The sequence below is a fragment of the Daucus carota genome, chromosome 9 (assembly GCF_001625215.2).
Source record: "Daucus carota subsp. sativus chromosome 9, DH1 v3.0, whole genome shotgun sequence".
Classification (NCBI taxonomy): Eukaryota; Viridiplantae; Streptophyta; class Magnoliopsida; order Apiales; family Apiaceae; genus Daucus; species Daucus carota.
In genome coordinates, this window is record NC_030389.2 from 36,818,563 (window position 1) to 36,890,651 (window position 72,089).

The 72,089-nt window shown below is 34.2% G+C and overlaps 4 protein-coding genes across 4 annotated transcripts; all 4 read right to left on the bottom strand.

Annotated features, from left to right (window-relative positions):
* Positions 1 to 31,950: 31,950 nt before the first annotated feature.
* LOC135149658 (E3 ubiquitin-protein ligase RING1-like) lies at positions 31,951 to 32,643 on the bottom strand. The gene has a single exon (XM_064085431.1). It carries the CDS (start codon positions 32,641 to 32,643, stop codon positions 31,951 to 31,953), a length of 693 nt encoding a protein of 230 aa, XP_063941501.1.
* A 5,376-nt stretch (positions 32,644 to 38,019) lies between these two features.
* LOC135146792 (cytosolic sulfotransferase 5-like) lies at positions 38,020 to 40,211 on the bottom strand. Its single transcript, XM_017368829.2, has 2 exons — positions 39,308 to 40,211; positions 38,020 to 38,264 (listed from the first exon to the last, which is right to left on the bottom strand). The coding sequence occupies exons 1-2, from the start codon at positions 40,209 to 40,211 to the stop codon at positions 38,020 to 38,022; spliced, it is 1,149 nt and encodes a 382-aa protein (XP_017224318.2).
* Positions 40,212 to 55,500: 15,289 nt separating this feature from the next.
* Positions 55,501 to 56,508, bottom strand: LOC135149659 (cytosolic sulfotransferase 13-like). Its single transcript, XM_064085432.1, has one exon. The coding sequence runs from the start codon at positions 56,506 to 56,508 to the stop codon at positions 55,501 to 55,503; it is 1,008 nt and encodes a 335-aa protein (XP_063941502.1).
* An 11,347-nt stretch (positions 56,509 to 67,855) lies between these two features.
* On the bottom strand, positions 67,856 to 68,782 carry LOC135149660 (E3 ubiquitin-protein ligase RING1-like). Its single transcript, XM_064085433.1, has one exon. The coding sequence runs from the start codon at positions 68,780 to 68,782 to the stop codon at positions 67,856 to 67,858; it is 927 nt and encodes a 308-aa protein (XP_063941503.1).
* Positions 68,783 to 72,089: the final 3,307 nt, after the last annotated feature.

The following is a 72,089-nucleotide window of genomic DNA, read 5'->3' on the forward strand; positions in this document are numbered from 1 at the left end:
AAAATCAAGAGTGATATCCTGTTGAGTACCTTGTTATCAATGTTATTAGTCCGTGCCTATATTTTTGGGATGTTAGTATGTTATGTTTTGAGTTTTGTGTCTGTATTTGTATAGTTGTCGAAAGTTTCTGTGAAAAAGATTTCATATCATATTTTAGGTGATCTATAAGACTCTCATCCATTTTGGGACCATAATGGATATTGCAAGAGCTCACCTTTCGCAACAATTTGTTCATACTTTGGGAGCATTTGTTGCTCCAATATCAGTTGATATAACTTATAGTTGTGAACGTTAGGCTCCAGATGATGTTCATGTGAAGGTCAATTGTGATGCTACTAGTTTCATAGGTGATGTAGGTTGGATTGCTCGATATGTCAGTGTAATACTTTTTAGAACAAAAAATTTGAATATTCTATATTTTAAGCGATCTGAAAACAAAACGGCTATTTGTTTAGGTCATTTATTGTTTGACAATCAAATTGCAGTTGACAGTTGGGGGTTTGTCCCGGCTGGATTTCGATGAGTGATTTGTGTTAATAAAACCATTTGTTTGTAAAAAAAAAAAAGAAAGAAAAGTGTTAGGAATCAATAATTTTTGATGATAACATAAACATTTTTGTAACATGTCTTACTTAGAATCTTTATCAAATTTCAGTTGTAATTGTTACATTTCTTGTCTTTGGGAATTATCAACGGATGGGTAGAATAGGATGGCTAATTGTAAATATCCAATGCCATGTAATTTTATCTAAGTGAAGGATATTCAACTGATGAGATGTAACTGTTCAACTGATAAAGACTGGATGATGTTTCAACTGATGAAAATCAAGCATTCAACTGAAGACAAAGTATTCAACGGATAATGCTGAGGAATTCAACTGATGAGACTGGAACAGCATTCAACTGATGGAGTTTGTAATTCATTCAACTGATGAGCCAGGCATTCAACTGATAAAGTCAATAGCAGTTGAAAGCAACCAGAACCTTCAACTGATGAAGCAAAGAGCAGTTGAAAGTGACTAGAGCTTAAGTCTGACAAATCACATGGATCGAATTACACTAAAATAGACATGGAAGCCTAATTAGGAAAATAAAGAAGAAGCAGAAACATACTTATCTCATGTAGTGCAATCTGGATCAAATCAAGATGATGGTCAAAGATGAAGACATCTCAGAAAGCATGCATAAGACAAAGTTGTGCAGCATTGTTTTTAGATTAGAGTGCATTTTGTAATCTAGCTAAAAGCTTTGTAAAACTTGGAGTATATAACCAAGTTAGTAGCATCAGTTGAACTTGTTCAAATTACTTGAGAGAAAAATCTGAGAGTTAGAACTTGTTTGAGTGATGAACCAGCAGCTGTGCGAATTGTAAAACAATCCACAGATTCTTCTATATAAAATCTCACGGGTGGATCATTCAATCCACCCGTATTTTTAATACTTGGTGTTTTTCTGTTTATTGTGTTCTTAGTGTATTGTTCTTGAATCTTTTAAATTTGTAAAAGATTGTATTCAACCCCCCCTTCTACAATCCTTCTCATAGTTGGTGTAAAATAACAATTGGTATCGGAGCGAGGTTCCCAACAAACAGGGAAAAAGATCAACACTGCTAGAGAAAGATGGGAAAGAAGGATGCTGGAGTGAAGATTCCTGTTCTTGACAAAGACAACTATTTTCACTGGAAAGTGAGAATGCATCTGCATCTGTTGTCCATTGATGAAAGCTATGTGAACTGCATTGAAAAAGGACCTCATGTCCCCATGAAGGTCTGCACAAGTATGGGAGCTGATGGTGAAGACATGGTAGGTAAGATGATTCCAAAACCTATCCATGAATATTCTCAAGAAGATACTGAAGAAGTGCACAAGGACAAGAAAACCATGAACCTTCTGTTCAATGGTTTGGATCAAGAAATGATTGATAGTGTTATTAGCTGCACAAGTGCCAAAGAAGTTTGGGACACCATCAGGACCATCTGTGAAGGGAATGAGCAAGTGAGAGAGAACAAAATGCAGCTTCTGATTCAACAATATGAGTCATTCCATTTCAAGGCTGGTGAAAGTTTGAGTGATACATTTAACAGATTTCAAAAACTGTTAAATGGTCTAAAGCTCTTTGGAAGAGTATATCAAGTTAAGGATTCAAACTTGAAATTCTTAAGAGCTCTTCCCAAAGAATGGAAACCCATGACAGTCTCTCTCAGAAATACACAAGAGTTTAAAGACTATACTCTAGAGAGACTGTATGGAACCTTAAAGACTTATGAGCTTGAAATGGAGCAAGATGAAGAGATTGAGAAAAGCCAAAAGAAAGGGCATTCATCTGTGGCTCTAGTTGCAACTCTGGAGGATACTGTCAAGGACAAGGGAAAGTCTCAAGTTGAAGAAACTGAGAAGTTGGTCAAAGAGGAGAGCTCAGAGTCAAGCAAAGGAAGAAGAAAGGAGAAAGAAGTAGCTGATTCTGGTGAAGAAAGTGATGGAATTGATGAACATCTAGCCTTCCTGTCAAGAAGATTCTCCAAACTGAAATTCAAAAAGAATTTTAATTCTGCAAAATCTTTTAAAGGCAATCCCAAGTCTGATAGAAGCATGGTAGACAGATCAAAATTCAAGTGCTTCAACTGTGGGAATGCAGGTCACTTTGCAAATGAGTGCAGAAAGCCTAAAGTTGAGAAGAAGTCAAGTGAAAACATTGACTACAAAAAGAAATATTATGAACTTCTCAAACAAAAGGAAAGAGCATTCATCACAAAGGATGATTGGGCAGCTGGAGATGATTCTGATGAATAGGAGGAGTTTGTCAATCTAGCTCTAATGGCCAACTCCACAGATCAAGAAGAAAACACTGGAAGCAGTAGTCAGGTATTCACTACAAACCTAGTTGAGTTAACTAAAGATGAATGCAATGCTACCATTAATGAAATGTCTACAGAATTGTATCATTTGCATGTTTCTTTAAAATCTCTCACTAAGGAAAATAGTAGAATTAAGGAAGCTAACACCTTTCTTAGTGATAGAAACAGTGTTTTAGAAGCTCAATTTATTGAGTTTGAGAAGCTGAAAATTGAGTGTCAGACAGCCAAGGATGATCTCTTGGTTGTTCTGAAAAGAGAAGAGATCATAAGAAAGCAGCTTGATAAGGAACAAGAGATTATTGCCAAATGGAAATCTGGTAGGGATGTTTCCACCAACATCATCAACATGCAAGGTAGAGAGACCTTTGTAGAGAATGAGTGGAAGAGGAGTAAGTTTGTGCTTGAGATATCTGAGAACAGTTCAGGTGATGAGAATACTGATGATGATCATCAGTTGAAAGGCAAAGTCTCAACTGATGAGAGTCATCAGTTGAACAAAAACTCATCAGTTGACAAGAGTGTTCTCAAGAAGCTTAACAAGAAATATGGTCCTGTTAAAAAGAATTTTGTTAAAGGTGAGAATAGTTCTTCTGAGACCAGTGATAGTATTAATAACACTCTTAATTCCAGTAACAAGAACAAGAAGAAGTTGGATACTAGTGAGCATAAATCTGAGGAGACTAAAAAGAAGAAAGGAAATAGAAATGGCAAAATAGGAGTTAACAAGCACACCAATTACACTCCCAATGCTAGTGCTCTTAGGAAAACCTGCAGCAAGTGTGGTAGTGTAAATCATTTATCTGCCAATTGTAAAACTGTGATTGCTCCTAATTTGTCTTTGCCTATTCCTATGACATCTGTTCCTCACATGAATTTATCTGCTATGAATATGATGCCTGGTTTATTGCCTCACAATCCTTATTCTCAGCCTAACATGCCATATATGTTCAATCCTTATTTCAATGCCTTTAACATGCCTCAATTTCATTCAAACTTGCATGGAATGAACAATTTATGCATGTCTCAAAGGCCTGTGTTTGAAAACAGAGTTGATATTCCAGTTTCTCAACCAAAACCAAAGATTGAACCTATTCAATCCAAGGAAAAGGTTGAGAAAGTGGAAAAGGCTGCTAAGACTAACAAATCTGGACCCAAAGTAATTTGGGTACCAAAATCAACTTGATCTGTTTGTGAAATGTGTGCAGGGAAACCACAAGAAGAATTTGTGGTACTTGGATAGTGGATGCTCCAGGCACATGACTGGTGATTCCTCCCTGCTCACAAAGTTTATGGAGAAAGCTGGCCCTAGCATTACCTTTGGAGATGGCAGCAAAGGATATACTATGGGATATGGCTTGATTGCAAAAGAGAATGTCATCATTGATGAAGTTGCATTGGTGTCTGGCCTTAAGCACAACTTGCTTAGCATCAGTCAGCTCTGTGACAAAGGTTACAAAGTTAGTTTCACTCCTGCAGCCTGTGTTGTCACCAAAGGAGATGACAACAATGTGGTTCTGATTGGACAAAGAAAAGGAAATGTGTATGTAGCTGACTTCAATTCTGTCAAGTCTGAATCTATTACTTGCCTTCTCAGCAAAGCAAGCTCAGATGACAGTTGGCTATGGCATAAGAGATTGTCTCATCTAAATTTCAAAACCTTGAATGAGTTAGTAAAGAAGGACTTGGTAAGAGGTCTACCAAAGCTGGAATTCTCAAAAGATGGACTTTGTGGAGCCTGTCAGCTAGGAAAGCAAAAGAGAAGCTCTTTCAAAAGCAAGACTCTTTCATCAATTGTGAAGCCCCTTCAGCTCTTGCATATGGATTTGTTTGGACCAGTCAACATCATGTCTATTTCAAAGAAGAAATATTGCCTAGTGATTGTTGATGATTTTTCAAAATTCACTTGGACTTTCTTCCTGCATTCTAAGGATGAAGCTGGGAAAATCATCATCAATCATATCAAGGCATTAAACAAAAATCCAGATGTCAAAATTGGAAGGATAAGAAGTGACAATGGAACAGAATTTAAGAACTCTGTGATGAAAGAATTTTGTGAAGAAGAGGGAATTATTCATGAGTTCTCTGCACCAAGAACTCCACAACAGAATGGTGTTGTTGAAAGGAAGAATAGAACTCTTATTGAGGCTGCAAGAACCATGATTAATGAAGCTCAACTTCCAACCTATTTTTGGGCTGAAGCTGTGAACACTGCTTGTTTCACTCAAAACATTTCACTAATTACCAAACCTCACAATCTAACTCCCTTTCAACTCTTCAAAGGAAAGAAGCCAACAATTAGCTTTCTTCATGTGTTTGGATGCAAGTGTTATGTTCTAAGAAATCAATGTGAAAATCTTGGAAAATTTGAGGCCAAGGCAGATGAAGCTATTTTTGTTGGATACTCTGATGGAAAATCATTTAGAGTATATAATCTGAGAACCAACATTGTTATGGAATCAATCCATGTGGTTTTTGATGATAAGAAGATTCAAGGATTCTCAGATGAAGGATTTCATGATAATCTCAGATTTGAGAATGAAGGTGAAGGTGATCTGTATGAGAGTGATGATGATGATGACATTATTCAAAATGTTGGAATTAATCCTGGAATTAATATTCCAACTGATGACTCTCTGGTGCAAGAAACAACTGCAATTGGAAATTCAACTGAAGCATCAGTTGAAACTACATTGGAGGGATCAGTTGAAACACCTCAAGGATCATCAGTTGAAAGAATGTCTCAAAGTTTCAATCAGTCTAGAAATAATGAGATGTCAAATTTAGGGGGAGCTTTCCAACATGGAAACCTGAACTTCAATAATGAAGCCACATCATCAAGACAATCACTTCCACCACAAAGAAAGTGGACAAGGGATCATCCTTATGAGCTAATTATTGGAGATGCAAATGCATCTGTACAAACAAGAAGAGCAACTCAAGATGAGTGTTTGTACAGTGCATTCCTTTCACAGGATGAACCTAAAGTCATAGAAGATGCTCTCAAAGATGCTGATTGGGTTCTTGCTATGCAAGAAGAATTAAATCAATTTGAGAGAAACAAAGTATGGAAGCTGGTACCCAAACCTAAAAACAGAACTATTGTAGGAACAAGGTGGGTATTCAGAAACAAGGTGGATGAGAATGGAGTTGTCACCAGAAACAAGGCAAGGCTTGTTGCTAAAGGATATTCTCAATCTGAAGGAATTGATTTTGATGAGACCTTTGCACCAGTTGCAAGACTAGAAGCAATAAGAATCTTCCTGGCCTATGCTGCTCATGCAAACTTTAAAGTTTATCAAATGGATGTCAAGAGTGCTTTTCTAAATGGTGAATTGGAAGAGGAGGTATATGTCAGTCAGCCTCCTGGTTTTGAAGATCCAGAATTTCCAGAGTATGTTTACTTTTTATTAAAAGCACTCTATGGACTAAAGCAAGCACCAAGGGCATGGTATGACACTCTGTCTCAATTCTTGTTAGATAATCATTTTTCCAGAGGAACTGTGGATAAAACACTATTTTACAGAAATGTAAATGGTGCCTTTATTCTGGTTCAAATTTATGTAGATGATATAATCTTTGGTTCTACAGATGAGAAACTTTGCAAGAAGTTTGCTAATCTAATGAAAAGTCAGTATGAAATGAGCATGATGGGAGAGCTCACCTACTTTCTTGGTTTATAAGTTAAACAAGTAAAGGAAGGTATATTCATAAATCAAACTAAGTACATATATGATCTACTTAAAAAGTTTGATTTATTGGATTGCAAAGAAGCTAAGACTCCCATGCCAACAGCCACCAAATTAGAGTTAAGTCCTAATGAGAAATCTGTGGACATCTCTAATTATAGAGGCATGGTTGGTTCTCTTTTATATTTGACAGCTAGTAGACCAGATATTATGTTTTCTACATGCCTCTGTGCTAGATTTCAATCTGATCCTAAAGAATCACATCTTATTGCTATAAAAAGAATATTCAGATATCTTAAGGGAACACCAAATCTTGGTATTTGGTACCCTAAAGACTCTGGATTTGATCTAATTGGATATTCAGATGCTGATTTTGCAGGATGCAAAATTGATAGAAAAAGTACAACAGGCACCTGTCAATTTCTTGGTGACAGATTGATTTCTTGGTTTAGCAAAAAGCAAAATTCTGTATCAACCTCTACAGCTGAGGCTGAGTACATTGCAGCTGGAAGCTGTTGTGCACAATTATTGTGGATGAGAAATCAATTACTTGATTATGGATTAAATCTCTCAAAAATCCCAATATTTTGTGACAACACCAGTGCTATTGCTATAACTGAAAATCCAGTACAACACTCAAGAACCAAGCACATTGACATCAAATATCACTTCATAAGAGAACATGTGATGGCTGGTACTGTTGAAATGCATTTTGTTCCAAGTGAAGAACAGATTGCAGATATTTTCACAAAGCCTCTTGATGAATCCACATTCACAAGGTTGGTAAGTAAATTAGGTATGTTAAATTTCTCCTAATTTAGAGTGAATTTTTCTGTAATTTGGCAGCCAGAATTTGATTAATTTTGATTTATCAAAATTGAATTAATTATAATTCTGGATAAAGTCTATAATATTTCAACTGATGAACCAGTGAAATTGTTTCAACTGATGCTTGAAACAATGTCCTCTTGCGTTGTTTTTCATTCAACTGATGACACCAGTTGAGGATGCCTTCAACTGATCTTCATCAGTTGAATAGGAAGTTTAAAGAGGCGCTTATTTCATCCGTTGAAAGTATTATCAGATCTGAGCCGTTGAAATTTCTTTTGTCTCTCACCTACTTTATACACACGATCGTGTGTGTAATTTTTGTAGAGATAAATAAGAGTAATTTCTTCTCAACGGTAATTTCTCAGCCAATCACAGCAATTTTCTGAGAAAGTATTTAAGTGTTTTAATTCATTTTCATTTCTTTTCATCTCACTCTTTCGAATTCTCAAAGCTCTCTTCTCTCTCTGTGCAAAAACAAGTTCTAATTTCTCTTCAAGCTTTCTCTGTAACTGCAATGGCACCAATGAAGAAGTATACTGCACCAAGTGGGTTTATTTATGAGAAGAACAACTTTGTGTCATTTGTGGATACCAAGGCTGTGGAGGAGAAGGAGTATCACAGGATGATGGAGTTCATCAAGTCAAGCCAACTCTCTTATGCTATGACTGAAGCTCCCATCATCTACCATGAAATAGTGGAGGAGATGTGGACCTCTGCAGAGTTTAATAGTGAGAATGAAACTCTAACTTTCTCTATTAAAAATGAAACTCATTCTGTTAATGCTGATATTATGAAAGCATGCTTTAAGATTCCTGAAGATACTGTTTTATCTTTGCCTAGTGATGTTCAGTTGGTTAATTTACTTTATGCCATGAATTATGTTTTACCAACTGATGCCTTAGGTAAAATAGAAAGAAGGGGTCTTAGGAGAGAATGGAGTTACTTATGTGATGCATTTATTAAAGCATTTTCTGGTAAAATTAGTAATTTTAATGCTCTTACTTCCCAGATTTTACAAATGCTTTACATGTACCTGACTAATGAATATTTCAACTTTGGTGGTTTGATGATCCAAGAAATTGGGGAGAAACTAGGTGATAAAACTGATAGACCTAGGAATATTTATTATGTCAGATTTCTTATGATGCTAGCTAATCATCTCAATGATAAGCTAGTTATTACTAACAAGGAAGCCAAGCTTCCCAGTTTTGTGCAGGAAAAGAGAGTCTTTAAAGACCTCTTTAGGATGAATTTATACCCCTCCTTGGAGGTGGTGTACCTGCCAACAATGGAGGCTGGAAAGCACAAAGAGGTACATGGCTTTCCTACTACTCTTTCTCAACCCTCACCTTCTTTGCTTTCTGCCATCAGGGCTGTTGAAGAGGCCCATCAACAGTCCACACAAGTGGCAAAACCTTCTAAAAACAAGTCTTCTAAACCAACCTCAGATGCCTCCCAAAAGACATCTGTTGTAAAATCCAAGTAACACAAACCTGAGGGGAGTGTGATTGGAGGTTGTGAGGGGGAGGGAAAGGGTGAACATAAAAGAAGCCCTAAGAATAAGGATGGAGAGATGTGTGTTAACCAGCCAATGAAAGGCATATGTTTAGCCTATTTGTAATTAAAGAGGTACCAACTCAACTCTGATAAGAAAGCAAGGTAAATAGCAAGTACTGTTGAAGGAATCCGTACGAAGAACGTCAAGTGATTTATTGAAATTATATGTCTGAAGAATTTCAGGATGCTGCTGCACACCACTGGAAGAAGTTCATTAATATGTTCAAGCCTCAGTGTACAAATAATCTTTTGTAGCACGTCCAGAAGTCCAGAAGGTATAAAGTTTTAATACGTTATTTATTCAGAAGATTCCATACTATTGTTACTAATGAAGAAGAACTACGAAGACAAAGAATCGACGAACAAGCCACATCTCAAATGTTTATTTGATAAAGAATATTTAATTCAGCTAGATACAGATGAACCAGACAGTACATTTGTGTGTCAGCTACTCTAATTAGGTATTCTGCATCAACTACAAGTGGCCGTTCGATCAAGACAAAGATCTACAACGTTCATCAAAAGCCTGGAGTCCCTGCTGTTGAAGAAATATAATTTAATAAATATTTCTTTAATTATTTCACTTATCAAAATAATTAAATTAGTTGTATAATTTATTTATTAAATTGATTCACCTTCGAATTAATTTAATTTATGAATTTATATAATTAATATAATTAAGTGAGTAATTATTGAGTATTTATTCAATTATTTATAAAGGTTTTATTGATTAAATGACTCGGCATGACATTCTCAGAGAATGTCATACCGTGTCATGTATTTAGGCTTCCTACAGCATGACTTAATAAAGTCATACCGTGTCTGTTCAACAGACTTTGTTGTCATGACTTTAACAAGTCATACCGAGTTCTGTTGTATGACTTATTGAATGTCATACCGTGTGTTGGTATCAGACATTCACTAGTATGACTTAAAAAGTCATACCGTGTCCTGTGATCAGGCTTTGTTGCTTTGTGTGTATGACTTGAGTGATTATGACTTAATAAAGTCATACCGAAGTGATCAGAATGGCTTTTGTGTTCAAAGTCATACCGAATGACTTAGTGACCAAGTCTGATTAAGTCATACCGAGTTTTTCAGTATGGCTTTCTCTTAAAATGTCATTCCTTCTCCTTGTTTGGCATGGCTTTGTTGTTTTAAGTCATTCCTAAGCTAGAAAGTCATTCCTTTCAATGTCATACCTAGATCTAAGTGGTTTGCCTATAAATATGGCTTCACTTCTTCATTTCCAAATGTTCAAGCATTGTAAAAGCTTTCAAGTTGTTTGTAACTTGCAATTGTTATATCCACAGTTTTCTGTGCTTTGATCACTCGGTTGTTTTAATCACTAAACTAGAATACATCCTGTCGAATTTATTCTACGAACTTTAGTGGACATTAAAACGAACCTTATTAATTATATAACGACTTAAAACATTGTTATATTAATTAATTAAAATCTGATTAACAAGTTTAATTCAAATCAGATTATTCCGCCGCGATTTTTAGTGACGATTGTATTCAACCCCCCCCTTCTACAATCGTTTCAGGACCTAACAATTGGCATCAGAGCGGTTGATACCATTTTTCCGTATCAGATCCTATACACACTCTGTAACGTCCAAATATTTTTTATTCGAATTAATTTTATTCCAAAAATTAATTCTGATTTAAAATATTTTTCTTTCAAAAATCCAAATCTCATCCAAACACTATTCACTTCAAATCCTTAAATATGAGTACACAAAAGATCAGTAGCATTAAAATCCCACCGTTCAGCAAAGAACACTTTGGCCTATGGAAGAGGCACATGTTCCTATTCCTCCGCACCGCGAACCGAAAATACATCGGGATCTTGGACAAAGGTGTTACTACTCCGATGAATGTCATATTAGCACACGAAGAGGATGGTGTGTTAATACCTCATCAGATCATTCCGAAAGAACTTTCTGAGTATACAGATGAAGAGAGTGAACAGATGAACTTAGATGACGCTCTCCAACTAATATTGGTGGAATCTCTAGATCCAGTAATGTACAATGCTGTTGTTAATTGTACGAACGCCAAGCAAATCTGGGATACGTTAGAGATTATCAATGAAGGCTCAGAGGAAGTTAGGGAAAACAAGAAAGAGATACTGATGGCTCAGTATGAACAGTTTGGTTCTCATCCCGGTGAAGGGATTTCAGAAGTATTTATCAGACTTAATAATTTGATAAATAATTTAAATCTGAATGGGAAATTCTACGACAAGAAAGAGGTCAACATGAAGTTTCTCTTAACCCTTCCTGAACATCTGGAACACAGAATCACTGCCATCAGGGAAAGCAGAGATCTGAATGAGATTTCTCTGGAAAGACTCTACGGAGTTTTGAAAACTTATGAACTGGAGCAAGTTCAGAGTAAACAGAGATATGGCTGGGGTAAAACACAGAACCATTCGAGAGCTCTAGTTGTTGAGTCACCTGTACTGGAAGAAAAGAAGAAGGATGTTGTTGTTCCTTCTAAAACCACTCAGGAGTTTGTTGTACCTGAGATGGGTCAGACTGCTTCTTCCAGTGGTGATGATGAGTTCTATACAATGGAAGAGCTGGAACTGTTAGAAGATCAATCTCTATCCCTGTTTGCCAAGAAGTTTGGAAACATGAGATTCCGGAAGAACCCTTCCTATAAATACAAACCTACTGTTAGTAAGTTTCAGAAGGGAGGTTATTCATCTTCTACAAGCAAAGGAGGATACAAGACTGGGATGGTGGACATGAGCAAGTTCAAATGCTTCAATTGTGGTGAACCTGGACACTTTGCAACTGAATGCAAACAGCCCAAGGTTCAAGGAAAAAGAAAAGATTCGTATGATGAGCTGAAGCAGAAGTATGATGCACTGGTTAGAAAGCATCATGGTACTTCTGGAAGTCAAAGCTTCAAGAGCAAATCATATCTAGCAGAAGGGAAAAGCTGGGATGATACAGATAGTGATGAAGAAGAGCAGATTGGGAATGTTGCTCTCATGGCTGATGCTGGATCATCTTCACCTCCTCCTGCTGGAAGCTTTCAGGTAGATCCTACATGCCCTAAACTGTTTATGCAATTAGGACTTGAAAGAGATGATGCTATTAAAAAGTTGAAAGCTGCCAATCTTAAAATTGATACTTTAGTCTTAGATATTCATGCTTATAAAATGAATGAGATGAAAGTATTAAAACCTAAAATAGAACAATTGACTATGGATTTAGGATTTCAAAGTGCTAAAGTCAAAGTTCTAGAGAAAGGTGAGATTGCTTTAAGACTTCAGCTAGACGAAGAGAAAGTGAAATGTAAAGCCTTTAAGGATGCCTCCTTGATAGTCAAAGAACTTAATGATAAACAAGAGATCAAGAGAACTGTTGGAATAGGCTTTGACTATAACAAATCTGTAGGTAAGGCTAGTAACATTACTCCCTTTAAGAAGAGTGCAAAGGAGAGAGGAATTCCTTTTGTTTTGAAAGATTCCCCTCAACCTTTGTTTAAAGCCTCAGAAGCTGAACCTCTGTTAGAAACTCCTGTTGTCATTAAATATGAACTCAAACAGGAAGACCTTAAAATGAAAGAGGGTAATGAGAAGAAAGATGAGATCCCGACATCACTGAAACCAATCAAAGTGAAAGGCAATGTTAGGTTGCCTAAAGCTGGTTTAGGTGTCAACTCTGAGAGAACTAAGTTCAACAAGCCTAATAACTTTGTGAATAGTAAGAACAAGAACAATAGATGTCATTCTACTGAGAACTTTAAATCTGTTGACAAGATTAGAGTAGAATCTATTGATGTTCCTACTGCAGTGACTGATATTCCTGTTGTTCCTGTTTTTGATGCATGTCATAAATGTTGTGGTGTTGATAATTGCATGACTTGTGCTTTCAATATGATGTCTGCTTATTTTAGAAATTTGCATGTTAAGAATGAAAACACATCTCCTAGACAACACACAAACAATAAGCATGCTAGATCAAAGACTGCTAGTCCTCCTCGTGTGAGGAAGGAGACTTATGTTCCAAAGCCTAAAACCAAGGTTTATAAGGCTGTTGTTAAGGAAGTAAGTTCAGTCAAATCTGAACCAAGTATCAGTCCAAGAGGCTCTGTTGTATTACCTAATAGAAATCAGTTCTTTAAGACTGCAGGACCCAATCAAGTGTGGGTCCCAAAGACTGTCTAATCAAGTTGTCTTTTGCAGGGTGCCAGTGGAGTTGTTCGTGTTACCTGGGTGCTTGACAGTGGAGCGTCAATGCACATGACTGGCAATAAATCCCTGCTGGAGGACATAAGAGAAGGAGCTGGCCCTACAGTCAGTTTTGCTGATAATAGCAAAGGTCGTACTGTAGGATATGGCAAGTACAAAATTGGAAGGATCATCATAGAAGATATTGCAATAGTTGAAGGACTTCAACATAATCTCCTGAGTGTCAGTCAATTCTGTGACAAAGGATATTATGTTCATTTTGAAAAGGAGATATGTATCATTAAACATATCAAGGATAAGCGTCCTTCACTATGTGGCATAAGGAAAGGCAATATATTCGTAGCTGATTTATCTTCAGGACCAGGAAACGAAGTTCACTGTTTCTACGCCAAAGCGTCTGCTGAAGATAGTTGGTTATGGCATAAGAAGCTCTCACATCTCAACTTCAAAACTATGAACTCTCTAGTCAAGAGAGATCTAGTGAGAGGGTTGCCTTCCCTGGAATTCTCAACTGATGATCTCTGTGAAGCTTGTCAGAAAGGAAAAGCGAAGAGAGCATCTCACAAAGGCAAAACCATCAATACCATTACAGATCCACTTCATTTGTTGCATATGGATCTGTTTGGCCCTGTAAATGTTGCATCCATTGATGGAGGAAGATATGCCTTGGTTATTGTGGATGACTTCTCCAAATTTACTTGGGTTTACTTCCTGGCTTCTAAGGATGAAACCCCGATGACAGTGATTGATCATATAAAGTTAGTTGAATTGGATAAAGGTGTGCCAGTCAAAGCTGTAAGGTCAGACAATGGCACAGAATTCAAGAATCAAACTCTAATCAACTTCTACTCTGAAAAGGGAATTAGAAGGCAGTATTCAGCACCAAGGACTCCTCAGCAGAATGGAGTCGTCGAAAGAAAGAATCGTACACTGATTGAAGCTGCAAGAACTATGATTGCTGAATCAAAGCTTCCACTGTACTTTTGGGCTGAAGCTGTGTCTACTGCCTGCTATACCCAGAATAGAACTTTGATCAACAAGGATCATATGAAAACTCCATTTCATCTGTATAACAACAAGAAACCTTATGTCAAACATCTTCATGTCTTTGGAGCCAAGTGTTATGTTCTCAAGGATGGTGAAGAGAACTTGAACAAGTTTGAGCCAAAGGCATCTGAAGCAATTTTTGTTGGTTATACAAACAATGCTTATAGAGTTTTTGTAATTGATACTCTGTCAGTGAAAGTTAGTGTCAATGTAACATTTGATGACACTAAACTACCAAGTTTACAATCTGCTGATCCATCTGAATCTCTGAGGTTTGACAACTATCCAGATTCTGATTCAGATGATGATGTGCCACCTGAGGTTGCAACAGGTGATGACAACAATGATAATGATCCAGGCAATGGTGGAGGAAATGGCAATAATGCTGGAGATTCCACTAATGCTAGTGGTGGATCATCAAGTCAACCTGGCAACAACTCAGGGGGAGCTGGTGGATCAACTAGTCATACACATCAGCCTAATGATGATACTGCTGAATCATCAAGGACACAACTTCCAAGGGAAAGGATTTGGAGCAGAGATCATCCCTTTGATCTGATTATTGGTGATCCTGATGTTGGTGTAAGGACTAGAAGTGCTACGACGAATGAATGTCTATTCTCTGGCTTTCTTTCACAATTAGAACCAAAGAAAATAGACGAAGCACTTGCTGATCCTGATTGGGTTCTTGCCATGCAAGAAGAACTCAATCAATTTGAGAGACAAGAAGTCTGGGCCCTGGTTCCAAGACCAAAAGGAAAGTCTACAATTGGATCTAGGTGGGTCTTCCGTAACAAGTTAGATGGTGATGGCATTGTTGTGAGAAACAAAGCCAGACTGGTTGCAAAAGGTTATTCTCAAGAAGAAGGAATTGATTATGATGAAACCTATGCTCCAGTTGCTCGTCTTGAAGCCATCAGAATATTTCTTGCATTTGCTGCACACTCCAACTTCAGAGTTTATCAGATGGATGTGAAAAGTGCATTTCTGAATGGAAAGCTGGAAGAAGAAGTATATCTGGAACAGCCCCCTGGCTTTGAAAATCCAGAATTTGCTGATTTTGTGTACTTCCTATTCAAAGCTGTCTATGGGCTTAAGCAATCACCAAGGACATGGTATGACACCCTCTCTGAATTTTTGATTGAAAATAAATTTACTAGAGGTGTCATAGACAAAACTCTCTTTTACAAATTGCATGATAATGATATGATATTTGTTCAAATATATGTTGATGATATTATATTTGGTTCTACTAACGACAACTTATGCAAGAGATTTGCTAAGTTAATGCAGAGTAATTATGAGATGAGTATGATGGGTGAACTGTCCTACTTCCTTGGTCTTCAAGTAAGCCAAAAGGAAGATGGAATATTCATTTGCCAATCAAAGTATGTCAGAGATCTTCTAAGAAAGTACAATCTAGAAGACTCTTCTCCGGCAAAGACACCCATGGCCACTGCCACAAAGCTTGACCAGGATAAATCTGGTAAGAAAGTTGATATCACAAGCTATCGAGGTATGATTGGATCTTTACTTTATCTTACTGCAAGTAGACCAGATATCATGTTTGCAACATGTTTATGTGCTAGGTTTCAGGCTGATCCTAAGGAATCACATCTTATAGCCGTCAAAAGAATCTTTAGATATCTTAAGGGTACACCTGGATTAGGTATTTGGTACCCTAAGAATACTGGTTTTGACTTAACCGGCTATACAGATTCTGATTATGCAGGTTGCAGGATTGATAGAAAGAGTACGTCTGGAAGCTGTCAATTTCTAGGACGTCGGTTGGTTTCCTGGTACAGCAAGAAGCAACACTCAGTGTCCACTTCTACTGCTGAAGCTGAGTACATAGCTGCTGGCAGTTGCTGTGCTCAGATTCTCTGGATCAGGAATCAATTAAATGATTATGGTATTTCTGTCGACAAAATTCCAATATTTTGTGACAACACCAGTGCCATAGCCATTTCAAACAATCCAGTGCAACACTCCAGGACCAAGCACATAGATATCAGGTATCATTTCATTAGAGAACATGTCATGAATGGTACTGTGGTGTTACATTTCGTACCCACAGCTGATCAGATTGCAGACATCTTCACTAAACCACTTGATGAATCCACTTTCTCTAAGTTGGTTTGTGAACTAGGGATGTTAAATATGCCATGATTCTCTTTGTATATATATATGTATTTTATATATTATTATATATTTTTGTGAATTTTCTGTGTAATTATATCTATTTTATTAGTTTTTATATAATTGTTTGTAAATTATCTGATTAACTTATGTGTAATTATGCAGGTTCATATCCGTCTCTATAATTTTCTAAGTGCTGCATACTCCCCTGTAATATTCTCCATGCATTTAGATAATTATATGTATTTAGTTTGTATTTTTCAAAATTAATCAAGCATAAATATTTGTTTTTAAGTTAATTCATTTTAATGAATTAAAGTTAAATTCATAAGTATTTATATTTAATTAAAGTTGAATTTTACAAAATATATGTGTAATATATTATATATTATGTGTATTGGATTTTTGATTAAATGTGCAAAAGGTTTTATTGCTTTTAAATAATCAAAATTCATAATACTTTTTATTATTCTGTGTTTAAAAGCTCGGTATGACTTTTTCAGATAAAGTCATACCGCGTTTAGCTTCTGTCGCACACTTCGCTGTGTGGCATGACTTTCTTTAAGAAAGTCATACCGTATGCTGCTAACTCCCCTTTTCATTTCCTCGGTATGACATTCTTTAGAAATGTCATACCGGTTGCACGAGAATGTCTTTCTCAAGTGCACGGTATGACATTTCGAAAGAAAGTCATACCGACCCCCTTAAGTCTGTATGACTTAACATAATAATCTCATACCGCTTTCATTCATCTTCTCCACTTCACCACTTACACGCGCACATACACAGACATTGTTGTTTCATTCGAGTTTTTCAAGTTTTTGCTTCAAAGAACTTGCTGGTTACTTATTTCAAGCTTAAAGCTTGCTGGTTACTTCGAATATTTAAGAAATCAAGTCGAATTGCTGCTGAAATTTTGAAAATTTTGAAACCCTTCGACCCGAGTTAGACTGAGTCACCGAGTTTCATCGATTTTGACCGAGTCTGAACGATTCTTGACCGATTCTGTGCTCCTGTGGCCGTGTAGTACCAGTTTTGTGCGATTTGTGGTGGTTTGTGCATACTGATTTCAAAACCCCTGTTTGTTGATTTCGAAAATTAGGGTTTTGAGAAGCCAATTGGGATTTTTTGAAGTTAGTGGGTGCTAAGACATTGTTTGGGACCTTGTTAAGCCTTTTTAAGGATTAATTAAATTTTAATTCGATTTTACCCATTTAAATCGAATTATTAATTAATTAATTAATTGATTTGTTAATTATTAATTGAAATTTGTGAGAAATTTGAAAATTCTTATTTTATTTGAAAAATTCTCACTTAATTCAATTTTTAATTTTAAAAATGGCCGGTCGCTTTGTAATTGAGGAGACTAATTTGAATGGATTTTTCGACCCCGAGGCCAGTTTGGCTCGATTTAGACCGTGGGTCCGGTTTCTGAATAGCCAGTCGCTCGTCAGCACTGCTATTACAGCTCATGCAGACCTCCAGATACAACCAATTCAGGACTTCTACTCGACAGCCCTGAATACTACGTTGTTGGATAATCATCGGGTTTCTGGAGATTTACACGGAGGACGTACGATTACTATCAGCACTGATGATGTGAATCGGATTTTGGGGTTTCCCAGGGAGAATTTTGCTGAACTCCCTACCGAAGCTGAACTCTCCAATTTCTTCGAGACAATCTTATATCAGGGAGAGATCAATTTGCCTAGAATGTTGAAAGGCAATCTGAAGCCTGAGTGGGATCTTTTCTTCGACACTTTGGCTAAAGTGTTTGCTCCGACCACTCGCAAGAACTTTAATGTAATAACCTCGCTGCTTCAGAAAATTGGGTTCAGCATTGTTTATAATCGTCGGATTAACTTTGGAAAGCTTATTCTGCAAGCCATTCTTTCCAAGTTAGGGCCCCTAAGGAACAGATCTGTTGAACAGAACGCAAAGGTTTCCTGTTTCTATCCAAGGTTTATTATGCTGTTTCTGAATGACAAGATGACTGACGCTGAGAAGGAACACTACTCCAACTCTCCTGTGGCACAAGTTCCTCGTGCCTGCACCAAACTTATGACTCAGTTGGATAACAAGAATAAATTTGCCAATGTTCCACTAATCACCACTCCTCACATGCTCCAAATGTTCAATGCTCCTCTTCAACCGTATCAACTTCAAATGGCTCCTGCACCACAACCTCAGCAGCCTCAACAACAACAACAGCAGCAGCAGCAACCTCAAGAACCTCAACCCCTGCAGACTCAACAACCTACACAACACCATCAACAACAACTTCTACAACAACAACAACAGCTGCATTCACCTCAACAATCCCAAGAAGCACAATCTTCACACCACTCATCCAACCAATCATCATATCACTCCCCCATCCATCAAACAGAACAATCTAACCCTTCATTTGAAGATCAAACTTTGGATTATGATCTCTTCGAGCATCAACCATCTTCATCTGAACCTCTCCCACACCAAACACAATCCCAAATCATCCCACAAACACAATCTACCTCACAACCCCTACCCTCTGACTCTCCTATCAATCCAGAGCTGCAGTCCTTCCGTCAGGACCTACAGGTAGCTCAGGTACTTTCTAATTTATCATCTAATTTTAATGTTGATACGTCAGATTATGGTTGTGATTTTGTTTGTGACCTTGATTTTGTTTTCCAGCCTACCAGCAATGAACCTGACAACACACAGGTTCATAACCTAGCTGAAGATTCTCTTCAACAAATATTCGTTTCTCCAAACACATCAACCAACACTTCAATGCAACATGTTCGTAAAGTTGCGAGGAAACGGAGTTCGAGTAGTTTAATGAATAAACCCACAGCTCTGTCTCCCTCAAAGAAGCAAAGGGTGGAAACCTTGGAGACAACTGTAGCCTCATCTGTGCCTTCCCAACAAGGCTCAGATTTTGATATGGCAGATAAACAGTCTCTGGACCCATTCTCTCTACAGGATGTGGCCATTGAAATTGACCGTCCGGCCGCGGTAACTTGTACAGAGTCAAGCACTGCGCTAGCACTCACGCTAGTGCCAGACCAAACAGATACACAGGTTACTATGTTTACTGAGTGCACAGATTTTCAAAATCAATGTATTATTTATGAAAACTTTGCTGATCTCCCTTTATTTTCTGATCAGGCGGAACTTGGCAGCGTGCAAGTTAATCTGCCCTCACAGGCGTCCGGAGGACAATTTGTTCCTCCACTACCTTTGAACCCATCTCAGGGGACATTGGTAGTATATACAGGTACAGCGGGAAGAGTGAATGAACAGAGTGATGTAAGGCAAACACCGAGCGATACACATGCACGTGAGGCTAGTGAAACAGCTTTGAGTGTACGTGAGGTGAGCGCACACACTAACCCTGCTCTGTTTGAGGAACAAATGGCAAAGCTAAGAGCTGAGCTTGCCAGAATGATTGCTGAGAACGAGAAGCTCAAGGGTGCACAGTTGGTGACCCTGCAACAGAAAACTGAGGAAAGGCCATCCAGTTCTTACAGGGATGAGCTTAAAGAGGAAATCCATGACTTGGCTGTTGAAATGAGGTCTAATCATGAGCTTTACATGTCCAAATTTGAGACCATCGACAGCAAGTTAGATCAACTCCTCAGAAACTCCAACAAGTCTGATGATCAACCCTCCGGAGAGGATCCCTCAACTAAGGGGGAGAATAGAGACAAAGGTGACAGGGATGATAGAGGCAATAGCTCAAATCAAAGCAACAAGGATAATACCACTTCTGGATCTGCCCCTGACAAAGAAACTCATAAGTCTAAAGGCAAAGAACCGTTACATCAGTCCGACAATGTTTTCAATTCTGATAGTTATGATGACTATCCACAGGATATGGATGATGATGACATCTTCGATGCTACCTATCGTCAAGCAGAAGAAGAAGAAGGTAAATTTGATGAGGGTTATTTGTTTCAGGATGAAGAACCTGTTGACCTAGAACATGAGGAGAATGTCCGGAAGTTCAAAGCTGAAAATGAAGCTAGGAAGCGTAAGCTTCGTGATTTCCAAAAACTTCTAGAGGACAAGTTGATCACAGAAGAACAAATCAAGATCGAGAAACAGAAAATCTATGATGCTGCAATCAAGCAGAAGAATCTTGATATAAGGAGGAAAGAAGGAAAAAGCTGGGACATTGCAAGAAGAATCATTAATGGACCTCAAAGGGAGCCTTTCGACGACAACAAGTTCTTATCTCTGATCTATGATCTTAGAGAGGTAAACCCTGACGAGGATGTCTTTATGCATGCCTTTGCTTTGGAATTGAATTATGTGACAGTGGGGGTCAACAATTTGCTAGAGCAATGGGAGCTAATTGTCTATACACAGAGGAATGGTTCTTTCAGACTATCTGTCGAATCTCTGAAATCATTCTCTGTATCTGAGCTCTGGGTGCTTCGGAATAAGGTAAAGCGCAGCTCCAACCTGAATGAACTTCTTCGTGACAAACTGCTGGAACAAGCTGTATTCAACAGTCCTCAGGTTGTCAGGAATCCTTATTGTGTTAAGTTCGTTCACAAGGAGATCTTCAGCACTGTCTATCTCAACGAAGAAGCCTTGCCAAAGTATCCAGCTAAACAACTTGCTCTTGCCTCCACTCTTTTAAGAACCAAGGGCTTTGCTTCTAAAGCTAAGTCTGATGCTGATGATGTGATTCTTGCTTACTGCACTCGAAAGAATGTTGCTCAATACTTTCGAAGGATGAAAAATGTTACAAAATCTCAGCCATCAGACTTCCGCGAAGACCCGGTGGATTTGGAAGTACTACATCAACTGGCTCTGGCAAAGGAACGAATGAAGCGTGGTGAATCCACTACATCTGAAGTGCCAACCAGGGAAGAACCATCAACTCCTATCCTTCACACTTCTGATATCGAAGAAGGAGAAGTTGATCGTTAGATTCATTAGGGATTTGTAATATATGTTCAAAAAGAACATCCTTTTGTAATCTAATGTAATCTTTTGAATTCTGGTCAATGTTTAATGAAATACCAGAAACTTTTTGCTATTTACAATTCATGTTTAATCCTTTGTCTTATCAGTTAGTTGAGTTATCCTCTCGATAATTTGCATGTTATGTTAACAAACAAATAGGGGGAGATTGAAAGGCATATGTTTAGCCTATTTGTAATTAAAGAGGTACCAACTCAACTCTGATAAGAAAGCAAGGTAAATAGCAAGTACTGTTGAAGGAATCCGTACGAAGAACGTCAAGTGATTTATTGAAATTATATGTCTGAAGAATTTCAGGATGCTGCTGCACACCACTGGAAGAAGTTCATTAATATGTTCAAGCCTCAGTGTACAAATAATCTTTTGTAGCACGTCCAGAAGTCCAGAAGGTATAAAGTTTTAATACGTTATTTATTCAGAAGATTCCATACTATTGTTACTAATGAAGAAGAACTACGAAGACAAAGAATCGACGAACAAGCCACATCTCAAATGTTTATTTGATAAAGAATATTTAATTCAGCTAGATACAGATGAACCAGACAGTACATTTGTGTGTCAGCTACTCTAATTAGGTATTCTGCATCAACTACAAGTGGCCGTTCGATCAAGACAAAGATCTACAACGTTCATCAAAAGCCTGGAGTCCCTGCTGTTGAAGAAATATAATTTAATAAATATTTCTTTAATTATTTCACTTATCAAAATAATTAAATTAGTTGTATAATTTATTTATTAAATTGATTCACCTTCGAATTAATTTAATTTATGAATTTATATAATTAATATAATTAAGTGAGTAATTATTGAGTATTTATTCAATTATTTATAAAGGTTTTATTGATTAAATGACTCGGCATGACATTCTCAGAGAATGTCATACCGTGTCATGTATTTAGGCTTCCTACAGCATGACTTAATAAAGTCATACCGTGTCTGTTCAACAGACTTTGTTGTCATGACTTTAACAAGTCATACCGAGTTCTGTTGTATGACTTATTGAATGTCATACCGTGTGTTGGTATCAGACATTCACTAGTATGACTTAAAAAGTCATACCGTGTCCTGTGATCAGGCTTTGTTGCTTTGTGTGTATGACTTGAGTGATTATGACTTAATAAAGTCATACCGAAGTGATCAGAATGGCTTTTGTGTTCAAAGTCATACCGAATGACTTAGTGACCAAGTCTGATTAAGTCATACCGAGTTTTTCAGTATGGCTTTCTCTTAAAATGTCATTCCTTCTCCTTGTTTGGCATGGCTTTGTTGTTTTAAGTCATTCCTAAGCTAGAAAGTCATTCCTTTCAATGTCATACCTAGATCTAAGTGGTTTGCCTATAAATATGGCTTCACTTCTTCATTTCCAAATGTTCAAGCATTGTAAAAGCTTTCAAGTTGTTTGTAACTTGCAATTGTTATATCCACAGTTTTCTGTGCTTTGATCACTCGGTTGTTTTAATCACTAAACTAGAATACATCCTGTCGAATTTATTCTACGAACTTTAGTGGACATTAAAACGAACCTTATTAATTATATAACGACTTAAAACATTGTTATATTAATTAATTAAAATCTGATTAACAAGTTTAATTCAAATCAGATTATTCCGCCGCGATTTTTAGTGACGATTGTATTCAACCCCCCCCCTTCTACAATCGTTTCAGGACCTAACAGCCAAGCCACTCTGCAGTCTCCCAAAAGACTGTAGATGTTAATATGGAATTAAACTCATCCCTAGCAGCATCCTCCCAAAAGGATGTTGCTATTGAAAATAGTCCTCAACCAGGGACACAGTCAAAAAGGGGGAGGGACACCACTTCTTCACCAATAAAAGCCTATGGGAGAAAGAAGCTAAGAAGTGAAAAACTGAAGCACTCTGCACACACACAGGCATCCATTCTGGATTTTATGCCTTTAACTTCTCAAAGTCAGATTGATGTGACTTCAATAAATGTGGAGTCACAGCCCCCTTCTTCATCTCAACCAATCACTCATATTTATGATCTTACCATCTCTACTCCTCAAACACAATCCCCAACCTCTTCTGTGGATGTGGAATTAATTCACACCACACTTGTAAATTCTCCATCTTTGGATTTCATGGAGAAGCCCCCATCTGAGATTGATCATCATCATTTTGATGATTTGTTGGATCTTTCTCTTCCATTTCCTTCTTCTGTGACAGTGTGTTCTGTGGATTTTCCTTTAAAATCAATCACCACAGACTCAACTATCACAGCTTCTCAACCTATTTCTTCATTTTCTTCAACTGATCTCCCTCATCAGTTGACAAGTGTTTGTCCTTCAACTGATCTGCTTAACAGCTCTCATCAGTTGAATGCCTCTTCTACTCATGTTTCAACTGATGTCTCTCATCAGTTGACAACTGCTGCTACTTCAATTAATTTACCTTTTTCTACAGCAGTTGATCACATGGTAGCACAAACACTTCTAGGATTGAGTGGAGTGAGCTATGGAGTGGAGAGGCAGCCTAGTGAGCTGGCAAAAGGAGAGGGTGTGGAGAGTCTGGCATTTTCTTCTAGCCAGGAAAAAGGAGAGGATAAGAGTGACCCTTTAGTAAGGGTAAGTGAGGGAGAGGTGAGTTGTGTGGTGAGCCAAGGGGAGCCCTTGATGCAAGAAAAGAGAGAAATTGAGAGAAATGCAGGTGTCAATGAAGGGTTTAGTGAACAAGAGTTTCAAGCTGAATACAGATCCATATTGGATGGTGTTTCACTAGACCCTGAGACTTTTACTCATGGGATGTCCTCCATTCAAGACTTTGCCAGATTGGACAATCAAGCAGCTGAGAGGCACCTCAATCTGATTCACACTACATCTTCAATGCTTAGAGCAAAGGAGGCATTAACAGCTCTGCCTGCCAATGCTGGAGATGATTTTCATTATGATGATAGTGATGAAGACCTCAATGATGCTCTTGAGGAATCCCTTGTTGAACAACCTACAACTTCTCTACCTTCATGGCTCTCCATGCAGTCTGCCAATGCAATTGTTGTTAGCATGGAGCTGGAAAGGCAAGCCTCCACCATTCTTCAATCACAACCTGGAAGCTCATCCTCCTCTCCAGCCATCTCTGCCACCATTGCCAGTCAAGCTCTAGAAAACCTCAAGCTTCACAAGTTTCAATCTCTTCATTTTCAGCATGAGATAGAGCATCTCAATTCTCTTATTGCCTCTGTTAAGACTGATCTGACCAAGCAAATTGATGAAAAGCTTCCAGCTCAGGTCAAATCAGCTCTTTCTGCATCTGAGCAAAAACAACTACAATTGGAGAAGCAAGTGGAAGCTCTGGAAGCAAATGTCTACACCTTAAACTCTAGAATGGATGAGATGTTGCAGCATCAAAGAATTCAGACTGGACTGCTTCAACATCTTCTTCTTGCCTCTGGTGTTTCACTTCCCAGTCCATCCCCTACACTTGCTGCTAACAAAAAGGGGGAGAAAGAATTACCAACTCCTGCAGAATTGATCAGTCAAATTCCTCCCCCTTTCCACACTGAAAGGGAAAAGCAGAAGATTGCAAGGATGAAAGAATTGGACTCCATTGCAAGGAGAGTGGCTCAACTGGGCAAGAAATCATCTACATCTTCTACAGCCACCACAGCTCAAATCTCTTTTCCAACCACAACCACAATTCTCAGGGTAATTACACCTGAGATTGTTATTCCCTCCAAGACAGAAAAGGGTGAGCCATCATTTCTGAATGAGTTCAAGCCAATTCTGTTTCCAAACAATTGTGGTTACTCCAGGCCTGGAAAAGACTCAAGCTCAATCTACTTTCCACTAGCCAGGCCTGACAAAAATGAGTACAAGCTTTTGGGCCAAGAGATCAAAAGTTACAAAGACTGTGCAGATGTGGCCTTAAAGGCTCATTTTGCCATCATCTACAGAGAAGGCCAGAAGCTGTTCATTGGAACTGGCCATCCTCACTACTCATTTGCAAAAGCTGAAGAGGTGGCCAGAGAATGTGAAAAAGAGGAGTTTGAATCCCAACTCTCTTTGAACCAAATAGAGGTGGATGAAAGGTATGCTATTGAGCTGGAAGAGGAGTTGGCAGCTGAGCTTTTAAATGAGAAAGGATTGCCTCTTGAATCTTCTCCAAAGAAAAAGAGAGTCAAATCTAAAACTAAGATGCCTGAGGCAGCCAAGAGAAGAGAAGAAGTGCCAGAAAAGCCTATCTCAAAGCCTTCTTCTCCAATCAAGGATACCACAGTAGTACATCCAGATGTCAACTTCCATGATGAGCCAATAATGCCAAAGGAGGAGCCAATTGACTTGGAAGATATCCCAATTCCAGCTTTTCTTGTTCAAGAATCTTCCAAGCCAAAGAAGAAAGTCAAGTCTGTGGCTAAGAGGATGGCTAACCCTCCTAAACCTCCAAAAGAACCTGAAAATCCTGATGACTATCTGATCATTGCTAACATTGAAGAAATTTCTGAGTTGGAGCTGGAGCTGGATGATCTTCAAGAAGTAAGAGGAATAGAAGCAACTTCAAAGTTACCTGAAAGATTGGTATTCTCTTACAAAAACAAGGGTGATGTCATCTGGCCTCTTCACAGAGTTCTGAATTCTGAGGGATTCAGTTCTCTAACAAAAATATATGGATCTATGAAGAGGACTGGAGGATTTACACCACCTGCAAAGCAAATGGTACTAAAGAGAATCCTTGAGATCAGGAAGGAATGGAACTCAGATGCTAGTCTACAAAGAAGGCTGAAAATTCCCTACACTGGAAAGAAAATTCATCATGAACCTACTCCAGTCATGGAATTTAGGGACAATCAAGGTGTTAGGAGATTTTTCAGACCTAAAGATCAACTCAAGGTTGCTAGCTTGAATACTCTGAAGACTCTCCAATCCAAGCTCAACAGACAAGACAGTGATGAAGAATGGTTCTACAGGATCTTTCAGAAACAGATCAATATTCTTGAAGAAAAACTTAAGTCCAGAAGAAGAAGATCTTCTAGGAACAAGTAACTGCTCAGTCTAGAGGAGCATAATCATCTGTAATCTTTTCTAACTCCAGTATTTAAATTCTGCATTTTATTTTATTAATGTTTTGTTATCATCAAGTGTAGAATTTATGTCTGCATCTTCTCCAGTCACAAATTGGGGGAGATTGTTAGGAATCAATAATTTTTGATATAACATAAACATTTTTGTAACATGTCTTACTTAGAATCTTTATCAAATTTCAGTTGTAATTGTTACATTTCTTGTCTTTGGGAATTATCAACGGATGGGTAGAATAGGATGGCTAATTGTAAATATCCAATGCCATGTAATTTTATCTAAGTGAAGGATATTCAACTGATGAGATGTAACTGTTCAACTGATAAAGACTGGATGATGTTTCAACTGATGAAAATCAAGCATTCAACTGAAGACAAAGTATTCAACGGATAATGCTGAGGAATTCAACTGATGAGACTGGAACAGCATTCAACTGATGGAGTTTGTAATTCATTCAACTGATGAGCCAGACATTCAACTGATAAAGTCAATAGCAGTTGAAAGCAACCAGAACCTTCAACTGATGAAGCAAAGAGCAGTTGAAAGTGACTAGAGCTTAAGTCTGACAAATCACATGGATCGAATTACACTAAAATAGACATGGAAGCCTAATTAGGAAAATAAAGAAGAAGCAGAAACATACTTATCTCATGCAGTGCAATCTGGATCAAATCAAGATGATGGTCAAAGATGAAGACATCTCAGAAAGCATGCATAAGACAAAGTTGTGCAGTATTGTTTTTAGATTAGAGTGCATTTTGTAATCTAGCTAAAAGCTTTGTAAAACTTGGAGTATATAACCAAGTTAGTAGCATCAGTTGAACTTGTTCAAATTACTTGAGAGAAAAATCTGAGAGTTAGAACTTGTTTGAGTGATGAACGAGCAGCTGTGCGAATTGTAAAACAATCCACAGATTCTTCTATATAAAATCTCACGGGTGGATCATTCAATCCACCCGTATTTTTAATACTTGGTGTTTTTCTGTTTATTGTGTTCTTAGTGTATTGTTCTTGAATCTTTTAAATTTGTAAAAGATTGTATTCAACCCCCCCTTCTACAATCCTTCTCATAGTTGGTGTAAAATAACAAAAAGAAACTTGCATATCTTTTAGATTAATTTGTAATCTTTTTGCTTGTTTAGTACTTTTAATAGCTTAAATTTTCACTTTGAATAGTGATAATAATACTTATTTATTATTCATTTAAATACAGTTTTTAGAGGACCACACCTACATGAAAATAATAGTGGGTTCTTTTCCAAAAAAACGTTTTTAATTTTTTTTTAAAAAAATACAGGATTTTACAAAATAATTAAAATATAGTTTTATTTCTAAAATATGGTTTTACAACCTTAAATGATGGTCAAATTTTATATTATACAAAATTGTTTTTGGGTCTGTTCGGGTTACAAATAGACAATTAATACAATTAGAATAAACTTTTTTAAAAAATTAAAAAAAATTATAGTTGAATTTTGGGTTGAGGAGTTGCAAATTATTTTATTTACATATGAAAATTTGAAAACAATATATTCATGTCTTTCACCACCTCTTCCCCGGTATGATTAGACCTCTGCTGCTTTGACCTTGACTGAGAACAGGACCCAAACAATGTAGGACAAGGCAAGTCCTAAACTTACAAGTGTAAAGAAAGTCACCACAGATAGATTTGCATATGCTGAGATTGATTCTTTCAACATTTCCCATAACTCAAAAGCCATTGATACAAAATGAACTAGAAGAACACTATACCGAGTAAACTCTTTGTTTCCAGCAAGCTGACAATAATACACTTGCTTGTATGGTGTTTATGTCTTCTTTTTCTCCTACTTTTGACTTCGATACTCAACACTTGTGATCGACTCTTTTGTTACTTTTAAATGCCTTTACTGTTTACATATATTTAAAAATTTATAATAATTCTTTAATTGAATTAATTTTAAAAAATAATTGAATTCAAAAGATTTATTAGATAATTAAATCAATTTTTTTGTATCATCAAAGTTGGAAAGTTCATCAGAAACTTCATTCAGGTTCTTGGCAACTTTACCGAAATTGCCCAAGTTCATACTACTTTTTTGACAATAATGGAGACTACCAACAACTAGCTAGGATCTACAGCTGGAACGAGGTAAAACAAGGGGATCCAGAATTTTCGAGGCTCGGAGATTCGTTTCCCATCATCGTATAAAATCTAATCTTATGATTCAGATGTTAAAGTTTTGTTCTTCTACCATGTTTTTCCACATCAGGGAAAATAAAAATTATGTAAAATAATGTAACCGACAAGCATAATACTTGCATTAATACATAACATTAATCAATTGAAGCAGTTATATGCAACTAAATTAAAAGAAACCATTATATGAAAGTATACTAAAAAATTGTGATTGGGTCTCCGAGTCTTTATTTTCATATTGCTCTACATGTCTCTAACTTCATATTGTTCTACATTAAACCCAACTCATGATGTATATAAACATCAACATATTACAGTAATTAAGATAGAGCAACATATCTAGAGTATTTCACGGTCTTCTCAGTCACCCATGACTCTGTCCTTAAAAATTCTGTAGACCTTGCAAACAAGACAAATACTACATGTTTTAACCACAGAAAAGAGAAACCAGCCATCAAGATGAAGCAAGCATCACCTAACCTGATCCTAGACGTTAACACATTCCTGTCTTAATAAACATATCATGTAATTTATTGATCAATTTAATTCAAAGTGCGAGGCCTCCAACACTTTGGCATGTCAGAAATAAGACTCATACTAAAGCTTTTCCAAATTATCTACACTTACCAGGCAAGAAACTAGTGAATTAGTAACACAAGCAATTAAGATAATGAAACTTTATTGGTCGAAAAACGCCAAAATTTGAAATCCCCAAAAATTTCACTGTAAAACTCTGGTAGAATTGACTACCAAAGAAGGTATAAAAGATGACATGTAAGCAATGTAAATTGCTCCCACACAAAACCTAAATTTGATACCACGGTCTACTTTTTTGCAATAATAGCTATACTCATCTACACTATTACTGAAGAATTCCCAGGTTTTTGCTTCAAAAGAAATGTCTAGCTAGCTCCCACCAGCTCACAAGCAATAGCAGGGTTTGATGTGCACAAGCTGCAGAACATAAAGTACAGTAGTTAGTCAAACTGAAATAATTTTAAATCTTAAGCAGGATCAATTAAAAATAAACTGTTTAATAGTAAATCAAGATAATAACCATGGTCATGCCGCTACAGAATTATGCAAAGCAAATATCATTAACCCTAAGTGAAAATTAATACACCAGGTCAAAGCCTTCCCTCTTATACCAGTGACGCTGAACCAGCCCAAAATGTAACCAAGAGAAGCTATACCAGCACTATAAAGATGAAACATAGGATAAAAAAAAACTTTGTATTCATAATTTCAATATATTCTATTATTGTATATTTTACCCTTAATAATTTGTTAACAATTCATCCGATAAAAATATACTAATAGCGAGACTACATGATTTTGACAATGTAAATCTCAATAACCTCTTAAACACATGGAAACAAGTAACGTGGGGACAAAACCACGTATGGCGATCTGGTACGTACCCACTGAACGAACATGAACGGAAACGTTCTAGGTCGCGACCCAAATCGCCACAAAGTGACAATCTACAAGAACACACTTGATTCTTGTCCGAACAAGGATATATGCCTCTGTCATATGATAATAAATTAATATTTGTTGGAAGAAAGACGAAAGCAAAGAGAAAAAAAAAGAAGAAGAACAAAACCAGCCGTGGTCGTATATAAATATATGTATATATGTATTGGTCTTAGCATAGCTTGTGAATAAAGTGTGGATATTCTATGGCATCTGGGCCTTAAATTTAAGGTCCAATACTAATATTTTTATATAACTTACCGTTTACTGATTCAATATCACAAGCCCAATAAAAAAAATCTAATTTTTTGAACCAATACTAATTAAATGTGATATGCTCATAAAAGCCCAATGCGACATGGAGCATACACGCAATGCGCAGATTCATCTAAGACAAATAAATATACATATATAGATATAAAATGTAGAATATTCTTAATTTATTGATAAGAAGAAATTAATTGTTAAAGAACAAAGAATTGCATTAGTTAGTATATCTTCTTCTTCGTCATAAATATTCAAAATCATCTTCACTAATATGATTCGAATCCTCAACCAGGTCTTCTAGTTATGTGAGAAAACATGAATATACAAAAATAGAGTACCATAACTAGAAGTAGTGTAATATTCCATGAAGGACATCATGTACATTGATTATATTAACCAAATAGAGGGTTTGAAAGTGATTATAAATATTTAAAAATAATTTGAACGGGTATGAGCTTATTAGATGGAATCTTGTCGTTACAAAGATATATTATACACACACACACATATTACACACACATATTCAGGAAGTACATGAACAGACAACATGGATTCAATAAGAAATAAATCTAATAAGAATGTATAGTAGTTATTTCTAATGTTCTTTATTAAATAACAAGATAAAATGAACTTTAATGAAAGTGCACCAATTTACACCCAACATTGGTCGAAGGTATCAGTAGGAAGAGGAGGAATATACTATATAACACTTATGAGGCAGACCAAAGATTCATAAATTGGAGTTTGAAAACCCACAAGAAGAGGCGAAAAATGATTGCATTTTTCTAGGTATAGAAATTGGCAATAGGAAAGCAAGTTACTATCAAACTAGTTTCAGATCATTCCATCTGACTAGGACATGATAAACATAGACAGATAAGCAAAACAACCTAAAATTTGAAAGATGGTATACACATTATTATATTATTAGTTCTCCATATTTTAAAAGAAAGTACTCGTCTGATATTAATGTGTGTATATATATATAGATACACACATATACATAATCATATATTCATACATATACATATCCATATATACATATATATACTATATTACTCGGACTCGACTAAAATTATCCAAACTGGATATATGTCCGAGTGTCAGACTGACAATAATTTGAAATTTTAACATGTTTTTTGCCTAGAATAAGTATCAAAGTACGCATGTTCGAGTGGCTAACACGGGTACTCGAGACAATAAGAATAGTCGGGGTCACGTCATATATATACATATGTATGTGTTAATATATGTGTGTGTGTAGGTAGTGCTTCAAGTGAGAACACTTTGGTTATAGTTATATATATATAACTATAACTGCCTATGTTAAATATTACCTACATTTGCATTTGCAATAATATGCTATGGAAAAATCATTCACAATTTGAAAAAAAGGATTATACCATAACATTAAAACAATCAACAATAAAGCAATACTATCTACATGCTATATATAAATAAATTATAAATTGAGTTATGCTATATACTTTGAACCCAATTTCATCCTTTAATCAAACAAAGAAATCAAATTTGCATCAACCATTTTATACCATGCTTAAAGTAAATAAAGAAAACATGCCATAAAACAACCAACATGCAATTCATCATCGTCACAATAATACGAGGATATACATAAAATATAGGAAAATGTCGTATATAAGGAACAAAAATTACATATGAAAGATTTACCTAATTTGTGTCCATGTTCTGAGGACCGCCACAACCTGAATCCCCGCCACCATTACCACTTGAATCATTCTCACCTCCAGAAGCATCAGTACCCCTAGCCCGATTCTCATAATCAGGATCATCAGTAGGCAACTCGTACCTACAAACAGGGCAAGAATTATGCAATTCCAACCATGGCAACAAACACTCAGAATGATACACATGCTTACAAGGCATCTGCTTGACAACCATATCCTTCTCAAAATCATCATGACACACAGCGCACTGCGCCGAATAAGACCCCAAAAGCTTATCATCAACCACAACATCAGGAAGCCCCTCCACAGCAGTTCTCGAAGCAGGCGGGGTCCCATATTGTTCCGGGTCATCTTCAGCCAGCTGCTCAAGCCCTTCTCCCATAAAATAATCATCACCCATATTGGCAGGGAAACCCTCACCACCATAAGGATGATTGTCAAACACAAACTGAGTATTGGCCCCACCAGCCCTCAAATTCCACATATAGTTCTGAAAAAAAGCAAACGGGTCAACCGGGTAAGGATTAGGGTTCTGCGTCGGGTCATCAATTTCCTCAATAAACCCATCTTGACAATTGGGGCAGCGAGGAATAGTGTTGGGCCTGAGACGGATGGCCACGTCGAAGTCGCATTGGTGGCAGAAATAGAATTGCCAAGGAATTTCGGCGGAGGTCATAGTTTTCAAGCGAGAGATACAGAGACAGAAGTTGTGTGTCGGCGGAACTAAAACCCTAAATGTTGGGCTCGTTTCAAATATATAGGGGACGTGTCAGGTTTGTATTATTAGTAAATTTTGTTTTGTAACTTGTATTTTATTTACTAATTCACCACCTGGTTTAGCTTATTTATTAATTTTTCTCTTTTTTCCTTACTTTCACTCATGACAATATAAATAAAATAATTAGAAAACTCTATACGAAATTATAATAATTGAATATAGATATAGTTTGTAACCTGATATGAAGTTACCGCTTTTATTCTAATTACTAAAATTTTCATATTATAATTAAATATAATAATAAAATAAATGTTTACGGTTGGATTTTCACTAAAAATTGATTGTACTTTAATAAAAATATAATATCCTAGATTGTACGTATAAAATCATTTCAAAGTCGATAAAATAGATATTTTTTGCTATTTTTTTCTATGTTTATTAGGTTTTTTAGCACCGTAACTAGGTATTTTAGGTATGATAAGAAAATTTAATATATATTATAGATAATTTGAAAATAACAATTATTATAATATACATATTTAAAGGGTATTTTCATAAATACTCAAGTGCGAAATTTTTTTCGCTAAAATATTGTTATTTTTTTAAAATATTTGTATAAAGAACAATCTTTTAAATAAAGATTACAAAAATACTATTTTATTGGGAAAAAGTTGTCATACTAAAGTTACAATATGTACAATTACTCGAAATCATATATATACATAAACGCAAATGGAAATACTGATATCACAAAAAGCAACTATTAACTGTAATATGAACTAAAAACAACTAGACTTTTGTATCAAACTTCTTTCTTTCTCTCTCTAACAACTCTATATCCTCCCTCCCTCTCTTTACCCATATTATGGGAGTACGTAGCGGGACACAGCTATATCTCGACGGTGACCGTAAGATTGCACCATTGGAACTCCGAATCTTGATGCGATCTCTCTGCGGCAATCCAACACTACATTCTTACTTCATTCTTTCTTACTCTTGGTACTGTAGTATTTGTTGGCATCTTACTAGTTCGTTACGCATGGACTGGGTCATATTTACCAGATACTCGCAGGCAAAGGATGGATGAATTTGATGATGTCTGGACTAATACACAACTTGTTCATTGATTAAACAAAAAAGTGGGAAAGATGAGTGTTTCAAGATTATGAGAAGCGTATTCTTGTGGCAGTGTTGAGTAGTAAGGTATTGAGAAGAGGTCTGGAAGCTATTTTGTTCATAGATGTCATTTATATCATCCATTATATGCTCTACACAAGCATATATGGTATTTTGGCAATTATTTTAAAAAAAATAGTAAATTGCAAAAAAAAAAACTTAAAAGTAGTATTATTGGTTGATATGCTATGTGCTACTAGTGAGTAATTAGAAACTTGCATATCTTGGAGATTAGTTTGTAATCTTTTTGCTTGTTTTGTACTTTTAATAGATTAAATTTTCAGTTTACGTAATGATAATAATAATTATTTATTATTAATTTAAAATATAGTTTAGAGGACCGCACTTACATGAAAATAGTAGTGGGGTTTTTTTAAAAATACATCTTTAATTTTTATTTTTAAAAATACAGGATTTTATAAAATAATTAAAAAAAGTTTTATTTCTAAAATATGATTTTACAACCTTAAATGATGGTCAAATTTATATTATTCAAAATTATTTTTCGGTTCATTCGGGTTATAACTAGACTACAATTTGAATAAATTTTTTCAAAATTTTAAAAAAAATAGTTTACTATTATAGATCTTAATTAATATTGGCTCGTCAATATTGTGGACGTACTTGAAAAATTAAAAATTCATCGTAGAAGTTTTCAATATGAAATCCACCTCTTGTAAGATGAAGTTATAAGAAATTATTACAAAAATACATGCTCACTCCTGCATAAAAGAAACTTGATCAAGTTATTGCAATAATTTGAAAAATTATTGCAAAAACTTGAAAAATGCTGGCGCCTGCATAAATGTGTCGGTTCTTTAATTGACGGACTAAAGACCTAATTAGACCGACGCTAAAGGCTCATTTTGTGTTAGTGTTGGTTGTAACTTATTTACTACAATTATAAAAAGATATTATAAGTATTACTAAGAAGTATACAAACTTACTTACTGCCATATATTTTGTCTCGTCTACATGCTCTGCTTATTAATATTTCACATTTTCTTCAAGAATGCCCGTATTCATAGGCTAGTTCTTATATAATTAATGTTTTAATGTATTAGGAAAATTGTGTAAGAAAAAGAGCATGAATAATGTATAATTTATTTCAATCTTATCTATAAATTAATGTCTTATTGAATATTGACTTATAATAAGGTCTAGTATTGAATTTATTACTTAGTGTATTTACCCTTTTTTTTGTCAAAACTAAATAATTATTTGTGTATTACATAGAAAGTTGTGCACAACTACTTAATTTACTAATCAAAATGCTTACAACTGGTGTATGCCCCCATAATTTTAATTCATCAATACACATGAAAGTCGGAAGGGGATGAGACATAAACATGCTTAGAGATTCATGCACATGAATGGTGGAAGATTTTAAACAATATCAACCACAGGCCACACAGTATATTCTCTTGTGTGTACTTCAGGAAAGAGGTCATAATCATCTCTAACAAGTCTAATTCTAAATTCTATATTTTCTTTGTAAATATAAAAAATATATATTACATTGTTTTCTTTTATCTCCATCTAGGTGTCTTTATTGACTTTCAACTACAACTCTGTCATGGTATCACATGATCCACTTTGCATTCTTCTTTAACCTGGATAATCGTTGTAGTCCGAATGCAAATGGAGAATACCTTAATATCAACGGATCTTTTTTTTCTTATGATCCTTCTGAGCTTTGCATCGATTCTCACTCTTTGTAAAATAACATACAATCATTTAAGTAAGCATCAATTTTTTGATATTCCCTGTTCAAGCCTCTTACTAATCTCTTAACATCATTGTATTTTATAGGCAACTTGTGATCATCTAATAACTCTAATTCAATGAGTTCAATCAACTCGTCAAAATCCCTATTACCACAACAATATTTGTGTTTAAATTGGAATAAATTGTTCACAAATGCTATTGTTATAAACTTTATATTATATAAATACATTAGTTTAGAAGCTATATTAAGCATCTTTTAAAATTCTTAGTTGTTTCATTCGATTCCCCTTCATCATTCTCGAAATGTCTAGTTACCTTCACAAAATCTCCGATCATTTCGCGTGCATCATAAAAATGGTGGCTTATGTTACCTACCAACATTACTATAACTTGTTCTGGTGTCACCGGTGATCACTCTCCCCATGATAATACCATATCATATAACCTAATATAATATCATATATGTTGAACAAATTCAATGTCACATCATGAGGATATTTAGGGTAATAATTTAATTATTCAATGCATGCACATTTTATTTTTATCTTTGAGTCATCTATTCGTGCAAGTTAAATAAAAATTTTAACATGAATTTTGGTCTCATCTGTTATTTTATTGCTCAAATCAAACCTGCCATTCACCCGATTATGATCGAATGTCATGTACAAGATTCTCACACACACACATATATCCATGTACAAGATTCACACACACACATATGTCCTAATTAATTATCAGCTATTAATCTACATAAATAGATCTAAATAAAAATCACTATAAATGCAATATATAAACAAGAATTATGACATTTATATGTTTGAATTTTTTAATTAAAATTAATTCAATAAATACAGAATGGTCACAAATATTTTTAAATATTTTATAGCAATAACAGCTCACTTCTAACATACTTAGCAACTAATATTTAACATATCATCGCCAAATAATCAAATAATTTATAGTTATAGAAGAAATAAATAATAACTAATATAATTAAATATCGGAGAAAATAATTAATTGCTCTCGAAATTAGCAAATGTGAGCTTATAGGAAAGAGGAAATTAGATGATAAAATAGACACGTGAAGACGTGGGAGAAAAGGGAGAAATTAAAAGGAATGTACAAGAACTAAATAGGATATTTGTGCTAGATTCTTTTGAGTAAAAATGATTGAATTAAAATGATTGAATGCTTTTAATTATTTTACCGAAAATGATCAGTTTTATATTTTGATTTAATTTTAGCGGGAATTTCCCGCTTAACTCACAAAACATAAAAGTGATAGCAATAAATGACAAGTGAAAGTCACCGACTAAAAGCGATAACTTCAAAAATCCTGAGACGAATATCACCATATATAGAAGTTGTATATCATAGTTTCTTTTATAATTCAGCCAATTCAAATTTTAATTGTTTTTAAATCTGATAAATATGGTGATTTTTTGCACAGTAAAAGATATATGCATACAACTTGAATAGAGAACTAACTTTCTACGCTATTTGCATGTCTTCAAAGCTCATCCCCGGCCAGCGCACAAAATAAAGTCACATCTAACACAAAATTAAAACTCTGCAACTTATACACACCAAAGAAACACTGTATGTTTGATCTTGATTACAAATTTAGTATTAAGCTTTAAGAAAATTAGTCTTAACATACTACGCCATAGATAGTCAATTGTAATGCTCAAATTGTGTTACAATACGCCATAAATCCATCCGTTACAATAGATCTATTGTAACATATTCTTCAATCTAATATAACAACTAAAAATCATTACAATAGCGACCTAATGTAACCTTATAAGTAGATAATTTAATGAAAAATTACTGATACATTAGCTTAATCCACTTGATATTTAATTTATTATATAATTAATTTTAATATCAGTGGGCCCCACACAGCCACGTGGAATGCCACACTAGTATGTGGGGCCCACACAGCCACACGGGCTTCCACTTCAGCATATGGTGACCACACAGCCACATGTACTGCCATGTAAGCATGTGGGGACCACATAGCCACATGGACTGCTACATTGACATGTGGGCCCATACAACCACGTTGTCGGCCATGTCAGCACGTGGAGATCACACTGTTGCAACAACAATTATGTGTTTAATGTAACACTATGCCAACTAATCTAACACTAAACACTAAACAAATGTACACTAAAATAAGCAATTGTAACACTTATTTTGAAAAACTATGTCTGCTTTGTTTTTTAAGCATTCCCACTAAAAATATTAATACAACAAACATCGGACAAAAACTACAAATATCCAACTTGAACTACAACCATCCTCCAACAAGCACAACAGACAATTATCCATCCAAACCAATTAAAAATCTAACATAAAAAACAATTCGCCGACAAAAACTATGTACCACAAAATATTCAAGATCCATCCATGAAGACAGTACCATATTCACTCGCGTTCAGAAACTTCTTTAAGTGAAGGAAAGCAATAGAAATAGCTAGTCAGTCTTACTGCAGCCACTGTAAAGCGCGATCTAGTATCTGACCTTTGTAGCCGCTGTTGCTGACCTAGGGGTCCATGATCAATAACCTGCCTAGCAACAGCCATTCCTTCTCGAATAGGGTTCGCGTTCGGAGGAGCAATAGTCGGAGCTCCATTCCCATTATTGGCGGATCCGGGACTGGCTGCAACAACTGGGCCAATTAAGTATTTAATCCAATTTTACATTGACACAAAAATATCTCTTGACAATATCAATAATTCCCATTTATATCAAAAAAACCAAACTTTACTATCTCTTGACAAACTATTCGTCTTTATTATACCAATCAACCAAGGACAACCAGTACTATCTCACACATAGGAGATTTTGGAGGCAACCCCTGTTATTTACCAGCTTCATGTCAGTCGATTTAAATATTTTGAATACATATATGGCTTGCATTTGCCATGTGAGGTCCGTTGTTTATGCACCGTTAACGACATTGAACACCACCTCTCTAGCATGTTTCTGCTTCTGCCGCCGCAGACAATGTCATGGTATTTACAGCGGTTAGACTATATTGTGTTTTAATTAGTATATTGCAACTTTTTACATGATAGGTGACAAATTTAAATCTTCTAGGATAGTTTTTAATTTTTTTGTGAGTATGTAATGTAGATTTCTTGCTTTCTTTGTTTTCTCAGGAACAGATTTATATTGCATCCATGGTACTGTGATAATGCTGGACAGGAACCATGCAGCCTTTCGAAGGCTGAGAAGAGTGGGAAATAAAAAACCTCAACTGAAACTAACATAAGACTTTATAGACCAAATACTCTTTGCATGACAGTGTAAATGTTTCGTTTATAAGATTTGTAAACCAGAGACGAATATGTCCATTATCCATGAATTCCAACAATATTTGCTTAAAGTAATTCGGTGCAGAAAACAGTTGTATCATACTCACAACAGTAAAAGATAAACCCCAATCACAACATAGCACAACATATATAGGTTACATATTTATTGGATAAATAAACACATTTACTCACAACATAGTAGTACTAGTAGTAGGTACTGAACAAAAAAAGATATGGAAACGCCAACAATTGAAAGAGCAGTATATAGTATTGCTGGCAGCACTCATGACATATCAGAGAGATAGCCCTGAACCACGAAATTTTTCTTCAGTAATCTGATCCAACCTGGAAGCCATATCTGCAGTTAAAATATTTTTCCAATCTCCGACCACACCTTTCCTGAAAAGTGCACCAGTACTTATAAGCTGCTTCCCTTTTCCAGTTTTATTAACCTCAAGTTTGCTCATAACATCGAAACTACACAAACTTATGATTTGATCAACCAAGCACAAATTTTCTTCCTCTTGGGAAAAGGGTTTTCCCAGAAAATGTGCAAGACGCCGCAGTTGAAAGTGAGGTTCAGATTTCATCTCCTCATACCGCATAAACAGCACCTTATCCGGCTTTTCCAGGCTTTCTTTCCAATATCCCAGTATATGATTCCAGATCGGTCCACCTGCACTGATTCCTTTGCAGTACAAATCAAATGCGTCTTCCAAAGAAATGGGAGAGGGTCGCAAATTGGCCTTGTTGGCAAAGTGGAAGTTTGAAATGAAGGTGTCTTTAATGTCCCTGCAGAGGTATATGATTTTGCGGTTGGATGACTTGGCAATGTCGGTTATGGATTCGGGGAGGCTTCCGAAGGCACAATGAGTTCCAAAGATCCTAGTGCTCGGGTCTGAGGAGTTGCAGACGGAGTCATATTCAGAAGGTTTAAGTAATTCAAAAGGAGGAATGAGGGAATGGGAATTTTTGCTAAGCAAAGGATGGTTAGGATCATTAGGAGGGTAGGTTTTACGGTTGATTAGGGCATAGAGGATAGCTCTCAGCCATGTGGTGCCAGATTTAGGAGCAGTGGCAAGGAAGATATCATTTTCGCGGGGTTCATAATGTTTTTGAAAATTAATAATTCCATGCAGATGAACGGGATTATGCCAGAATCCTTGATACTGATAAGAATAGGATGAAATAATACCTCTTTCTTTTGGAAAGGTTGTAAGAATGTCCACGAATTCTTCGTTGGATAGAATATCTTTCAGATGTTCATGAGCAAGTGGTGGTGATAGTTTTGGCTCCATATCAGAGGCTACTTAATTCCTTGAGCCATTTCTCTTGTTCATCTGATATTTATACTGATCAGGAGTGAGGAGCAAAGATTTTTTTGTGTCTGAACATCTCTATATGATGATTTATTTTCAATCCTAATTGGGTGTTCCAAATTTAATTTCTTTCCGCAAGGGGGTGTTTCAAATATTTTAATAAAATTAAAGTAAATGTTTAGTTTCAAGAATCCTTTTATAAAATACATTATTCCTCTAATATTTCAAATTAAGGAAGGCTTAATATTTTTTTAATCCTCAATATTTGGGGTATATATCGATGCCTAGTGGTCTCAATATTTTAACCATGCATTGAACCCTTCACGTATCCGATATGTTCCAATTAGTCCTCATACCGGTATGAAGTAAAAAAAACGTTATAATATAGGTTAAACTTGACATTTACTATTGAACTTAGAGTCTGCTCGATTTTTAACCCAAAGTATACATATGGTTTCTTTTTAACTCCTAAAAAATATACTAGATGTTCCTGCGGACGTGTGAAATGTCATCACTATCCATCCAATGTTTTTTGACTATCGATGCACACCCAAATATATATCCTGATCTTAGTTCAAGGCTTTCCTTACATTACATTTTCTCCCTGCCTCGTATATTCTTTTTAATACAACAAATTGCAGAAGCATGAACCCCTTCGTCTTTCCATTTTCTGTATGTAATGCAACCACTCTTTAATGTTGGACGCTCTCTTTAATGTTGGACGGTGTGGTAGTTTATCAATCAATTCAAATACTGCCTCAGCTACCAAGAAGTACCTAACTCAACTACACTTGTACGAGAGTATTAATTTGAAGTGATGGACGATTATGATTTATAAACGTTTTTCATACATTATTTTGAACTTTTCATTTTCTAATAAAATTTTAATATTAAAAATTTTATTTTTTAAAGTAAGTTAATAAAATTATATTTTATATACAATTTAAAACTAAATTATGATAGAGTAAGAAAATGGGTGAGAGGGAGGGAGTGAGTATACGTTGAGTTTCTTTTTCAATTGATAACGAGTGTATTTGTATTTAATATATAAAAAATTCTTTAAATATAAAAATATAATTTTTTCTGGTCCGAATATAAATATATGAATTTTATATTAAATTCGAAATTAAAAATTTATCATTATTTTTGGAAGCCGTCATCCATGCTAATATACATCTTATATATACTAACTTATAACCGGCCTTATGCACGGATATTTTTTAAAAATATCAATTTATTTTATAAGTAATTCGTATGATTTACATATATTTTTAAAATATATATTCATATTAAAAAATATTATATAATATATTATTATTTGATTCATTCTTATTCTTATTATTATTTCTTAGTGATTAGTGATTAGTTAACAATTATATTTGAACTAGAATAGAAAATGAAAAATTAAGTAATTGTTATGAATTTTACAATAAGAATGATATTTTATTTAAAAAAACTTTATTTTATTTGATTTAAACATAAAAAGAAGAAAAGTCATATTACAACTACAAAATCTCCTTCTTTTAGTTTTTACAAAATTTCTAACCACAATATGATTCATATTTGTTCTTTTTTTGCCGAAGATGATTCATATTTGTTTGAATGTAATATAAAATAATTATTCTTATTACACTTATATATATAAGATATAATACTTAATCACACAGAGATTTTCATTGTGAAACTAAGACTTTCTAAGTTTTGTTTTGGGTGATATCCAATCTTGATTTGAGTTGTATCCAATAAATTTCTATTCAAAATTGATATTTTAGATTATTATTTAGATTTTGATTTCATTTTTGGACTATCTTAAAATGTGGTTTGATCTAAAGTTAAAAATTTATTTATTATATATAAATGAGAAGTTATTTAAAAGGAAAAAATAATTATTTATTTATCTATTTGAATAATTTTATTGATAATTTATAACTTATTATTTATACATCTAGTAATCAAATAAAAAATATGTTAAAATTTCTTTTAGGATGATCATACACATGTTTATAAAATCAATTTTTAAAAATTAAACAAATTAGTAAAATAATTTAGCTTTGTCAACTTTTCCAATTCGAGCTTGAAATTGACGTATAAATTGGTTAAACATACAAATCGTACAAATTACTAGTTGGAAATATGTTTTAAATTGAAAGTTGAAGTGTATTATTTGAAATATTTTTTTTTCGAACATGTAAATTGAAACGGAGAGAGTATGAGTTATGAGGGAATTTTTTAAATCTAGCCAATTAACTCATACATTTGGGGTTGGAAAATGGTTCTTTCTTTACTTAATCCAAAATAAAATAATAAACTGAAAATTGAAATAAATTTGTTTATATGGTTAAACATTCAAAGACGGTTAGAATTCGAATATATATTATATATATACACATATATTATTATATTATATTATAAATGTATATCATTATTATTATTTATTCAATAATTAATATTTTGATTTTCTAAATTTTACGTTATTTTTATATTCATTTGATTTTTGTAATGATAACAAAATTCGTAAGTACGTAAATATATTTCTTTATTAATATTTTAGTATTTATTTCGATCCAAGAAAATATTCTTGTCATTTTTGAATAAGTATAAGGTATAATCAAAACGGATTCTTGTTTTCTATATGAATAATCAATTATGAGAAATATTTGAATATTATATTATTACGATAGATATATTAAATATAACATAAAAATTTGAGATATATAATTTTGTTAAAATTGTGATTTTAAAATCAATATACTTATATAAAGGAGAAGCGAGGTGCGTATATGTGGCGCCCCTCACATCGCTCCGTTCTATTTTTCTAATTTTTTGAAATTTTTGGATTAAAAATATCAAAAACTAGAACTACCTTTTTTAGTTTCGGATATATTAGAAGGAAGTTTCAGAATCTGATTTTGTTTCAGATTATTTATGGAATATAATAGCTTGAAAAATTTACTCTGATTTTGTTTCAGATTATTTAATGGAATATAGTAGCTTGAAAATTTTACTCTGATTTTGTTTCGGATTATTTAATTATGGGAAAAAGTAGCACACAAGTCTCTCAGCATCTATAAATAACCCGGCAGATCGTAGGGTTTTGGATCATCCTCTTCTCTCAATCCCACAACCCTACCTCTCTCTGTTGAGAGTTCTCTTGCTCGATTTCTAACTTGGTGGATCAGACATCACAGATTAGACATCGGTTAAAAAAACCACTGATGTTAAAACCCTTTTTTACATCGAAATTTTAAAAACCGATGTCTATTAAAAAACTAGACATCATCTTAGTGTAGAACCGATGTCTAAAACATGTTTTTAAAAATTTGGCCGCGCTTCCCCGCTGCTATTCCCCACTTAGCCAAATTTTTCACAAACAAAAAAACCCCGCTTTTAAAACCCCCGCTTAGTTGATGTGTTGTCTGAACAAGACATCAACACCTGTCTTTAAACATAAAATTAAAAGTAAAAAGACATAAAACTAATAAAACTACCTAAATTAAATCATTTGTACAAAATACATTCTCTCTCCCCGTTCTTCCCCCTTTCTGAGCGAGCGAACCCTAGGTTCCAATTCGGCCGATTTCATCCTTAAATTTGTGCGCTAAAGGTTGATTTGTACTCCCTCTGTCCCTCTCATTTCTTTACGGTTACTATTTTGGGATGTCCCTCTCATTTCTTTACATTACCATAAATAGTAAGTTTTTTCAATCATTACACCCACTATCTTCCCCCACTATCTCATATTTAACAATAAAAACTACTATTACACCCACTACCTTACTCCACTATCTCAAATCTATTATTAAATATTGATGGGTCCCACCATTTTACCCACTTTTCATCTAACTTTACTCATTTTTCATACATTGTCTTGGTCTCCGTGTCCCCCTCCAATGTAAACAATTGAGGGGGACGGAGGGAGTACCTAATAAACTGATGTTTGTTCGATTACAATACTCATTTGCTTCTTTAATTCGTTTTTTCAACAGATCTCAGAGTTCAGTTCGAGTGTGGAGTTTGTGGGTTTAGTGGGTGCTCGTACTTCAGTTCGAGTTTGGAGTCTGTGGGGTTTGGAGTTCGAGCTCGGAGTCTGTTCAAGCTCTGTTCAAGTCTATTCAAGCTCTGTTCGAGTTGGAGGAGGTAATTTCTTATTTATTACTTGAGTTTGGGTATCCTTGTGGTTGTATGTGTATGTATATATGTATTTCAGTGTGTGTTTTTGGAAAATGAGATAGTTTGTAGTTGTGGTTTTTGGAAAATGAGATAGTATGTTTATATGTATTTGTATGTTTATATGTATTTGTATGTTTGTAGTTGCTTATCATAAACTGATTGGAGTGGTTTTGTATATTGAACTAGCTAGCTAGTGTCCTTTGTTTTTGGTCTTACAAAGGATAGCCTACTTGCCTCCTTCTGTTTTTAATTTGTCAAAGGCTGAAAAAAAGGTAGTTTTATCATCATTAATGCATATGAAACTTCCCTATGGACATGCGTCGAACATAAAAAATTGTGTTTCGATGGATGAATTGAAGATGTTTGGGATGAAGTCCCATGATTGTCACATCCTACTGCAGCAATTACTTCCTGTCGCAATTCGTTCGGTTCTTCCCAAACATGTGAGGGTCACAATAATAAGACTATGTTTCTTTTTTAATGCTTTATGCTGCAAAATTGTAGACGTGTCGAAACTAGATAAGTTACAAACAGATGTCATAGTGACCTTGTGTGACCTGGAAAAGATCTTTCCAGCATCATTTTTTGATGTAATGATACATCTGGTAGTTCACTTGGTTCGGGAATTACGGTTATGTGGGCCAGTGTTTTATAGGTGGATGTATGCTTCTGAACGGTTTAATAAGGTATTGAAGAGTTACGTAAGAAACCGTTATTATCCCGAAGGTTGTATAGCAGAAAGCTACCTCGGAGAAGAGTCGGTAGAATTCTGCCAAGAGTTTGTTAATCAAAGTTGCACCACTGCTGGTATTCGCAAAGATGCAGGAAAGCTAAGTGGTCCCTTATCTGTTGTGATAATGAAATCAATTGAAGAAAAAGAGCGAGATGAGGCTCATTTACATGTGCTTCTAAACAATCCTGAAGTACATCCATACATCGTGTAAGAATTTAATATCCTTGTAAATTCTTCACTTTTTTGTCCAAGTTTTGTATTGTTGTTTAATTATAATCATTTTCACAGAATGCATAAGGAGCATCTAGAGGAAATATACCGAGGAAAAAAGAAAAGTCTGCATTGGCTCTTGAGAGAGCACAATCGGCTATTTGCTGATTGGTTTGAGCAAAAAGTTAGTTTTTTTAGCGTTTCCTTTTGTGCACACTTTAGTGGCTGCGTAGTAATTAATATAGAATTGAGTTGATTTTTTGTTTGTTACAATTTGTAGGTTAGTAGTGAAATGATGAAGAATCCCCAAGATATTTCAGATACCATCAGATGGCTAGCCGGAAAGCCATCATTTTCTGTTTTTACTTACGAAGCTTATCTAGTTGACGGGGTTCGATACTTTACAAAGGATCGAGACCATGTCAGGGTTGTTCAAAACAGTGGCGTGTCATTAGTTGCTAAGACGGTCCAAGTGTCTAGTGCCAAGGATAAAAATCCCGTGGAGAGTGATATGACCTTCTACGGAGTGATTTTAGAAATATGGGAGCTGGATTATCATGCATTCAAGGCCCCATTGTTCTTGTGTAACTGGGCAGACAATGAAAAAGGCATAAAGGTGGATGACCTTGGGTTCACACTTGTGGATCTAAGTCGACAAGGGCACAAGAAAGATAAATATGTCTCTACTGATCAAGTTAAACAAGTTTTTTATGTTGAAGATCCGGTCGATGCAAAATGGTCTGTTGTATTAACCTCTACCACCCGAGATTATCAAGAGGTGTATAATGATGATGATTTAGGAGACACAATCATGGAAAATCCCCCATTCTGCTCAGAAATTCCTACGTGTGATGTACCTGATGATGTTCAGCATAGTATTAGGAATAATATTGAGGGAACTTGGGTTAAACATTGATATGTGTTTAATTCTCGTATCTGTTTTTTATTTGTGTCCAAAACACATTCTCTTTCCCCGTTATTTAATTCTTGTATCTGTTTTTGATATGTGTAATGATGTTTTAGACTTTTAGTCATGCATCTGCTATTTAATTCTCGTATCGGTTTTGATTTAACTATTACTGCACATTTGCTATTTAATTTAATATATTACTATCATGCATCTGTTTTAATATTCTTGTATAAATACATGTGCATTACTATTTGATTAATATGCCATGGTTAATAATTTTATGGTCTTGTTTTTCAGATTGAAGAAGAAAAATGACACCTAAAAAGCAGAAATCCAAAGTACAATTCCGAGAAGGACCTGATTCCAATCAGGGAGATGAAGAATTAGATAAAGGTGTTGCAGAAATGGAAAATGCAAAGGCATCAAGTGAACCTCAACCTGAAATGTCAGAACAAACAGCAGCAACAGTTACAAGTACGGAATCTGCAAAAAAAAGGTATGGGAGTGCCCGAGGTGTTTCCGCTATGTACAAAGTGGTAGTGACGAAGGCACAGGGAAAGAAAACTAAGGTCACATGCAATTCACTTGGAGTTCCCATCGGGGAGAATAGGCACGTACTACAGTCCTATACCGGGATGCTTGCTAGGACGATGATTCCCATCAACCATCCGAACTGGCCAAGTATAGATGCTGAATTAAAAGACAAATTACGGCTTGATATTCAGGTTTGTAAATTCTTGAATTCTTATGTTTTTAAATTATATAAGCTGCTGGATATGCTTTTGATCGGAATAATGTTGATTGCAGGACACATTCAAAATTCCCAAGGAACTCAAGAATGCGGTGCTAAAGTCTGCATCCGCAAAGTGGAGACAATTTAAAGCGAATTTAACTAAGGATTACGTGAATCCGAATGTTGGAAATAAGAAAAAGTTAAGAAAGCCTCCAAAGCAGTATGCTTTTATTGGTAAAGAGGCTTGGAAAAAATTTGTTGCTGAGAGGACCACTAGGGACTGGCAGGTAATATTACATCTTTCCATTTCTACAAGTTTTGTTAATTTTTCCATTTCTGGCAGGTAATATTTCCATAATATGCAAATATTGTTTGTAATTTTTGTTGCAGGCACTTAGTGCAAAACAAAGTTTACGAGTGAAAAATAGAAAATACCATCACCGCACGTCGAGGAAGGGTTATATTGGATTAATAGAAGAAGAAGTAAGAACAACTACACATTGTAATTGGATTGCTTCATTTTACCTATGTCAGTACTTTAATCATGTGTTCATTTTCATCAGCAAAAGAATGGAAATTTGGAGCCTGGAGAAATTCCTGATCGTGCTGTGTTGTGGAAAAAGGCTCGCAAACTAAAACCTGAAGAAGTGGTTGATTCAGATCTTGAAGACATATGTAAAACAATTGTGAGTATTTAAAAAGTAAATAGCACAGTCATTATTAATCAGCACTGTGAATGCAATTTTAATTTGAATGCAAATTTTTTTATGAAAGGATACTTTATTGGAGAAGCAAAGTAAAGGAGAATTTAATCCTTGCGGAAGTGACGATGTATTGACTACAGCCTTAGAAACTCCCGAACATTCAGGAAGGGTTCGTGGAGTTGGTAGCTTCGTCAGCCCATCAGTATTCTTCAACATACCGAATGGAAAGCGCTGTAGAATAACCAAAGCCGAGTTGTTAGCCCGTGATCGAGAGAGGGACGAAGAGTTGAAGAAAGCCAAGCAGGACATGGCTGAGGAGATTGAAAAGACACGGAAGGAGATGGCTGAACTGAGGACAATTCTTAAATCAAATGTTTCATCTCCTATGTTGTCTGATAAAGCAAGTTGTGATTCGAAGGCAGAAGATGCGCAAAAAGCTAAGCCTGAAAAAACTAAGCCAGCAATTGCAAAAAATCTTCTCGATGATGATGTAGCTATTATTGAGTATGCTGCAGTTCCACCAGAGAATAAGGTAATATAACTTGTGCATTTTGTAGTTTGTCAAAGGTATCTCCTATGTTCCTATTATTTCTTTAATTTAAATGTGTGCAGGGGCCGAAGAAATGTGAGTTGGCAGTGGAAACCATAGAAAACAAGGTGGCATTTGGCTTGCTATTTGATGATGAAGACATGAACAAGTCTATACATGGAGTGGCTTTGCAGCCCGGATGTGCTCGTGTCTCGGTGGATGGCGCAATTGAAGGAGACGCCTTGATTCCAATCCCCATAAAGGGTGAAATCGAGACAGTGGACCAAGCTGTTGGGTCCTATGTGTCATGGCCCCGAGACTTGATCATACTCCCAAATGCCCCAGTTGTCGAGGTATGCATGATTATAGGTTCTTTATATTTGCAGAAAAATAGGAGAAAAATTAGTGGTCTAAGTTATATTGAAATCATTTGCTTTATATATGCAGAAAAAAAAGAGAAAAGAAAAAGAACCTAAAACTGAGTTGGAAAAGGTGCAAAGATTGTTTAAGAGTGTCGAGATCAATAAGAAAGTTCCACAGCGCTTTCGCTTGTTGTATAAACATGCAACAACATTCATGAAGTCCAGCGGGGGTTCGATACAAATGCCATGTGATGCCGAGGTTTTTGGTGCTGAGAAAACAATTTTTATATTGGCTGAGAATATAATTGCTTTGCTCGAGTTCCAAATGATTGGGCAAGGTGCACTATCTGCATACATGGCGTAAGTAATCTTTCCAATTTATTCTTGTCGCTTCTGCCCTGTCTCATATTATTTGCTTGTGTGCATATTTATTTTGAAAAATAAATATTTTATTTGATTTCTAATGCAGGTACCTGCATACGGTGGTTCGTGACAATGACGAATTGGAAATGTATGCTTCTTGTGATCCCGCAACCATATTCACCAACAGTACAGATATTGAACGTAACTTGGTGAATCGTTTGAAAGAGGGTAATCCTGACCGGCTTTTCCTACTACCCTATAATACCAAGTAAGTACTCCGTCCTTATTGGCCATTGGATATTTTTCTAATCCCGACCGGCTTTTCCTACTAATTAAAATTTTTTTGTAATAAACATAGTTGTCACTGGATATTGGTCATATTATGGAACTAATTTTCCTGAGTTGGAAAAAGCACTGACTAGGTATTTCCATTATTTGATACAGAGCTATATTTAATTATTGAAATATCGTTTATTTTGCACTAATTAATGTCACCACCACACGTGACTGCAGGGCGATGATTACTTTTAATGTTCAGGCTGGGAGGGGAAATAAAGCCCCTAGTATCAAATATATGCCGGTATAACCTTTGTTTTTTCTATTAATTAGGATCAGATAATACGGTATTATTATATAGGTATGTTATTATTCTAATTTTATTTTTAAACAGGGATGTCCCAAACAACCTGGTGGGATTGAATGTGGCTATGTAGTTATGCGCTACATGAGAGAAATTATAATGGACCATGAACTGTCATTTTTAAAGAAAGTATTTACATTCCTTAGATTTTGTAATTGTCATATATATATATATATATATATATATATATGTGTGCAGTTGGATAATTTATAATTTTATTGTTTTACATTTCAGTGGGCTCTTAAGACGCGTAAGCTGATTTGTTCGGAAGCCGAGCTTGATGAGGTCCGGTTTGAGGCTCTTAGCCATATTGAATCATTCATGTAGTTGCAATGACTTTAGGAGTAATCTGACTTTAGGTTTCGTTTAGAAGTCTACTGCTGATTTTGGGAGTATAATGTGTAGTTAATGGCAATGCAAACTTGTGAATTGAAGTACTACTAGTATTGGTTGTGTTGTGGATAATTTGAATTAGTTGGCATCAGTACTAGTATTGCTTGTTGGTGAATTATGTAATTAGTTGGTGGATTAATGCAAATATGTTTGGTAATTGGTGATATTGTTGCTTGGGAAATTTGATTGTTGATTTGTTTTGAGATTTTAATTTTACATTTGGGCATGTTATATAAGCAGGTGGAACATGGACTAAAAAATGTGAAATGACATCACTTCTTTGAAAAACTGATGTCTAAACTACAGAAAGACAATGGATTTAAAAGTAACCTGATGTAAAAAAACACTATAGACATCAACCGATATAAAGAGATGATGTAAAAGAAAACTATAGACATCAACTGAAATAAAGAACTGATGTGAAAGACGAACATAGACATCGTCTAATTTAAACAGATGATGTGAAACAAAGTAATTTACATCGGTTAGTTTAGGTAACTCATGTTAAAAATGAATATTACATCAGTTCCACTGCAAATGTGTTCATTTTTCTCTTGTGTGTCTCATGTTTAAGATCATATTCAGCCTCTATTATTACCATATTTCATATTAGAATCATGTAAAAAAAGATGATTTTCAATGCATAGACATCTGGTTCTTTAGTAGAACTGCTGTGAAAGGTGGTTCTAGACATCGGTCATAAACCGATGTCTAAGACCCCTACCTTTTACATCACATGCGAAGACATCGGTCCTGTTTTCAATAGACATCGGTTTTTAGCCCATGTCTAAGCCCTTTTTTCTAGTAGTGTCAGGAGTGAGGAGCAAAGATTTTTTTGTGTCTGAACATCTCTATATGATGATTTATTTTCAATCCTAATTGGGTGTTCCAAATTTAATTTCTTTCCACAAGGGGGTGTTTCAAATATTTTAATAAAATTAAAGTAAATGTTTAGTTTCAAGAATCCTTTTATAAAATACATTATTCCTCTAATATTTCAAATTAAGGAAGGCTTAATATTTTTTTAATCCTCAATATTTGGGGTATATATCGATGCCTAGTGGTCTCAATATTTTAACCATGCATTGAACCCTTCACGTATCCGATATGTTCCAATTAGTCCTCATACCGGTATGAAGTAAAAAAAACGTTATAACATAGGTTAAACTTGACATTTACTATTGAACTTAGAGTCTGCTCGATTTTTAACCCAAAGTATACATATGGTTTCTTTTTAACTCCTAAAAAATATACTAGATGTTCCTGCAGACGTGTGAAATGTCATCACTATCCATCCAATGTTTTTTGACTATCGATGCACACCCAAATATATATCCTGATCTTAGTTCAAGGCTTTCCTTACATTACATTTTCTCCCTGCATCGTATATTCTTTTTAATACAACAAATTGCAGAAGCATGAACCCCTTCGTCTTTCCATTTTCTGTATGTAATGCAACCACTCTTTAATGTTGGACGCTCTCTTTAATGTTGGACGGTGTGGTAGTTTATCAATCAATTCAAATACTGCCTCAGCTACCAAGAAGTACCCAACTCAACTACACTTGTACGAGAGTATTAATTTGAAGTGATGGACGATTATGATTTATAAACGTTTTTCATACATTATTTTGAACTTTTCATTTTCTAATAAAATTTTAATATTAAAAATTTTATTTTTTAAAGTAAGTTAATAAAATTATATTTTATATACAATTTAAAACTAAATTATGAAAGAGTAAGAAAATGGGTGAGAGGGAGGGAGTGAGTATACGTTTAGTTTCTTTTTCAATTGATAACAAGTGTATTTGTATTTAATATATAAAAAATTCTTTAAATATAAAAATATAATTTTTTCTGGTCTGAATATAAATATATGAATTTTATATTAAATTCGAAATTAAAAATTTATCATTATTTTTGGAAGCCGTCATCCATGCTAATATACATCTTATATATACTAACTTATAACCGGCCTTATGCACGGATATTTTTTAAAAATATCAATTTATTTTATAAGTAATTCGTATGATTTACATATATTTTTAAAATATATATTCATATTAAAAAATATTATATAATATATTATTATTTGATTCATTCTTATTCTTATTATTATTTCTTAGTGATTAGTGATTAGTTAACAATTATATTTGAACTAGAATAGAAAATGAAAAATTAAGTAATTGTTATGAATTTTACAATAAGAATGATATTTTATTTAAAAAAACTTTATTTTATTTGATTTAAACATAAAAAGAAGAAAAGTCATATTACAACTACAAAATCTCCTTCTTTTAGTTTTTACAAAATTTCTAACCACAATATGATTCATATTTGTTCTTTTTTTGCCGAAGATGATTCATATTTGTTTGAATGTAATATAAAATAATTATTCTTATTACACTTATATATATATATAAGATATAATACTTAATCACACAGAGATTTTCATTGTGAAACTAAGACTTTCTAAGTTTTGTTTTGGGTGATATCCAATCCTGATTTGAGTTGTATCCAATAAATTTCTATTCAAAATAGATATTTTAGATTATTATTTAGATTTTGATTTCATTTTTGGACTATCTTAAAATGTGGTTTGATCTAAAGTTAAAAATTTATTTATTATATATAAATGAGAAGTTATTTAAAAGGAAAAAATAATTATTTATTTATCTATTTGAATAATTTTATTGATAATTTATAACTTATTATTTATACATCTAGTAATCAAATAAAAAATATGTTAAAATTTCTTTCCGGATGATTATACACATGTTTATAAAATCAATTTTTAAAAATTAAACAAATTAGTAAAATAATTTAGCTTTGTCAACTTTTCCAATTCGAGCTTGAAATTGATGTATAAATTGGTTAAACATACAAATCGTACAAATTACTAGTTGGAAATATGTTTTAAATTGAAAGTTGAAGTGTATAATTTGAAATATTTTTTTTTCGAACATGTAAATTGAAACGGAGAGAGTATGAGTTATGAGGGAATTTTTTAAATCTAGCCAATTAACTCATACATTTGGGGTTGGAAAATGGTTCTTTCTTTACTTAATCCAAAATAAAATAATAAACTGAAAATTGAAATAAATTCGTTTATATGGTTAAACATTCAAAGACGGTTAGAATTCGAATATATATTATATATATACACATATATTATTATATTATATTATAAATGTATATCATTATTATTATTTATTCAATAATTAATATTTTGATTTTCTAAATTTTATGTTATTTTTATATTCATTTGATTTTTGTAATGATAACGAAATTCGTAAGTACGTAAATATATTTCTTTATTAATATTTTAGTATTTATTTCGATCCAAGAAAATATTCTTGTCATTTTTGAATAAGTATAAGGTATAATCAAAACGGATTCTTGTTTTCTATATGAATAATCAATTATGAGAAATATTTGAATATTATATTATTACGCTAGATATATTAAATATAACATAAAAATTTGAGATATATAATTTTGTTAAAATTGTGATTTTAAAATCAATATACTTATATAAAGGAGAAGCGAGGTGCGTATATGTGGCGCCCCTCGCTCCGTTCTATTTTTCTAATTTTTTGAAATTTTTGGATTAAAAATATCAAAAACTAGAACTACCTTTTTTAGTTTCGGATATATTAGAAGGAAGTTTCAGAATCTGATTTTGTTTCAGATTATTTATGGAATATAATAGCTTGAAAAATTTACTCTGATTTTGTTTCAGATTATTTAATGGAATATAGTAGCTTGGAAAATTTTAGTCTGATTTTGTTTCGGATTATTTAATTATGGGAAAAAGTAGCACACAAGTCTCTCAGCATCTATAAATAACCCGGTAGATCGTAGGGTTTTGGATCATCCTCTTCTCTCTCAATCCCACAACCCTACCTCTCTCTGTTGAGAGTTCTCTTGCTCGATTTCTAACTCGGTGGTTCCGTTCTTCTGCAACGATAAGTGAAGGCTGTTTATATAGTATTAAAAATATATTAGAAGCAAGTTTCATAATCTGATTTTGTTTCAAATTATTTATGAAATATAGTAACTTGAAAATTTTACTCTAATTTTGTTTTCAGATTATTTAATTATGGGACACACAAGTCTCTCTGCATCTATAAAACCCCTATAGATTGTAGGGTTTCGGATCATCCTCCTATCTCTTAATCCCACAACCCTACCTCTCTCTGGTGAGAGATAGTTCTCTTGCTCGATTTCTAATTCGGTGGTTCCGTTCTTCTGCAACGATAAGTGAAGGCTACGATAAGTGAAGGCTGTTTATACAGTATTAAAAAAATAAAGATTGTTGCAAGCAAAGGTAGTTATAGACCGCCATGTGGGAGTCGACAAATCCAAACACGAGAAAAGAATATAGTCTTGACATGATATTGATGGATGATATTAATAAATTAACTATTAGTGATGTATGTTTATAGACCGCTACGTCGGAGTCACAAATCCAAACACAGAAAAAGAATATTGTCACGACATGATATTGATGGATGATATCAATAAATTAACTATTAGTGATGTATGATTGTTGGTTATTTTTTTATAATATTTGTTTCGTTCATTAGACATGTTTGTTGTTGTTAATTTTTATATGATTTACTTTGTGCACAAGTCAATCCAAAAAATTGGAGAAAGGTGACAATGTAAGAACATAATTACTTTTCAAAAAAAAAAAATTAAGATTCTTCGTACTTTAAATTGTTAATTACGTGTATAAATTTATTTTTATTTTTTCACCATCAATTATAGTCCAATTTTGCAATTTTATATATTATTATTGGTATTATATCAAGATTTTTATAACATAAAATTTATTTTATCCTACCAATATTAATTCTGAATAATCAATATACTTTTTATAAACAGTCACAAAATTATTTTATTCTACAAATATTAATATTAAATCATTAATATAATTTTTATAGGCCGCCGCAACGCGCGGGTTGTCAACTAGTTTATTATGAGATCGCAGATATACAAAGTTAGTAATAATAAAAATATAAGCAAAAAGTTAAACCAAGGCCAACGACACCATGAAATATATTACTCCCTCCGTCCCTCTGACATGTATACATATGGATTGGACACGGAGACTAAGAAAAGTGTATAAAGTAATGAAAAGTAAGGAGAAAGAGAAAGAAAAGTGGGTAAAGTGGTGGGAACCATCAATATATAATTGATAGAATTGGAAAAGTAGTTGAAAGTAGTGGGTGAATGGGGTTTTTATATTATAAAAATTTACTATTTTGGGAAAGTTTTGAAATGTATAGAATTAAGTGGGACATCCAAAAAAAAATGTATAGAATTAAATGGGACGGAGGGAGTAGTGGCTGATTATAATAATACAAAATAGGATTATTTTTTTTTCAACTATCAAATGTATTAATACTATTACATGGAATTTCAAACGCATTACTATGAAACGTATAAAGTGATAGGACCAGGTGTGGGCTTAATTAGTACCATTAAACAAACTACATGCTAATGTTATGGGATTATCATATAGATAACCCAAAAGCATGGAATTTTTCTTCTGTTATCTGGTCTAACTTAGAAGCCATATCAATGGTTAAACGGTTTTTCCAGTCTCCAACTACACCTTTGCGGAAAAATGAACTGTTGCTTAAACCGCACACCAAATCCCCTGTGTTATTAACCTTTAGCCTACTCTGGGTATCGAAACTACACAAATTTATAATTTGATCAACTACACCTGATTTTTCATCCTCTTCAGAAATTGGTTTCCCAAGAAAATGAGCAAGTCGCTTGAGCTGAAACTGAGGCTCATTTTGCATCTCTTCGTACCTCATGAATAACACCTTATGTGGCCTGTCCAAGCTCTCCTTCCAATATCCCGAGATTTGATCCCAAACGGGTCCGGCTCCACTGAACCCTTTGCAGTACAATTCAAAGGAATCCTCTAATGAAATGTGCCATTGGTTCTTTTGAGCAAAGTGAAAAAGTGAAACAAAGTTGTCCTTGACGTCCCTGCAGAGGTAAACAATTTTGCAGGGGCTAGCATCATCAGTAATGGATTTCGGGAGGCTGATCAGCGGACAGTGAGTTGCGAGGATCCTAGTGGTTCTATCCGGTGAGTTGCAGACCGAGCCATATTTAGAGGGATTGATAAATTCCAGAAAAGGAACAAGCTGATGGGGAGTGTTGTTAAGCAAAGGATGATGAGGACTCTGAGGAGGGTAAGCTTTGCGGTTCATTAATGCATAAATCATAGCTTTCAACCAGGTGGTGCCTGATTTAGGGGCAGTAACAAGGAAGATATCATTTTCGCAGGGCTGAAAATGCTTCTGCATGTTAAAAATACCATGCAGAAGTGGAGGATTATACCAAAATCCTTGGTACTGATATGATTCGAATTTCTCGATAACTCTCTCCTTTGGCAAGCCAGAAAGGAAGTCGAGAAATTCTTGGTTGTAGAGTGGTGTCTCATCTTCAACTGGCTTATGAGGGAGTTGTGATGTTTTTGGCTCCATCAGTGTTCTTCTCATGGCCAGTGAGTCTGTATCTGGCTTTCGGAACAAGTATATATTAAATTTGACAGCAGACAGGTTAAAATACCTTTATTTCCGAATGGTATATTTCCCAGTATGTTTAAGTACATAAATAATCTAAATTTGTTGGTATGACTCGCCGGCCGTCGGCCATTCCATATAATAGAACGTATCCATCATCTGTACTTGTTGGTTGATGCTGTTGGGTCGTCGTTTGACTAATATAATAATAATTAATATAATAAATTATATTTTAAAATGGTTTTGTCAAATTAAATTTTTAAAAATTAAATAAAATTTAAAAAACCCTAGCCTCCCTAATCTCCGTTGAAGATTTTTGAAGGGGCTTCCATCGGTTTTCACCGATGGAAAGCCCCAATTCCTTGTTTTCTGTGTTCTTGGTTTGAAATCTTATTTCCTATTCAATAAGTTCCCAATTTATTTGGGTTTTGTTTGTCTCTCCTTATTGTGAGAGTTGGTTTGTTTTGTTTCGGTGTGTTTTGATGTTCTTCATGACCGAGGTTATAGATCGGCATGATTTTCATGGGTTTGATTCAGATTTGAAGGTTATTATGGATCGCATCTATGGTCGATTGTTCAGAACACTCAGGTGAAAACCAATCAGATGGAAACAAGTGTGAATATTCAAATCATCTTCAAATCGCTCGGTTGCCTCTCCAAGAAGGAAGGATTCAACAACGATATTATTCAGCGTCTGTCCAATTTCGATTGTGTTTGTAGATGCCGTATGGCTTTTAATTAATGAATTGATTCCTTTTTATCAAAAAAAAAAAATTAAATAAAATTTTAAAAAATTCCCGTATTCAATTTTTAGGGTTCTATTGATGGGATGTTGACTTATACTCTCTCCGTCCCGGTGGGATGTATACGTTCATCATTTCGAGCCCTCCAATAAAGTATAGTTGCAAAATGTATTTAATTTTTTTTTTAAAATAAAAATTTAAACATCAAATTTTAATAAAAATTAGAAAATAATATGTATTTATTTTTAACCCGGATACATAAAATCTATATAGATTTTAAAATATTTGCTTTCTAATTTAACTATTTTGGATAATTAAAATCAAATATTAGAATATATAAGATAAAATAAAAAATAAAAATATATATATGCTGAATTAGAAAAATATACTAATTTATATTTATAAAAAGAAGTATAAAAATATTAATTTTTATTACATGGTGAAACACCTAAAAGTAGGTGTAAAAGATATTACCCCCGTCCCAAAAAGGTTGAGCTTATTTGACTTTCACGGAATTAAGAAAAAAGTAGTAAAAAAGAGTAAATTTAGTTAAAAAGTAGGTAAAATTGTGGGACCTATCAAAATTTAATACTCCCTCTGTCCCCCTCATTTGTTTACAGTTTTTTCACACTGCTCGACACGCATTTTAATGCGCATATAAAACATAGTTCTATAACTTATTTTTAAATTTTTTCTTTTTTGTATAAAAATTTAAACATCAAATTTTTATACAGAAGAAAAAAAAATTCAAAATAATTTACCGAACTACGTTTTACGAGAGCATTAGAATGCGTGCCGAGCCCCCGTCCCCCAATGTAAACAAATGAGGGGGACGGAGGGAGTAATAAATTTTAGACCCTGGTGAAAAGCTGTTATAATGTTTCAGTCCCTCTCTCCTTTTTAGTTGTCACATTTGATTTTGTGCCGGTCAAATTGACCCAGATTTGACTAAAATTATTAATATTTTATCAATTGAAATAAAAATAAAAACAAGAGAAATGTTTAATGTTCGATTTTTACTAACAATTGATTATACTCCAATAAATATAATATAATATTTTATATGGTATAAAACCATTACTAAATCGTGAAAATAGATATTTTTAGCTATTTTTCTCTACTTTTATTAGGTTTTTTAGCACAGTAACTAGGTATTTTAGATATGACAAGAAAATATAATATATATTACAATATATTTAGAAAATAACAATTATTATTATTATTATTATTATTATTATTATTATTATTATTATTATAATAATATATGTTAAGGGTTTTTTCATAAATACCCGAGCCTGAAAAGTCTTTTGAAAAAATATTGTAAGTTTTTTTAAAAAAATTGCAAAAATACAATTTTTGGAATAAAAATTACAAAAATACTATTTTGCTAAAAAAAACTCAAAACACCAACTCCATTAGTAATTCCATCAATTACTCGTCTATCAAAAAAAGTCCGAAATTTTTTTGACAAAATACTAAGGTTGCATTTGCAACAATATGTGCAATTATTAGGAACCATATATATAACCACAAATACTATTTTGAAAAAATCTGTTAAAAATTACATCTAATTACATAATTAATAACCTTGTAAGTGGTTGCAAAGTTCAAAAAATGAGCGGGATAGTGATAATATAACAAAACCAACCATAAAATCAACTAAAAGCTTCTTCTTTCTTTTTTACTTCTCTAACAACTCTATATCCTCCTTCCCTCTCTCTACCCATAGCCCATATCATGGGATTGCTCTGTTGGAATTCTGAATCTTGATGCGATCTCTCGGCCGCAATCCAACACTTCATTCTGTTTTGTGGTCTCCAGATTATCTGCACTCAACACTTCATTCTGTTTTGTGGTCTCCAGATTATCTGCACTCTTGGTACTGTAGTATTTGTTAGCATCTTACTAGTTCGTATATGGACTGGGATATCATATTTACAAGGTACTCGCAGGCAAAGGACAGATGAATTTAATGATGTCTGGACTAATACACACCTTGTTCATTGATTAAACAAAAAAGTTGGAAAGATGACGTGTTTCAAGATTACGAGAAACGTATTCTAGTTTTTCTGACAGTGTACGTTGAGTAGTAACCTATTGAGAAGAGGTCTCAAAGCTATTTTGTTCATGGATGTCATTTATATCATCCATTATATGCTCTACACAAGCTCAACTCAATAAGGAAGTTGCACGAAATTGCATTTAGTTGAATGGTATTTTGGCAATTACTTCTGAAGATAGCAAAATTGTAAAAAAACCCTTCAAAAGTAGTATTATTTGTAAATATCCAATATGTTACTAGTGAGTAATTAGAAACTTGCATATATATATATATATATATAAGGTCCTACTCTCGTACAAACCATCTTAGCGTACAAACTACAAAATAAAATTAAAAAGTCTCTAAATCAAATCGAAATATAGCACATATGGTATGGAAATTGATCGTTGCGAGATGAACAAAAATACAGTGAAGTCGGATTTCAAAAAAAGTTCACCGATTAACGGGAAAATTCAAATTAAAAACGGAGGGGAATCTGCGGATCATGTGTGACAGGTGTATATTAACTGGTGTGTGGTTGCCCGTGCGGGGCCATTGGATTAGATTCATCCAAGGGCTTATATTGAGTTTGTAGTTTGTACACTAACTTAGTTTGTATTTGAGCACTTCCCTATATATATATATATATATATAGAGAGAGAGAGAGAGAGTCATGCTCCACGACAAACCCCTTATTCTAAAAACTAAAAACCCAGCTGATTATCACTAAACTCTAAGGAGAATATAACTAAATTCTCCCACAACCCCACCTTCTCCTCCAACCCAGCCTGCCTCCACCTTCACTTCCAACAACTTCATACCGCCACCTCATCCATCCCCGCCCATCCATGTCTACCGGCCCTCAATGTCCGCCTCCACCGTATCTACAACCAACGAATCCAGCCCACCTCCACCATCTCCTTCTTCATCTCCTCTTCCTCCACCACCTCCACCCGCGTCACCTCCATTAACTCTTGCCATGTCCACCACCTTCATCTCCACTGTCACCTCCACCAGAATCAAGTACAAGAACAGATCTGCGGATTTTCCCCAATTTCTGAAAGTTTTCACCAAGTTTTGCAATACAAGTCACTAAATTCTAAAGAAAATATCACTAATTTCTGTAGCGCATATCACTAATTTGTACAGCAGAAATCATCAATTTTTGTAAATATACCGACGGGTATATCAAAACTTTAACAACATTATAATCCATGACAGAGTCTAGTTGTTCACGAGATTGAGAGAGAGAGAGATCGTTGAAAATAGATCAATGGAGGGGAAGGGAAAGGACGGAGGTGGTGAGACGGAGCGAAGACGAAGTTGGTGATGGCCTGATGGCAGAGAGAGAGAAGATAGTGACGATGGGAGAGGGAGGGATAAAGTTGAAGCTGATGAGGCCTGGGTGAGATTTGATCGGGGCACAGCTGGGTGGGTGGGTTTTACTAATTGCAGATTTGTTTTAGCTAAGTGCATTTAGTAATTACAGGAGTTTAAATAGTGGTTTTTAGTTTTTATTTTGAGAGTGGTTTGTATTTGATCATAAGCCTATATATATATATATATATATATATATATATATCTTTTATTTTGAGAGTCGACTCCCGTAATTAGGGTTTTAGCCACCACTTCTCCATCTTTTAAATTTTCATCCCTTCACCGGTCAAGCCATCTTCGCTCTCTCATCCTCTTTTTTATATTTCAGTTTTCAATAAAATCAAGATATGTGAGATCTTTTTGAGTACCTTGTTATCAATATTGTTAGTCGTGCCCATTTTCTTGGGATGTTAGTATGTTATGTTTTGAGTTTTGAGTGTGTATTCGTACAGTTGTCGAAAGTTTCTCTGAAAAATATTTCATATGATATTATGGATTATCTATAAGACTCGCATCCATTCTGGGACGATAATGGATATCGCAAGAGCTCACCTTTCAAAACAAAAATTTGTTCATACTTTGATTTATAGGTGTGAACGTTAGGCTATAGATGATTTTCATGTGAAGGTCAATTGTGATGCTAACAGAAAGTTAAAATTTCTACCATGTCTTTTCCTGTAGCGTCTACTTCTATTACTATGCTTAGAGAATTTTTTTTCTTATAACTACGAATTACACGAGGATTTTGAAATATTAACATGGTGGAAAAATCATGGGATACAATTTCCAGTTTTAGCTAAAGTTATAAGGGACGTATTCCTCTACAATTGCATCGGAGTCGACTTTTAGTGCAGGTAGACGAGTTTTAGACGAGAAGAGATCAAGTCTCGCACCAGATGCGGTAAAGATTTGTGTTTGTAAAAAGGATTGGGATCAAGCTTGCGCAAAGGCAACAAGGAGAGAAAGAAGATATATGACTCAGACGATGAGGAGGATCTTTAGATGCTTATAAATACTTCTTCTGAAATGGCGCAAATGAACAATTATAATCATAAATTTTGTTCGTTATTTATTTATTTAGTTTGTTTACGCGGTTTGTTCCGTTGAATTTTTTAGAGAGGCGTCCTCTCACATTGTTTGTAAAATCTTTTTCGAATAAATAAAATTTATAGGAGGTACGTTCCTCTTTTTACCAAAACATTTTTTATTACCAAAACATTATTTAATAACTAATATCATATTAAAATTTATTATCAATTTTATAAGAATTACTTGAATTTACAATTTAAAAAAATTCATCATTAAACTTGTTATTAAAAAACATAATAAAACTTAAAATTGAAAAACTAAAACAAAAAATCCCTCACTGTGATCAAGTCATTTACTGTACGAGAAAACTACTCCACAGACATGTGACTAAAGTCACTAAACGACACATACTAAACCACACATGTGCATTACACCAGTCACCAGTCCACTCACCAACATAACCGAACCGCCGCAAACCGCAGGCCCGTGAACCGTTCAACCAGCGGACCGTCTTCACGCCAACCCGTCTAACCCGCACTTCCGGTTACCGGTTGGGTTGCCGGTCCCGTGCCTGGAGAAAAGAGCTCGGCCCGCGGTCAAACCGGCATGGCCCGCCTGTTTGGCGGGTTCTACGTTACAAGTGTAAAGAAAGTCACCACTCACCACATATAGATTTCATACGCTGAGATTGATTCTTTCAACATTTCCCATAACTCAAAAGCCATTGATACAAAATGAACTAGACGAAAACTATACCGAGTAAACTCTTTGTTTCCACCTAGCTGACAATTATACACTTTTTGTATGGTGTTTATGTCTTCCTTTTCCGTTACTTTTGACTTCGATGCTCACTTTTGTTTCCACCTAGCTGAAAATTGTGATCGACTATTTCGTTACTTTTAAATGCCTCTACTATTTAAATATATTTAAAAATTTATAATAACTCTTTAATTGAATTAATTTTAAAAATTAATTGAATTCTAAAGATTTAGTAGATAATTTAATCAATTTTATTGAATCATCAAAGTTGGAATGTTCATCATAAACTTCAATCAGGCTTGGCAACTTTACCGAAATTGCCCAAGTTCATACTACTTTTTTGACAATAATGGAGTGACTACGATACTAGGATCTATAGGAACCAGGTTGAACGAGGGGATTCAGAATTTTTGAGACTCGGAGATCCATTTCCCATCATCGTATAAAATCTAATCTTATGATTCAGATGTTAAAATTTTGTTCTTCTACCATGTTTTTCCACATCAGGGAAAATAAAAATAATGTAAAATAATGTAACCGACAAGCATAATACATGCATTACATAACATTAATTAATCGAAGCCGTTATATGCAACTAAATTAAAAGAAATGATTATATGAAAGTATACTAAAAGATTGTGATTAGGTCTCTGTGTCTTTAATTTCATATTGATCTACGTGTCTCTAACTTCATATTGCTCTACATTAAACCCAACTCATGATGTACGTAAACATCAACATATTACAGTAATTAAGATAGAGCAACATATCTAGTGTATTACATGGTCTTCTCAGTCACCCATGACTCTGTCCTAAAAAATACTGTAGACCTTGCAAACAAGACAACTACTACATGCTTTCACCACAGAAAAGAGAAACCAGCCATCAAGATGAAGCAAGCATCACCTAACCTAATCCTAGACGTTAACACATTCCTGTCTTAATAAACATATCATGTAATTTATTGATCAATTTAATTCAAAGTGCGAGGCCTCCAACACTTTGGCATGTCAGAAATAAGACTCATACTAAAGCTTTTCCAAATTACTATACTTACCAGGCAGGAAACTAGTGAATTAGTAACACAAGCAATTAAGATGATGAAACTTGGTCGAAAAACGGAAAAATTTAAAATCCCCAAAAATTTCACCGTAAAACTCTGGTAGAATTGACTACCAAAGGAGGTATAAAAGATCATGTATGTAAGCAATGTAATTTGCTCCCAAAAAACCTAAATTTGATACCACCGTCTACTTTAGTGCAATAATAGCTATAGTCATCATCTACACTATCACTGAAGAGATCCCAGGTTTTTGCTTCAAAAGAAATGTCTCCCACCAGCTCACCAGCAATACCAGGGTTTGATGTGCACAAGCTGAAGAACATAAAGTACAGTAGTTAGTCAGACTGAAATTATTTTAAAATTTAAGCAGGACCAATTATAAAAAAACTGTTTAATACATTAAGACAATTACTATGGTCATGCCGCTACAAAATTATGCAAAGCAAATATCATTAACCCTAAGTGAAAATTACACCAGCGATGCTGAACCTGCCCCAAAATGTAACCCTTAATATATTCTTGTATTTTATGTTTATTTTCTTGATTGAAAAGATTATAGGAACGTAAAAATTATAAAGAAACTTTGTATTCATAATTTCAATATAAACTATTATTGTAGATTTAACCCTTAAATAATTTATTAACAATTCATCCGATAAAAAATATACTAATAGCAAGACTACAATATAGTAGAATGATTTTAATAATATAAATCTCAATAACCTCTTAAACACATGGAAACAAGTACCGTGGGGACAAAACCACGTATGGCGATCTAGTTCGTACCCGATTCCTGAAGGAACATAACCGGAAACGTTCGGGATCACGACCCAAATCGCCACAAATTGACAATCGACAAGAACACACTTGATTCTTGTCTGAACAAGGATATATGCCTCTGTCATAAGATAAGAAATCAATATTTGTTCGAAGAAAGATGAAAGCAAAGAGGAAAATAAGAAGAAGAAACACAAAACCAGCCGTGCCCGTATATAAAGATATATGTACATGTATCTATGCATGGGTCTTAGCAGCGTGTGAATAGAGTGTGGTTATTCTATGGCATCTCGGCCTCAAATATGAAGGTCCCATACTAATATTTTTATATAACTTTTCGTTTACTCATTCAATATCACAAGCCCAATAAAAAATCTAATTTTTAGAACCAATACCAAAAAATTGCAATATGCTCATAAAAGCGCAATGCGACATGGAGCATACACGCAATGCGCAAATTCATCAAAGACAAATAAATATACATATATAGATGATATAAGATATAAAATATTGTTAATTTATTGATAAGAAGACAATTTATTGTTAAAGCAACAAAATTCGCCATCATATAGATCTAAAGCAGAACAATTTATGGTCAAAGAACAAAGAATTGCATTAGTTATTATATCTTCTTCTTCGTCATAAATATTCACAAAATCATCATCTCCACTTATATGATTTGAATCGTCAACCAGGTCTTCTTCATCATCCTCAAGTCATATTTGTATATACAACAATTGTATGTATAAATAAATCAGTATTTACGACTTACGTCGATCGTATATATGTGTATCCATCATGCATATACGAAGATGAGTTTAGTCTTGGTCTCATATTAGATGTCTCTCATACTTGTATGCATATCTTGGTAATTTGTTTGTTTTGCATCTATCAGTGTTAGTCGCTAAAAGGTTCATAGGGTTCTTGCGCTTTTTGAACTGCAGAGGCGTTTTGAGCTGAAGAGATAAGCGCTTAGGCACATAAAAGCAAGCTCATCATTGAAGGCACATCGCATCTTCGAAATGGCAAAAAAAGCAAACACATGTATTCTTTCAACTTATAAAATACGGAACTACCTATTCAATTTCATTTTGATTGTACATGTCATTAAATGAGATTTAATACCTTAAAAGATATGTGAGAAAACATGAATATACAAAATAGAGTATCATAACTAGAAGTAGTGTAAGAATCATATAAGAAGATGAGTTTAGTCTTGGTTTCCCATTAGATATCTCTCATGCTTGTATGCATATCTTGTTTTCTGGTTTGCATATATCAATGTTAGTGGCTATAAGGTCCATAGGATTTTTGCACTATTTAAATGGAGGAGATAGGGGCTCCGACACATAAAAGCGAACTCATCATTGATGGCACATCGCATCTCCGAAACGTCATTAAAAGCAAATACATGTATTTTTTTAAATCATTAAATACATAATTACCAACTCAATCTCATTTTAATTGTAGATGTTATTAAATGAGATTTAATACCTTTAAAGATATGTGAGAAAACATAAATATACGAAATAGAGTGTCATAACTAGAAGTAGTGTAATATTCGGTGAAGGAAGTCATGTACATTTATACTATTAACAAAATAGAGGGTTTAAAAGTGATTATAAATATTTAAACATAATTTGAACGAGTATCCGCTTATTAGATGGAATCTTGTCGTTGCAAAGATAATATATATATATATATATATATATATATATATATATAGATCTAATAAGAATGTTTAGTAGTTTTTTCTAAAGATAATGTGAACTTTCATGGAAGTGCACCAAGTTACACCCAACATTAGTCGAAGGTATCATCAGAAGAGGAGGAATATACTATATATATATAGCACTTATGAGGAAGACCAAAGATTCATGAATTGGAGTTTCAAATCCCACAAGAAGAGGCAAAAAATGATTGCATTTTTCTAGGTATAGAAATTGGCAATAGGAAAGGAGAGTTACTATCAAGCTAGTCTCACATCATTCCATCTGACCCGGACATGACAAACATAGACAGATAAGCAAAACAACCTAAAATTTGAAGAATGGTATATTAATTAATTATATAATTAGTTCTCCTATATTTCAAAAGAAAAATACTCGTCTAATATTAGTGTGTGTGTGTCTATATATATATATATATATATATATATATATATATATATATATATATATATATATATATATATATATATATATAGACACACACCTATACATAATCATATACCCTATCCATATATACACACATATCCATATATACATATCATACTATATTACCCCGACTCGACTAAAAGTATCCAAACTGGATATGTGTCCGAGTGTCGGACTCGGCAATATTTTGAAAATTTAACATGTTTTTGGTCTAGAATAAGTATCAAAATGTTCATACGCATGTTCGAGTGACCGATACGGGTACTTGAAGAAAATTAAGAGTCGTAGTCACGTAAGATATATACATATGTATATGTTGATATATATATATATATATATGTATATACATATATATATATATGTATATACATATATATATATATATGTATATATATATGTATATATATAAGCCATTGCTCAAAACAGAAAACTGTTAAAAAAAAGAACAACACAGAACACTTTAGAATTAAATATAGAATCTCATCTAAAACTTGAATTAAATTCAAATTTTAAGCTGAATAACGTTTTATTATGAATGATAATAGTATCCATCATGTTTAATAATAAATATTTATTAAAAATAACATGATTCTATGTAATATAATCGTGCAAAAATATATTTATATGATTCTATTCTGGATTCTATAATATTTCATATCAATAATTTGGATGAGTTTGGATCTTAGATTTTATATATTAAGTTTAATTAGTGTTTAGCTATGTAGGTATAACCTTAACAAATAATTATTTGTGAAAAATGAAGTGTTATGACAGTGTTCTGTGTTGTTCTTTTTTTAAAGTATTCTGTGTGGAGTGCAACCCTATATATATATATATAGTAGTGATTCAAGTGAGAACAGTTTGATTGTTAGACCAATGCGGATAGTTGTTCTGCACTTTTCAAAAAGTGCAAAACAACTGTTTTGCACTTATTTTTTTTAAATGTTGTATTGTTCTACAGCAGAACAATAGTGTTCTCAGTGTTCTCACAGTAAAACATGTTCTCCATATAACAACCTATGTTAAATATTACCTACATCGTGCTATAATGTGTATGGAAAAGACATTCACAATTTTATAAAAAGGATCATACCATAACATTAAAAAAAAATCAACAGTAATTCAATACTATCTATATGTTATATATAAATAAATAAATTGTGTTATGCTATACACTTTGAAACCAATTACATACTTTAATCAAATAAAGAAATCTAATTTGCATCGACCATTTGATACCATGCTTAAAGTAAACAAAGAAAACATGCCATAAAACAACTAACATGCACAATTCACCAGTGTCACAATAATACGAGGATGTACATAAAATATAGGAAAATATAGTGAATAAGGAACAAAAATTACATGACAGATTTACCTAATTTGTGTCCATGTTCTCAGGACCGCCAGAACCTGAATCCCCGTCACTGTTATCAGTCCTTGAACTGCGAGGCCCGAACATGATTCTAAAAGTCCTCTCCACGAAACCCCTAAGGTGTCCACCTTCCTCATCATCCCCAGTATCAGTCCCCGGCCCGGAAGACTCAAACCTCACATTACCACTTGAATTATTCTCACCTCTGGAAGCAGCAGCACCCCTAGTACGATTCTCGTAATCAGGATCATCAGTAGGCAACTCATGCCTACAAACAGGGCAAGAATTATGCAATTCTAACCACGGCAACAAACACTGAGAATGATACACATGCTTACAAGGCATCTGCTTAACAACCATATCCTTCTCGAAATCATCTTGACAGACAGCACACTGTGCCGAATCAGACCGCAACAACTTATCATCAACCACAACATCAGGAAGCCCCTCCACAGCGGTTCTCGAAGCAGGCGGGGTCCCGTATCGATTCGGGCCATTCTCAGCCAGCTCCTGAATCAGCTGCTCAAGCCCTTGTCCCATAAAAAAATCCACTAAATTGGAAGGTAAACCCTCACCACCAGAAGGATGATTCTGAAACACAAACTGAATGTTGGCCCCACCAGGCCTCGAATTCCCCACATTGCCCTGAAAAAACGCAAACGGGTCATACTCGGGTGCCTCCATGATAACCCCGGTCGGCCCCCTCGACCCATAATGAAGCCCGGTAACCGTCCTAGCATTTGATGGGGCCAACGGGTCAACCCGGTCAGGATTAGGGTTCGGCCTCGGGACATCAATTTCCTCAAGAAACCCATCGCGACATCTGGGGCAGAGAGGATCAGTGTTGGGCATGCGAGAGATGGCCACGTTGTGGTTGCACCGGTGGCAGAAATAGAAATAAAATCGCTCAGTTGCTTCGGCGGAGGCCATAGTTGTCAAGCGAGAGATAGAGACAGAAGAAGTTGTGTGTCGGCGAAACTAAAACCCTAAATGTTTTATATAGGACGTGTCGGCCTGAATTATTTGTAAATTTTTGTTTTGTACTTTATGTTTTATTTACTAATTCACCACCTAGTTTAGCTTATTTATTTATTGTTTTACCCCTTTTTTTCTTACTTTCAGTTAGCACAGTACAAAAAAAATCAAAAAGAAAAATCTGTACCAAATGATAATTATCGGATATTGATATAATTTATAACTTGATATGAAGTTACCACTTTTAATCTAAATACTAAAATTTTCAATTTCATTGTATAGTTAGACATAATAATAAAAGAAATGTTTGATGTTCAATTTTTACTAACAATTGATTTTACTTTAATAAAAATATAATATTTTAGATTGTATAAAATCATTACAAAATCATGAAAATAGATATTTTAGCTATTTTTTTTAGCACCCTAACTAAGTATTTTAGATATGATAAGAAAATATAATATATATTACAGATAATAACAATGATTATTATATATGTTAAGGGTTTTTTCATAAAGAAAAGTTTTTTGCAAGAATATTGTAAGTTTCTTAAAAAATTTGCAAAAATACAATCTTTGAAATAAAAATTGCAAAAATACAATTTTCCGAAACTTTTTTGACAAAAATACTAAAGTTGCATTTGCAACGTAGGAACCATATATATAACCACAAATACAATTTTGAAAAAATCTGTTAAAAATTACATCGCATAATCACTTGTAAGTGCCAAAGGTCGAAAAATAAGTTGGGATAGTGATAGTATAATAAAGCAACCATAAAATCAACTAAAAACGTTTTCTTCTTTTTTACTTCTTGACAACTTATATCCTCCCCTCTCTCTACCCATAGCCAATATTATGGGAGTAGCCCGACAAAGATATATCTCAACGCTGACGGTAAGATTGCAATATCGGAACTCGAAATCTTGATGCTATCTCTCGGTACAGTAGTATTATTAGCATCTTACTAGTTCGTTGCATATGGACTGGGATATGATATTTACAAGGTACTCGCACGAAAAGGACAGATGAATTCGATGATGTCTAGACTAATACACAACCTGTTCATTGATTAAACGAAAAAGTTGGAAAGATGAAGTGTTCCAAGATTATGAGAAACATATTCTAGTTTCTCTTGTGACAGTGTTGAGTAGTAACCTATTGAGAAGAGGTCTCGAAGATATTTTGTTCATGGACGTCATTTATATCATCCATTATATGCTCTACACTAGCTCAACTCAATAAGGAAGTTGCACGAAATTGCATATAGTTGAATGGTATTTTGACAATTATTTCTGAAAATAGTAAAATTGTAAAAAACGGTTCAAAAGTAGTATTATTTGTAAATACCCAATATCTTACTAGTGAGTAATTAGAAACTTGCATATCTCTTCTATTTTGAGAGTCTGACTTCTGAAATTAGAGTTTTAGCCACCACTTCTCCATCTTTTAAATCTTCATCCCTTCATCGGTTAGGCCATATTCGCTCTCTCATCCTCCTTTTTATATTTCAATTTTCAATAAAATCAAGATATCTGATATCCTACCGAGTACCTTATTATCAGTGTTATTAGTCGTGCCCATATTTTTTTGGATGTTACTATGTTATGTTTTGAGTTTTGTGTGTTGTCGGAAGTTTCTCTGAAAAAGATTTCATTTGACATTTTGGGTGATTTATAAGATTCGCATCCATTCTGGGATGATAATGGATATTGCAAGAGCTCACCTTTCGCAACAAAAATTTGTTCATACTTTGGGAGCATTTCTTGCTCCAATATCACTTGATATAACTTATATAGTTGTGAACGTTAGGTTACGGATGATGATATTAATGTGAAGGTTAATTCTGATGCTATCAGTTTCATAGGTGATGTTTCATAGGTGATGTAGGTTGGATTGCTCAATGTCATTAATGTAATACTTTTTAGATCAAAAAAATTTGAATATTCTATGTGTTAAGCGATCTGAAAACAAAACGGCTATTTGTTTAGGTCGTTTTTTGTTTTACAATCAAATTGTAGTTGACAGTTCGGAGGTTTGTCCCGCCTGGATTTCAACCAGTGATTTGTGTTAATAAAACCATTTGTTTGAAAGAAAAAAAAAAAGAAACTTGCATATCTTGTAGATTAATTTGTAATCTTTTTGCTTGTTTAGTACTTTTAATAGCTTAAATTTTCATTTTGGATAGTGATAATAATACTTATTTATTATTCATTTAAATGCAGTTTCTAGAGGACCACACTTACATGAAAATAATAGTGGGGGTTTTTCAAAAAAAAAAACGTTTGTAATATTTTTTTTGAAAAAAATACAGGATCTACAAAATAATTAAAAAATAGTTTTATTTCTAAATATGGTTTTACAACCTTAAATGATGGTCAAATTTTATATTATTCAAAATTGGTTTTGGGTTCGTTCGGGTTACAAATAGACAATTAATGCAATTAGAATAAACTAAGTAAAAAATTAAAAAAAATTTAGTTGCATTTTGGGTTGAGGAGTTGCAAATTATTTTATTTACAAATGAAAATTTGGGAACAATATACAAAGTATTGTTTCTAGAAGTGACATATTTTATTCATGTCTTTCACACCTCTTCCCCGGTATGATTAGACTTCTGCTGCCTTGACGTTGACTGAGAACAGGACCAAAACAATGTAGGACAAGGCAAGTCCAAAACTTACAAGTGTAAAGAAAGTCACAGATAGATTCCCATAACTCAAAAGCCCCATTAGAAGGGTAAAAAATTATACCGAGATAGATTTGCCTATGCTGATATTGATTCTTTCAACATTTCCCATAACTCAAAAGCCATTGATACAAAATGAACTAGAAGAAAACTATACCAAGTAAACTCTTTGTTTCTAGCAAGCTGACAATTATACACTTGCTTGTATGGTATTTATGTCTTCTTTTTCCGCTACTTTTGACTTCGATGCTCATTACTTGTGAACGACTCTTTTGTTACTTTTAAAAGCCTTTATTGTTTAAATATATTTAAAATTTTAAAATAAATCTTTAATTGAGTTAATTTTAAAAAATAATTGAATTCAAAAGATTTATTGGATAATTAAATCAATTTTGTTGTATCATCAAAGTTGTAAAGTTCATCAGAAACTTCAATCAGGTTCTTGGTAACTTTACCGAAATTGCCCAAGTTCAGACTACTTTTTTGACAATAATGGAGTGATTATGATACAACTAGGATCTATAAGAACTAGGTTAAACGAGGGGATTCAAAAATTTTTAGACTCAGAGATTCA

Bases quoted from the DNA above. Each gene is read 5' to 3' on its own strand.
- LOC135149658 (XM_064085431.1), bottom strand. From the start codon at position 32,643: ATGACCTCCGCCGAAATTCCTTGGCAATTCTATTTCTGCCACCAATGC.
- LOC135146792 (XM_017368829.2), bottom strand. From the start codon at position 40,211: ATGGAGCCAAAACTATCACCACCACTTGCTCATGAACATCTGAAAGAT. The intron at 38,265-39,307 runs GTGTGGTCGGAG...TAATTGGCCCAG, and splicing joins TGGTGCACTTTTCAGGAAAG to TTGTTGCAGCCAGTCCCGGA.
- LOC135149659 (XM_064085432.1), bottom strand. From the start codon at position 56,508: ATGAGAAGAACACTGATGGAGCCAAAAACATCACAACTCCCTCATAAG.
- LOC135149660 (XM_064085433.1), bottom strand. From the start codon at position 68,782: ATGGCCTCCGCCGAAGCAACTGAGCGATTTTATTTCTATTTCTGCCAC.